General features: G+C 41.0%; 1 long non-coding RNA gene across 1 annotated transcript; it reads right to left on the bottom strand.

Moving 5' to 3' along the window:
* Window positions 1-49271: 49271 nt before the first annotated feature.
* LOC139084917 (uncharacterized) lies at window positions 49272-52248 on the bottom strand. Its single transcript, XR_011542856.1, has 3 exons — window positions 52110-52248; window positions 51131-51268; window positions 49272-49361 (listed from the first exon to the last, which is right to left on the bottom strand). It is a non-coding gene; the product is annotated as an uncharacterized lncRNA (long non-coding RNA).
* Window positions 52249-72089: the final 19841 nt, after the last annotated feature.

Genomic DNA, 72089 nt, shown 5'->3' with positions numbered 1-72089 from the left:
GTCACAAGATGCTTAGCTGGCACGGCAGGTCTGTGGTCAGCAGGTCAGTGGTCACAAGGTGAGCACAGCAGGTCAGTAATTAATCCTTAGTTTCCAGGAAGAGTTGCTTATCCTTAAAGAAATGCTGATATGAGGGGGAGTTACATCCCTATCTTTTAGGGCATCATTCGTGTCTTTGGGACTTAGAAAATGTTTAAAGCAGACGTACAATGCATGCTCAACAGGCCACGTCAGGCCCTTTTGGAAAAACAAGTTCAGGTCGAATTAGTTTTATATCAAATGGCTTCCTCATATACTCCAATATATCCTATTGCTTTTCACTTATTTATCATGGCCAACCACAAGATCAGGGCCAGTAGGGAAACAAATGAAGTCTGCAGGAGCAGGTAACAGCAGACAAAAACATCAAACAATGAGTAGAAATAATTCAGTCAACAGGAGTGAGCGAATGTGTCTGCAAAGGTAAGGAAACTATTACCATAAAAGAAAATTTCAGACTTTAAGGCCCAAGTTCAGCATAATTTTTATCGAGAAGTTCAAAGCGGATATGAAGGTGACTAGGTTAAGAACATCAAGAAAATAATATGAAGCCATAGTTTTAGAAAGGTTCACACCATAGAAATCAGGGCCACTGAGGAAGACCAAGGATAGAAAGAAGGGGTTAAGTTTCAAACAAGTGGTAAAGTCACTAAGTGATGTAATGAGAATATCTTGAAGAACAGGAGTTCTGAGTGATAAAGGATGGGAAGAGAAACTTGGGAATTACCAAAGAGAATTTAAGATATTGATCAGACCTTCTCAAATCAAGTGTTAGCCAATCAATTCATAATAATAAATAAACAATCCTTCCTGGAAGAATAATTTTTAAATATTAACATAAAAAAAGACTGTGACTACAGTTTGGGGAGTTTTGTTTTCTTTATTCAATTTCATATTCAAGGTTATAGAAATCCAAGGTCAACAAGTTATTTGTTTTTTAATGTGGGTAGGATATAAATACCTAACTTTAAAAAGTTATAGGGATTGAAATACACAACCCTCAAGTGATCTAAAGAAATTCCACTAAGTGTACCTCATGAAGCATTCTCTCTCTTGTACATTACAAGCTGCAATGACTTTTAAATCACAAAAATCTTGATATTTTTCTAAAATGTATTGTATCATTACTAAGAGGAGAGAGATGAAGGCAAAAAACGCATCTGAAATGAGACTATTTTAATATCATAAGATAATTTAAGAAGTGAAAATTCATGAAATTCTTATAAAATATGAACTGGTAAGAAAGATCTCTAGAAAATAATCTCTGCATATATGTTCTCTTAACCAGATAGAAAGGGTAGGTCTATGTAAATCCAAAATATAAGCCTTTAATGGAAAATAAACACCGTACTGAGGCTGCCAAGTAAATGATCATCTGCCATATGACTTAAAAATCCTAAACTGACACATTCTAAAGCACGTCCTGGAAACTGCTCAAAATGCAGGAAGTGTCTGCTTCTAGCCTGGCACATTTGCTCCGTGGCCTCAACGCCAAGCACTCCACATTTCCTCTGAGGCCGTGGCTTATAAATCAGATGAGATTGGTCATCTTGCAACAAAATGGATTTTTAAAATGTGATTTTGAAGAGATTGGAAAGTGTAATACAACAGGTTTTTCAGTCTTCAGTGCTGAGACATGATTGTTTTATTGACGGCTCTATCGAGAATGTGCTGTTACTCCAGAAAGATGTAGACCTGTAACATTTCCAGGAGCCACATCATTAGATGTTTTATCCTGGGGACTTAATGGTCAGATATCAATTATGTGCTTCATTCCAAAAGATAAGATAATAATGACTTAAGGGTGCCTGTCATTGCTTTTATTTTCTGAGTTAATCACGATATTTTGACAAATCCACAAAGGAAAGCTTAATGACGCATTCCAGTGAAATTTCAATATTCCAGTATAGGTATATGGTTAATTACAACATAGATGTATGGTTCACACTTTAAATATCACTGCTGCTAAAGAGAAAAATCCAAACAAATTCATTACAAAATGTCTCTATATTTGCATTCATAGAAACTTAATGTATTATTTTCATTCATAGAAACATGATGTATTTCTAGCCTTCACATCAACACACACAAAATAAAGAACAGTTTTAAAGTCAATACCTGCTAAATTAATTCACTACTGGCTTTCCAGGTATCCAAGCTCTAGATGGCCTTTTGCCTTTTTTCCCCGCAGCAGTTCAAAGAATATCCATCCTCCCCATCTCCCTTGACCCCCTGGCTTGCGCTTAATGACTAGAATTCATGCAAACTGGCTGCTCTTACAGGCTCATAAGGAGATGGCAAAATCTGGAACCAGGTGGATGACAGCCAGTTAATTGGATCTTTCTTCTCCAAGCACCAGGGGACAGCTGGTTTGCATTGTTGTTCTAATGAGCTACGCTGAAATTGCAGCCGGGCACATTAGTTGGAGCTCTTCTGGTGCTATGTACAGTCTTGGAAATCATGCTTATCATTGCCAGAGGCTTTTATGGTGAAAAGAATAAAGTTTCTATACTTTAAAAAATGCAATCTGATATTAGGGGAAGGCAACAGTGTTTCTTGGCCCCATTCCAGTCCTCACATTTCTGAATGGTCATTTCTACTACCACATATTCCTTTGCATGGGCACACACATCTGATGTGAGTGTGTGTGCACACACAGGCACGCACACTCCCCTGGGTAATTCCCAGGGAGAAGGGGCAGCCTGGGTTCAACGGAGGCAGAATGAGTTTAAGCTTGGAGGCCTGATAGCCAGAGCCCAAGGGCAAAAGCCATTTTAAAAAGAAGAAGAAAGCATAACTATGGAGTAGCTTTGTGAATCATATTCTTCAGGGGGCAGGCCTGTGCAGTGTTCACACTTTTCTTAAATATTTTGGAATAAAAGAAGGGGAAACTACTTGTAATATTCCCACTTTAAATGTAAGATCTAGGAAATGTTAGTAAATTGACAAAATATCCAGAATCATAGGACTCTCCCCCCTCCCAATAATCAAGTCTCTGAGGTCACTCACTGGTTACAGAGGTGAAAGGCCTGTGTCATGAGGCTGTCAAATGTTCCACGCTTGGCAGAAACTGCTAAACAGTGTAACTGGGGCTCTGTTTTCATTTTAATTCTTCAGAGAGACATGAGATGTCTTTTTTCCAATATGAAGTATTAAATGGTTCCAAAATGGCATCAAAATATAAAAGATTTAATGAAATACTTAAGCTTCAAAGGCTTTTCTCTTTCCTTCAGTACAGTCAGAAGGCACACAAAGAATAATGAAGGTTAAGTAACTACAAAAATATCAATGAAACTGGAAAGTTTTCTGACAATAAATTTTATTGGTTGTCTGGCTCTTGTTTTCACAAATTTCCTTTGATTCTCTTTTACTCTGAAATTTAAGATCTTTACATTTTCACTTGGAGCACAGAAGCTACCTAGAGGAATGAGGTGTTACTCAGCATTAAAATGCGTCATGCTGCAACCATTCCCTTATAAGAGACTCATCTAAATGATAATGAGCATGAAAAATTGATTATCTCCTAGGTTGAACTGGTCTTTGTGTTTTTCATCTGGCGAATCTAATAGCGCTAGAATAGGTCTTAAAACATGAACATGCCAGCAGTGCAATTAATAGAATAGTTAGAAAGTAAGCTACAGGATGTTAACTATTTTAGGCAAAAAGCTTCTTGAATAATAGTGATTCATATCATAATTTCACCAGAAAAAGCCCAATGTGAATTTTTAACTTCCTATTTAAACTTGTATATGGGCTGTTTTCTTCAAATCCTATAATCCAAGGCAGAAGATAGATTAAGAGTTTTAGTGTTTATACCAAAACATGAATTGCAATGACCTAATCCCCCAATAAATAAACAACCTGACAAAAATATTTGATCAGAAAAAGTACTTCTTATAAGAAACTATGTGTTGGGCCTTTCCGGATCATCTCCATATTCTTTCCAATTCTCTGTCCTCAATTTTTTATATTCTCCCCTTTAAAAAAATGTATTCCCTCCGATATTTCAACTTCTCTCCCTGACATTTCCCAAGCTATGGCTCTAATCTTAATCTCTCTACAGGTCTACAGATCTGAGTGTCCCCAGGAAGTCTCCACCTGTATGGTGGAGTACCAAAACATGCTCTAATTCAGCATCCGCAAACCGTCTCCTCCTGATTTCCCCATCTCTGTTAATGGTGCCCATTCATTTTATATTACCCTGTGGTTTTCTCTCTCATAACATATTCTTCTATTTGTGATTTTCTGCCTACTTCCATGAGTACCACTGGGCTGTGAGATCTTGAGGGTAAGTGATGTTTTACCTATACCCCTAGAAATTACTTTTCTATATGCCCAGTTAATAAGGTTGAATGAATGAATGGATATATAGATTAATTGTCCTATGGCACTTTATTCATATCACTACTATAGGGCTATCACACTCAAGTTTGAAAATGAATATGAAAATTCATATTGACATCATTATCAAAAAATGAATAGCAATCGGTGAAATTGGAATATGCATTGAATATTTGGCAACAGTATTATATTAATGTTAACTTTTCTAAATTTTATTACTGTTATATGTTAGAATGTTATTCAGTTGTATGTTAGAACATCCTTGGTCTTAGGAACTATGTGCTAAGGTATTTAGGAGTGAAAATATTAAGAAAACTAGAAGTCACATGGTAGTTATCATTATTGTTGTTGCTGGAAATGACTTTATTTTTTAAATAATACTGTTAAATAATGTGCTAAATTCATATTTTTGTAGAACCCAGTCCTGTGATAAGCAGGACAATTTTGGAACCTAATTAAGGCTTCCTACTCCTAAAGGAGCTTTGTCATGCCTAATCTCATATAATTCTAATATAACAAATACCTGACATCCCAAAACCAAAACTAGGATTCCAGAAGGTGTTTGAGTGGTTAAATGCAATAATAGAACAAAAGCCTGCTTATACAGTCTATATCACACATCCCACATTTTTGACTATTTGCCCGATTTGCCTGCCAGGACTTTTGTCAAATATGTTAGGAAATGTTAAAAACTTTAAGTTGATAAATGCAACTTCAAAAAGTCATGATCTAAACCTGAAAATTCCATGAAAGGTAAAAAACAAATCTACAGGCAAGAACAACTTTGCACCTTCAAATGAGTTTCAGATATTCTCCCCTCAAATTTCTACCACGTTTCACATGAGAGCTTGGAAGAAAATATATATACTCAGCTTTCATCTGTTCTCGGAGAGGGAAAGAGAGACAGAGAGAGAAAGAGAAACAGAAACAGAGATAGAAACAGAGGAAGAGTGTGAATCCTTCCTAGACTATTCTTTTTCATTGATTTTCATGCCCACTCCACCCCTGCCATGGCCAAGACTCAGGGACTTTCAGGACTGAGAAGAAACTTAATGTTCGCTCACCGGCAGGCATTTAGAACTGTGTCCTGGAAATCCCCAGAAGTCTTTGGCAGCCTTTGGGGCCATTTGGGAATCAAAGGATAACGTGACCACTGCTTCCACCAGAGCCACTCTACTTTTATCTACTTTACATGTCGAGGTTCTGGGTAATATTTCATTCGAAAAACTAGGTTCAGTTCCATCACAATCAGATAACAAAACTAAGCCCCAAAAGGTCAAGTGACTTATTGAGTCCACACAGCCTCACAGTAGGACTGCAACCCAGCTAGACCCTCAAACTTCCAGAGCTCTTTCTGTATCCCTGGCTGTGCATCTAAATGACCTAAAGAGATAATTCAAATAAAGATTCCTGTGCCTCAGTCCAGGTGATTCCAATTCAGTGTGTCTGAAGTGGGGCCTGAGAATCTGTATTTTACTTGGTGCCCCAGGTGATTCTGTTTCAGCCAATCCACAGGCCAGTATTTGGGAACCACTGCTGCTTCTATTAATGCATGCATTAAATCTTGCAACAAATACAATTTTTATTTAATCAAGCAGAAGGCTCAGCATCCTGCCACCCAGGATCCTGCTATCAGCTGGTTCAGGAGTTTAGAAGGCTTAAAAGTTAATTTAGCACCAATGAAAGAAGTGATTTATAGCCTAAGTGTGTGTGTATTTGCTCCCTAGGGACAGCTCTCAGAGGCTGGGGAAACAGCACGTCCGCCTGGGCCCTAAGGCCTCTTCCAGATGGCTCCTAAATGAGCAGGAGGAATCAGCAGCAGCTTTTCAAAATCCTACATACTCCCCCACGTGGTCTAAGCAAAATGAGTACTTTTAATGAGTCTTAGAAATAGGAAAAGACCTTACTGGGTGCAGGAGGCAAAAGAAGAATTGCACCAACTGTCCCCTTCTGCTCCACTCTGTTCCCACTCTCTCAGAGTGAGCCCCGTGACAGAAACTCTCAGGAAGAGAGGTAGCCGATCATGCATGCAAGGTGGACGTCCCGTGCTGGCAAAGCTAAACCTGCAGTATGGTCCCTGTTGGTGAGAAACAGAGAAAATGTAGCAAAACGCCAGCCGCAGCAGCCCTGACTCATGTCAGGAGCCTTAGTCCTCCTGCAGCACATCTTCCACTGGGTAAACATTACTATTGTTCACGAACAGCAGGGCCTGCTCTCATTCCTGGGAGGAGACTACTTTTCCCAGCTTTCTTGCAGTTAGGCAGGGTCCGGTGACTAATTTCGGCCAATGAACTCTATGTAGAGTTACCATGTGTCCCTTCTGGGCAAAGGCAGTTAAAAGCTCCAGCATGACCCTCCAGCTCTGTCGTCCCCTGTCACTGTGGACTGGAATCCATGTGTTGACATGCAGAAATGTTAGAAAGAAGCAGGTGGGATTCCTAAATCACTGCTTGAGACACAGCTGCCCTACAGAGCACCAGGGTCTGCAATATACAATGCATGATCCAGAAATAATTCCTTACTGCAACAAGCCACTGAAATTTCAATGGGAGTTTGTTTCCAGAACATTTTTTAGCCTATCCTGACTCATCTCCTCCTCTCCCCAACACTACCACTCCTTGTTCCTGACTGTGAGAAAAGAGGTGGCTCCTACCCATGCATTTCGCTAACACTGTTACATCAGATACAGAGGTTTCATTTTCAATGGCCAGCCCCCCGCAAAACTCTCTAAAAAGTGGAGTCTGAAGTATTATTGGGTCATCTGCTCTGTGACGTTATCTACCAAAACAAGGTTGGAAAAAATTAAGACTAAACACCCATTTTAACTTAATCTGTAGATCGAAGAAATGAGAATGTAGAAGACACAGGTGCCCCTGAAGTCCCAACATTATGATTCCAGATTCAGGTTCTGAGGCAAGAGTGACTGTCTAAAAACAAAATGCATAGTTCAATCATCAGAGTAGAGGCTTCAGGTTGCTCCAAATAAGCCTAGGTCCCTGGGTCTATTCAAAATCCTTAATTTCATAGCAGAAGCAACGACAGGATGAAAACAGTATCAGCTAAGTCTCTCCCTTCACGTTGGTGATTAAGAGAATTCCCACTGTTTCCCTGCACAAAAGTGAACTCCCAGACCCAGGCCTACCTTAGAAGGGGCCTTCACAGGACTCAGAAAATAGGCATTAGATGTGTAGATCTCCTTACAAAGCTATACCAACAAGGTGACCTTCTGCACGGCCTGGGGCTTGTGCTACCACGAGCCTGGCGAGCAAAACCTGAGTGAAAGGTGGATGATGCCCCTGCAGTCGCTGTGTAGTTGTCTAAGTGAAGGAACCACGGTTCGTACAAGCAAGTAAAACATACCAAAGCAGGGCTTCAAGCACCTCGGCATAACCATGACCTGACAAAATGGCAAAGCAGCAGTCCCACGTAAAGGTGGCCCATGAGGCAAGGAGCAAGGACCTTGGTCACGGTAGGCTCACAAGCAGCTGCAAGTCTCAGTGGACAAAAGTCACGCCAGTTTTTTAGCCACTCACAGACAACATCTATGCCAACCCTGCATCTAAAATGTTGCAGACTATTAATAGGGAACAAAACAAAGATTGGTTTGTCCTGCCCTGCAATGTGATCTGCATTAGTAAAACTGATTCCCTAATACTAACCAAAATACAACTACCTGGGAAAGAAAGCAGCAACTGAGAACCCAGAGTGGGTGCCAGGTGCCAGGCGTCACCAGTGTGGCTCCAGGTCTTGAATCAAACCAAGAAAGCGCATGACTTGGTGGGAAGGTCCACCCTCATGTGACAAGGAGTCCAGCCTTTCAAAATCAAGGCTTTGGCCCTAAGGCCAGGGCAAGCCACAGTTCCTGTTCCCAGGAACAGCCCTCAAACCTATTCTCTTCAAGGTAGCTCAATGCATAACACGATGACTGAAATCTCAAATAACCCTAAGCAAAGATATAAATACAGGGGGAAATTCTGGGGTCCTCTTCTAAAATTTGGAATCTAGTGTCCTATGTCTGGAGTTCAATGACACTTTGTATTACCTTTCATGATTTTAAGAAAGCATTTTCTGCACATAATTTTACCCATGGTTAAATACACACAATAAATCTGCTCTGATTTCTGCTAAGTCATGATGAAATTCAAATCTAAACTTCGTGCTGAAGGATCTTATATTACTGGAGTCTTCTGATTTCAAAGACCCTTTGCCAGGCCACCCTGAAAACATTGTTTTAGTTGAATAATTATTTAAATGTGTGCTCATAGGAAATATTATCAAATTATAGTAAATGAACAAATGCAATTAAATAAAACTATGGCTCCTCCTGAGCACATAATGATCTGAGATGTTTGGCCCCAGGAAATGTGGATAGAGTGGACATTAATCTCTGTTCACTGACTCAGGTGTGCAAAATAATCCAGTTTTTAATAAATAAACTTAATTCCTGGCTCTGTGCCCATCCTGCAGCTTGGTGAGGGATGCCCCTCTCTCCAGGGTCATGTTGAGGTCATCTGTCTTCACAAATTATTGCTGAGATACCCACTGTCTTGGATTACACAGTCTCCTCAGATCCAGAAACTTCTTGTGGCTTCTGTGCTCTGCCAGAGATAGAGAGATATGTGTAAAGCTGGGAACCCAAACTGAAGTCAAGCCCACTCCCATGCACCATACAGCCCTTCTCTTTGGGAGCTTGCTGCCTCACCAGTTACCACTATGAAGATGGGCCTGGGTCTTCACTGCTTCTGGACCCACAAGGCCCACCTGGAAGAATCATGTCTTCAGTCTTGTAGAAGCCTGTATTTCTCTCCTGCTTCTTCCTATAAACCTTTTCCTCTCCCTTCTATTACCCCTGCAAACCATCTCATCCTTTTATGGACTTAAGTTTTTAGCAACAAACATGACGATGCATCACAGGCTATTTCTGTGTTCAGTGATCCGACTCAAAGAACAAAATATCTTAACACTTGGTTTAAAAACATAAAAGCAAACCCAAGTACACAGAGCATTCTGTAATCTATTGTGGTGCATTTCAACAAATACTAGACTATTTTTGGAATCTGCTCACAGAGCACAAAGGAAGAAGGGTAAAATATCAGAGATAAATCAGAAAAAAAAATATGAACTTTGAATAACTACATTGCACAGCCTGTTTGATTGCCTTCTCTTCACCAATTAGTGTCACTCAATTAAATCAGATGAATCTTCACTTAGTCCACTGGATTCAAGACTCATTAAAACAACCGAACGACATCCATTGAGTTTTTTTCCTTTCTACTCATACATACTCCATCAGATTGGCTCAAAGCCCCACTGAGAGGCTGTTGGCAGCTCAAAAAAAACTATATTGAAATTATTCTCATATTTCTGTTAATTCAGCCTCATTTTTTTGGCTTAAAGATGGTGTCTCCAAGTGTTCATAAATATGCATGTAGGAGAACTTTTAAAACTTACAGGTTTTGGCGGGGGGGGCTTTTTGGCCTTCCAGGAATTTTTTGAAATCACAGATCTCTGGGCTAAGAAGAAATACAAGTAGTCAATCAGCATGTTAAATTTACAAGGATTCAAAGAACTGCAAGATTAACAAACACAGACAAAGAGAATAGATTTGTGGTCACCAGAGGGGAAGCAGGTAGGGGAAGGGCAAAAGGGGTAAAGGGGCACATGTGTATGATGACCGATGGAAACTAGACTTTTGGTGGTGAACACAATGTAGTCTGTACAGAAGCTGAAATATAATCATGTACAGCTGACATTTACACAGTTATAAACGAATGTGACCTCAATAAAATAGAAAAAGCAAATTGCAAGATCAAACAACAATGAAATACCTACCACTTTATAGCTATGAAATTGGCAACTTTTTAAGCACTACAGAAGTGTTGGTAAGACAGAAAGGAACAAGGAAGGACACTCTCATAGGCTGTGGGTGGAGGAACAATGCTTCTGGAGGACAAGCCAGCTGTAATAGATAAGGAAGTGCTAGGTGCTGTAACAGATGAACCCCTAATGTCAGTGGCTTCACACAAAAGGCAGTTCTTACTTACTAGGGTCTGAAATGGGTAATCCTGATTAGCTGGTAATCCATGAGACAGGATGACAGGGCCTGATCAACAGAGCCTCCACCACCTTCAGTGTGGCGTCCACGGTCACCCTGGGATACACACTCAGCTGAGAGACAGGAGAAGAGCGAGGCCATGGAGACAGCACACCTACGTTTTAATAACCTTGGCCAAGAGGTGACACAAGTTACTTCTGCTGAAAGTCGCTGGAATGAGAATCAGGCACGTGGACACACTGAGATGCAAAGGAGCCGGACGCAGTTGCTTCCCAGCAATGAATCTCCACTACGGATAAAGGCATGAGACTGTCTCTGCCAATGGAGCTAAATAAATAAATAAACAGTATAAAGTATGTATACAAATATATATACATACACACATATATACATAGTTTTTTTTAAGTTATGCTCTTCAACCAAGCAATTCCATTTTTCAAAATTTATCTAAAGTAAATAATTAGATACGTGGGCAAAGATACAGGCATAAAGATGTTCACTGACATTTTGTTTATGTACCAAAAAAATTAGAAACAACCTAAAAAATATTTTTAGGCAGATTGGTTAAATAAATTCTGGCACATCTGTATAATGAAATACTGTTCATGAATCAAAAATGATGCCATAAATGTTTATTGATTGATTGATATGGAATTTACAAACCAGGATATACAGGACAAGCCCATTTTTGTAACAAAAATATCTGGTAAATATATAAATTGGTGACTCACCATGTAGAGTCCAGATTCCCCACCTTTTATTATAGCTTCTAAAATTCAATTTTATCCATTAACCTAGAAGCATTCAAGATCTGAGGGATTGACTCCAGATAAAATATTCTTGAGAGTCTGATTGACAAACTAGAATGCTGATTTATTCTCTTGCAGTGAAAATATACAGTGAAAACTACACAATGAAATTTTGCTGCTAGGAATACCAGTTTATTTTCTCTAAGAACATTGTCACTCTGTTATTAAGAAACTAGGAAATCAAGTTTCTTTATCAGAAGTTGCCTCATGAGCTCAGTCCTCCAAGTAAGGGAATTTGATGAGCTTGAAACATTTTTCCAGACTGGAGAATCCTCAACTGATATTGAATGCACTCCTGCTCTGTGACTAGGATGTGTTAGACCCTGAGGATGCAAAGGAGAAGAGCATAGAACCTGCCATTTCAGAATGCAGAGAGGAGCGGGGGGGATGCCAGTGTCACCAGCAGATATGAGCCGTGAGCAGAGTTCAGCGGGGGATACCCACAAAGTGCCAGGAGAAGCACCAGCTCCTTTTCAGGGATAAAGAAGGACACCAAGAGGAGACAGTATTTGAGTTAAATCTAAAAGGATGAGAAAGGCTTCCACAGACAAGCAAACTGAGGAAAGACCTTCCAGACGAAAGCACAAGCATATGCAAAGAAAACACTGAGAAATCAAAGATTGTGAACACTGGAGAAATGCAAACAAGGGTCCCAAACAAGTGATATAATACAGACAAAACACCAAGCATGATGCTGAGGACAGAGGAGGCACTCAAATGTCAATTTCCTTTCTCTTCCCCTTCCCAAACTAAGAGAAACTGAAGCAGAATCAAGGGAAGATTGAAGTCTAGCGCTGCTTCTACACCTGGGCACGGGGGGACCTCTTTCCCAGAAAAAGAATACACAATAAGGTTCAAGGTCTTGGAAGGGGCCCATGCAAGTGAGGAACCCTAAAGCTTCTGCCTCACTAGCTTCAGTCAATGTGCCTCTGGCAGAATATAGGAGCGAGGGTGGGGATGGGAGATGAGCAAGGGTAGTAGAGACGGGCACTGTGGTGAAAAGCATAATGCACTCCACAGACCCCCTTCAGGAACAAAGAACTTACTCCCCAGCTACTAGGAGTCCTGCAAGGAGAGCGCCCTCAGCTGCCAGCCCCTAAAGGGATTGCCTCAGCTGAAGAAAGCCGCTCATCCAACGTACACACCTCCTTCCTGTGGCATCCAATGAGGTGTAAAGATCCACTCCCTTTGAGTGGGTCCAAGTTGACAAAGAAATCCAGAAACTGAAGTATATCATAGCTTCTTGTTAGAGTAGAGGCATATAGGGCCAGATAATAATCAGAGTCCTGACCCAGGTCCAGTTCACAGTGGGTGCCATAGGTCCATTGATGTACCTGGAAGTCATTTTTTCTGGTCCCCAAATGTATAATTGGAATGGATGTACTTCTAGTTACCAGAAACTCCTGGTTTCTTGGTCTACGGGGCGCAAACTGGAAGGCCAAGTGGTAACTTCTGAAATTGCAAACCACCACCACCACCAAGATAGTAAATCAGAAATAATATTGCCTCCAAGGAAAAGTGGCAGAGATTAGTACTATATTTAAAGAATTAAATTCTGTTCATTTAATTGACTATTCTGGGCCCTGCAAACACTAGAGGTATCCCAGAGTAGACACAGATTACCATAAATTCAGCCAAGTAGCAGCTGCACTTGCAGCTGCCAAGCCACATGTGAAATCTTTGCTGGAGCAGCTTTGAGTGCGTGGTATATGGCATTGATCTGGCATATGCATTCTTTTCCATCTCTACCAGAAAAGAAGATCAGAAACAGTTTGCATTCACCCAAAATGAACAACAGGGAACATTTATAGTCTTGCCCCAGGACTATGTTAATTCTCCACCCTCTGTCATAATATAATCCATCAAGACCTGGACTAACTGAACATCTTGAAAAACATCACACTGGTTCACTATAATGATGACACTATGGTAACCAGAGCAGATAAGCAAGATATGGCTGGTACATTGGAGGTCATGATAAGACACATGAATTCTAGAGTATGGGAGATATACCCTCTGAGGAGTTAGGATCCCAAGATATCAGGAAAAATTTTAGACGTCTAATGGACTAGAGCAAGCCAGGACTTCTCTTCCAACACAAAGAACAAATACTATAATATGCATTTCCCACTATGAAGAAGGAAGCTCAAGGCCTGATAGGCTTCTTTGGATTACAAAGGCAGCACATTCCATACCTGGGACATTGCTTCAACACATATACCAAATTTCCAGTTTTTAGTGTGGGTCCGGAGCAGGAAAATATGTCAGCTTTTAATCGGAATCAGAGCATGAAAGAGCTATGCAGCAGGTTCAGCATGCGGTTCAAGCATCCCTGCCTTTTGGACCATATATCCCAGCAGACCCTATGGCAATAGAGGTTTCAGTGGTGAGAAAAAATACCAGGTGTAATTTATGGCAAACTCCAATAGGAGAATCATAACACAGATCCACTGGCCTCTGGGGAATGCCACCTGTAACAGAAAATTACACATCTTTTGGGAAATGATTCCTGGCATGTTCTTGAGCCTTGGTAGAGCTGGAGTGTCTGATCATGAGACACCAAGTTAGATCTGCCCCTTGTGAACCAGATATGTCAGGACCACCAAGTCATAGGTTAAATAGGTCCAGCTGAAAGATGGAAATGGTATATGAGGACTGAACACAAGCAGGGCCAGAGAGCACAAGTAAGCTGCACAAGCAAGTAACCCTGATCCACATGTCATCCATCACTGCTGCACCAGAGCCTCTACCACAGCACACACCTATGGGCAGATGAGAGTGATCCCTTTTGAGCAGCTGATAGAGGAGGAAGAAAGCCTGGTTTAGTTCATAAATGGGTCAACTCAGTATGTGGTGAAAGCCAAAAATGGATGGTGGCTGTACTACAACCCTACTCAGGATTGGTCTTGAAATACAGTGATGAGGGAAGATCCTCTCCATAAGCAGAGCCTTGGGCACTGGCCACTTTGTGAAAAGAGAAGTGGCCCAAGGATAGATCATACATGGACTCATAGGTAATAGCAAATGGCTTGGCTGGTTGGTCAGGAGCCTGAAAGAAGAAAGAATATAAGATCAGGGCCGAGGAGATCTAAGGTAGAAGCATGTGAATGGACATATAGGAGTGGGGACAGAGTATGAAGATCTTTATATCACATGTCAACGCCCATCAGAGATAACCCATCACAGAAGAGGCACTAAACAACCAAGTATACAGAATGACTCAGCCAGTTGATGTCAGCCAGCCTCTGTCAATAGCCACCCCATGGCAGAAACAATGGACACAGGAAAGGACTGGTCATAGTGTCAGAGATGGAGGCTATGCATGAGTTCAAAGGATGACCTTTCACCTACCAAGGGCGATCTAGCTATTGTGACTGCTGATGTCTAACCTGCCAACAGCAAAGATCAATGCTGAGTCCCCAGTACAGCACCATCCTTGGAGGGCCAATCACCCAGTGGTGGCAAGTTGATTACATTGGACCCCTTCCTCCATAGAAGAGATAGTTGTTCATTTTCATAGGAACAGACATATGTTTTGAGAAATATATCCTAGGAAAGATTTGCCTTTCCTACCATATGACCTCAGCCAGCATTACTGTCCAAAGGCTTACAGAGCATTTGATGTACTGCAAAGTACCCCAGCAAGGAATGCATATTACAGCAAAAGGCCTATAGGAGAGGGCACTGACCATAGGATCTATTTCTCATATAATATACTGCAACACCCAGAAGCTGACAGCTGATAGAATCATGGAACAGCCTGTTGAAAACACAACTGAAGTGCCAACTCAGAAATTCTACCTCGCAAGGATAGGGGGCCATGCTCCAGGATGCAGTGCACATTGTAAATCAATCACGTTTATATGAGTACTTTGTCTCCAGCAGTAGAATATAAGGGTCTGAGAACCAAGAAGTAGAAGCAGGAGTGGCTTCACATAAGATTATTCCCAGGGTCCCATTTGAAGAAGTTGTACTTCCTGCCTCCACAACTTGAGGCTCTAGTTTTACTGGTCCTGGCACCCAAGGAGAGAATGTTTTCTCCAGGGGACATAGCAAGAGCCTTGTTGAACAGCAAACTGCAGCTCCCCGCGAGAAACTTAGGCTCCTCACACCAAGGGCTTAGACACCCCAGAAAAGAGAGTCTGGGTCACAACAACAAGTGAGCCACTAAGACAAGCAGAAGTGTTAATGAATGGTGGTGGGAATCTAGAATGAAGAGTAGAGGAGGATGACTGTATCAGTCATGGCCCCAAGGCAAGCTGCAAATGCATGGACTGTAGTTGTCCAACTACCTTTCTCTTCTAAGTTTGCATCAACGAGAGAAAAACCCACTGGAATCCTAGAGGACTTGTTCTCAGAATTTATAAAAAGAAGTGGATCAAAATGGCCCAAGGCATGGGCTGTGGGGACTGCTGGGATATGCTACCCAGATCCCCCTTTAGGAATGAAGAACTTACTCCTAGCTTCTGGGAGCACTGAAAGCAGATGCTCTCAGCTATCAGGCCCCTACATGGACTGCCTCACCTGAAGAGAATCACCTCACCCAAGATCACACCTCCTGCCTAGGATGGCCAAAATCTAATGACTGACGGACATGGGAGTATAAAGGCCTGGTCCCTGGCTCAACTCAAGGTAACTCTGAAGGGTGATCTCAGGTTCAGAGCTCCCCAGAAAGTTGGCTGAGGCCTCTGCTAAGACTGCATCACAGCTCAACCTCTCCTTCTGCCCAATCCTGCTTCCTTCCCTTATGCAGATGTTGATCTCAAGGGTGCTTCCTAATAAATCTCTGAATGTTTATCTTCATCTCAGAGTCTGCTTCCCAGGGAACTCAACCTATGATATGCACCAAAACAGGTACCAAAAATATTTGTGTCTGCTGGATAAGTTCTCTATCTGAATGGTACTTGATAAACATGAATACATTCACTGTCCAACTTGCCTATATCATCATCTAATAACAGACAAGCAAAAATATAACTGAGCTGATCACAGTTTCTTTTTATTAAATATAACTATTGATGAGACACTATCTACTGTAAGGGGTCAGAATCCCGTCTTCCAAAGCGGCCACAGATGTCCACCTTTCTTCAAAGATGACTCACTACCAACCTCAAATAAAATCCCTGATTCATTCTTGTTTTGAAAGTAAGCAATTGCCAAAAAGATTAATTACACTTCCAGTGGGCTAGCCCTTTCCAATACCAGGTTGCTCTCTGGTTTTTAGATCATCACTCTTGATTTCTTGAAGTTCCTTGCTTTAAGATCTTCCATCTTGGCTGTCCTAGGAGCACAGAACTCTCTTCTACATCCTCATTCATGTTTTCCTGCCAGGAACTCTTCTATCACCGAGGTTGTCAGCAGCTCACATAAGCGCTCCCAACCCTTTAATTTCTAGGGAAGGGCAAGAGAGCTATAGTCTCTAACCCCTCTTTTCCCTGTTGCCCTGACATGACACTGAGACAGAAAATATTGCTGTCTTTTCCAACTCCAGAATTACATGAATTTATATAAGTAGATTAATTTCAGGTAGAAAAATAATAATTCTACTAGATATAAAGCTACAAATCTGTATAAAATAATAGAAAGTTCCAGGTATGACCTGGCCTTCCCCATATCAAAATGGTATCAGGGAAATTAGGTAACTGAGTAAATTCAACGGAGAAGAGAAAGGAAGACAAAAGGACGGCTCTGTGTGCTACCCTGCTTTTGTCACCCAGGACCTACAAATGTCCTGGTGTCAAAGACCCTATGTTGAGAAATGGCCCTGTTCATAATCAAAATAGTAGTAATAGCTGCCTTCTCTGTTTCCCAAGATCTTACCCCACCACATCAAAGAAATGCCTACATTAAAAACAATTTATTATCATAACATAAAGTAACTGTAATTGAGGAGTTTAGGGTTCTCGGCCTGGATCTGCTGCTAAAGTTGAACGACTCTCATCTCTTAGGTCACCTTTTCATTATCTGCTTACAAAAACAGAGAAGGGAGAGGGAGGGCTAGATTTTCCAAAAAAATTTTATAATAAGCAGGTGTTACTTTATAGTGAAAATAATAAAAATTGTTTTACTATTTGAAAAAAAAAACTTTAAAGGTAATTTCTAAGTTTCCATCTAATGCTAGCATTTTATGAACCTCCATGTAGTCATGGTGAGCTAAATTACATTAGTTAATCAACCCCAGCCCAAATTTCACCCAAAATATAGCATCAATGACAATCTGTACCTCAACGACTTTCACGTTTGCATCTCCCAGCCATACTTCTCCTGTGAGCTCCAGGCTTCTATACACTTGTCTGCTCCATATATCCATTTGGATATTTCAAAGTCACCTCAAATGTTCCCTCAAACAGAAAGCTAGCTTCAGGACTTTTGCCCCAAATTTGATCCTCTTTCAGTGATCTTTATCACAGTGACAAGCACTATCACCTAATAAGTACAATGAAGCACAGGTCACTGGAGTAAGGCTTGACACCCTCCGCCTCCTTCACCTTAATTTCCAATCTATCATCAAGTCCTACCGATTATCACTAAGTAACTCAGACCATCCACTGGTCTCCATCTCCACTTCCACCACCCAATCCAAGCTCTGATGACCGCTCTCTTGCACTAGGCAATAGCCTCCTCACTGGCCCCTCAACATCCTCTCTCGCCCCATATCCATTCTCCACACTACAATAAGTGATGTTTCAAAAGGCAAATATGATCATGCTATTTCCCTGCTTAAAATCCTCAAATGATTTCCCTATTCTCTTAGAATAATCACAAAATCTTTAACTCTCACTACAAGGCCCTAGATAATCTGGCCCCTGCCTCTCTCGCCAGTTTGGTACTATAGCCCTTCACTCCTCTGTTGAAGCTCCAGCCACACTGACCTCTCTAAGTTCCTTAGATGCACAAGCTTCCTCCCACCTCAGGACCTTGGTACACATTGTTCCAGTGCTGCAGAACTCTGACTGTCTCCCCAAAAGTTATATGTTGAAATCCTAACCCAGATGTAACAGTTTTAGGAGCCTTTGGGAGGTAATTAGGTCATGAAGGTGGACCTCTCTTGAATGGGATTAGTGCCCTTATAAGAAGAGACATGAAAGATGTCTCCCTCTCTCGCTCTCCCTCTCTCTCCCTCTCTTTCCCTCTCCCGCTCTGGCAAGTGAGGACACAACAAGAAGACAGCTATCTACAAACCTGGAAGAGGCCTTCATCAGACCCAAGTCTGCCAGCACCTTGATCTTGGACTTCCCAGCCTCCAGAGCTGTGAGAAATAAATGTTTGTTATTTAAGCCAGCCAGTCCGTAGCACTTGTTACAGCAGCACAAGTTGACTAAGACACACTCCATTTTCTTCGCCTAGTTAATTCCCCCTTTTCCTTCAAATCTCAGCTCAAAAACCACTTTCTCAGGGAACCCTTCTCTGACTCACAGGCTAAACCAAGTCTTGCTGTTACAAGTTCTCATAGTACCTCAAACATTTTCTTTATAGCACTTATAATAATTTGTAATGATGAATGTAGGTGGTTATTTATTCAATATCTGTCTTTCCTACCAGATAAGTTTTACAGGGCTATACTTCTGTTTTAGCATCATTTTACCCTTGACACTTCACTCAGTGCTTTGCACATAATAGGTACCCAGTAAATGTTTCTTTAATGGATGAATGAATGAATGGATGAATAAAAGCAGGAAAAGTAATGAGGCATTTTTCTCATTATTGCTTTTGCTCAAATACCTAGATATTTTCCTCCTAACTTTATTGCACTTTGACTATGAAGGTATAATTTGGGACAGCTGCTCAAGTTTCATCAATCTTAGAGGAGAAAAGGGATCTGCTTATCAAATTAAATTGTTAAGAATGATAGCTTGTTGGGGCCGGCCCGGTGGCGCAGCGGTTAAGTTCGCACGTTCCGCTTCTCGGCGGCCCGGGGTTCGCTGGTTCGGATCCCGGGTGCGGACATGGCACTGCTTGGCAGCCATGCTGTGGTAGGCGTCCCACGTATAAACTAGAGGAAGATGGGCACGGATGTTAGCTCAGAGCCAGGCTTCCTCAGCAAAAAGAGGAGGACTGGCAGTAGTTAGCTGAGGGCTAATCTTCCTCCAAAAAAAAAAAAAAAAAAAAAACAAGAATGATAGCTTGTTACTTCCATGACAGTTATAAGATGTCAAGTAGTCTTGATAGTCCTTCTAAGAAAATTATTAGTAGATCAAGAAAAATAAAAGCTACGAAATGTTTGGAATACTCTCCAGGAATAAGATATCAGCTCTGCATATTAGGCAGTGGAAAAGTTTTGAATTACCATCAGCTTTACTTCTCCATAACTATCCTAGTCAAGTGTCTCACGTTCTTCAATCTTAGACACTTAATGAGGTCTCCAAACCACTCTCTAACCTGGAGACCACTGGAAAGGGAACAAGGAATGTTTCTAGTGGTAGGTACGTGGACAAGTACACCAGTCTAATGAAAACCACAGAAAACACATGAATAGTGTTGGGGGAGTAAGAGAGAATATCTTCTGATTCAGCCTCTGATCAGCTCACCTCCATACCCCATCTCCTTGGAAACGAATTTTGTAATGCAATCCCCAACAATGAACATACAGAGGACATTCATTAAGTCCTTGGGACCTTGGGCCCAGGGCACACATCCATTTAGCTTACCCCTTCACTTCTGCCCCTTGGCCAGTTCTGCCTCTAGGCAACAAACTAACACCAAGACTCTAAGTCAGATACTTCATCAGCAGCAAATCCAATTTATAAAAACCCAAGTGTTACCTCTTCCAGAGAAAATGTTCCAGATGGTGTTTTGGAGGCAAGTCATGTCCAAATTGCATGATTTGTCTAACCAAATCCTTAAACTGATTTCCCCTTCCCTCCACCCTCTACTACTTTCCTATATTTCTGAGCTAAAGGAAAAATAATTAAAACAGGGCAAGGCTGGAATCAATCACTGAAGCCTCTATTCCCTCTTCATATGACCCTGATCAGCAGTTCCTGCCCTCTCATGGTCTTCCAATGTGACTGGAATAAAGCCCTCTTCCTTAAGGTAAATCATCAATTGGTCCTGGACTGGAGAAAAATTTGCAAAAAGATGCATCAAAAAAGAAGCTTCAGAGGCACATAGACAGGCACCTGAAAAGAGGACAAGCCATACATGCTACTTAAGATCTCCTCTCCCATCAACCTTGGGGCCTCAGAACAAACAGTTCCCATGAGCTCCCAAGGCAGAGAATGAGGCTCACAGGGAGCATACTTTTGATATAATTAAGGAAAAGAAAGGCTTAGGGGCTCTTTTTTGTGAAGCTATCCATGACTGCCCTAACATACTTAGCTACACATGCACACACACACTAACACACACACCTTCAACTATCACAGCACATTGTTTTATATGTCTACTGTATTACTGGACATAGCATCACACAACTATTTGTTTACTCCACTGTACTGGGAGATGTGGTGGGGCCTGGAGCCACATTATTTGACTTTACAGCTCCATTACATAGCACAATAAGTGCTCAGCAAGTGTTTGTTGAATGAATAGGTGAATAAAAGAATGCAGGTATCTGTCAAGATTAGCTGATTAAAACTTTACCTTTTTAACATAAGAACTAAAATTGCTCAGCTAATTTATTCCCTTTATTTCTAATGTTTTTGTTTATAAACTAATCATTTTTAATTATGCAATATTAAATATACACAAAAATGTATAAACACTAGCACAATGAACATTAAGTTTCCATCTTTCTTAAGAAATAAAACATTACAAGGTAATTGGAAAGTTGCCTGTAGCCTCCTCTGTCCCCCCCACCCCCACCCCCACGTAGAGGTAAGCACCATCCTGAATCTAGGCTCTGTGGAGTAATTGTTTTAAGGGAAAAAGTCAGGTGCTTTGAAATAAAAATAAGCACAACAGTGTCATTTCTTTAACTTGGCTTGAACAGAGATTTGCCTTACACAAAACTTTATGATATGATTGCACTTATTATTTAATATTGCACAAATAAAAACAGACTAAATAATGATTTGAAGTGGGAACCAAGGGAAATATCTCCAGCCAGTCTACATGCAAACAAGGAATTTTACCCAGCAGGGTCAGGAAGTCTTTTGACTCAAGTGTTACCATCCCCCAGTGAGCAAATATGTCCATTTTAACCCTTTTGATCCTCCTTTCAGTGTGATACAGATTACAGCAATCAGGAAAAAGGAGGCATAGGCGTAGAGAGCACACCAGAGACTGGGGCTAAAGAATGTTCTCCTGAAGCCAGAGGAACAAGGTGAAGATAGGTCCATACCTTAGAAAGCAACAGTGAATACTAATAGGTAACATAAAGAACTATTGTACACGATGCTATGTATGTGTGTGTGTGTGTGTAGATAGAGAGAGAGAGATACATGAGACAGAGAGAAAGACAGAGAGAGAAGATAGCCGGAAGGGGAATGATCAAGCATCCCAAGGGAAATAAGAAAGTAAGACAGGGTCAGATCAGTTTGCTTTTATTAGGCATTGCCAAACTGTTTCCCAAGTGGTCTCCTTACACAACTCCTACTAGCAACTTCCCGCTGTTCCTCATCCTTGCCAATACTTATTATTACCAGACTTATCAGTTTTTATCTGATAGGTGTGTACTGGTATCGCATTGTGGTTTTAAGAATTTCCCTAATGCCTAATGAGCCCCTTTCTATATTTACTGGCCTTTTGGATAGCCTCCTTTCTAAAATGCCAGCTTAAGTATTTTGCTCATTTTTCTATTCAGTTTTTTGTCTCTTTCTTATTAGCTGTTCTTTATAGATTCTAGATATAAGTCTCTTGCTGGGTATATATATTATAAATAGCCCCTGTTCTTTTCACTGTCTTTTTATAATAATTTTTTGAGATATAATTGACGTATAACAGCATGTTAGTTTCAGGTGTAGCACATAATGATTCCATATTCGCATATATTGTGAAATGATCACCACAGTAAATCCAGTTAACTTATTACTTTAAATGAGTTCAGATTATTTTAAATGAGTTCAAGCCTTGAGGACCAAACAAATTCCACCCCAAGAGGGTGAAAGGATGCCCAAATTTTATCTCTGAAACACTGAAGATATCTTTTGAGGAATAATTAGAAAAAGAGACCATTGCTCCAATTACCAAAAAATAAAAAAGCATGGATCCCAAAAGCACTAGAAAAGTCTTGGGCCAATTTATGAAACAATGAATTCATGAATATACAGAAAATAACATATAGCGATGTCTAAAACCATTGCGAGGAAGACTTTTGTATATGACACCTAAAGCACAAACAACAAAATCAAAAATAAACATGTAGGATGACATCAAACTAAAAAGCTTCTGCATAGCAAAAGAAACCATCAACAAAGTGAAAAGACAACCTACGGAATGGGAAAAAATATTTGCAAACCATATATCTGATAAGGGATCAATCCCAAAATATATACAGAACTCATACAACTCAATAGCAAAAAAAAGAATAATCCAATTAAAAATGGGCAATAGACCTGAATAGACATTTTTCCGAAGATCATATACAAATGGCCAACAGGTACATGGAAAGATGCTCAGAATCACTAGTCATTAGGAAAACGCAAATCAAAACCACAATGAGATATCACCTCACACCTGCTGGAATAGCCATCATCAAAAAGACAAGAGAGAAATGCTGGCAAGGATGTGGAGAGAAGGGAACCCTTGTGCACTGTTGGTGGGAGTGTAAACTGCTGCAGTCACTACGGAAAACAATATGGAGGACCCTCAAAAAGTTAAAAATAGAATTACCATTTGATCTAGCAATTCCACTTTTGGGAATATATCAAAAGGATATGAAAACACTAACTTGAAAAGATATCGGCACCCCATGTTCATAGCAGCATTATATAGAATAGCTAAGACATGGAAACAACCCAAGTGTCCATCAACAGACAAATGGATGAATAATTTCTACATACATACAATGGATATTATTCAGCCACATACAAAAAAAATAGGAAATCTTGCCATTTGCGACAACATGAATGGATCTTGAGGACATTATGCTAAGGGAAATATGAATATGATCTTGAGGGCATTATGCTAAGTGAAAGACAAATACTGTACTATCTCACTTACATATGGAGTCTGAAAAAAAAACCCAAACTCTGGGGCTGGCCCCGTGGCCGAGTGGTTAAGTTTGCGCGCTCCGCTGCAGGCGGCCCAGTGTTTCGTCGGTTCGAATCCTGGGCGCGGACATGGCACTGCTCGTCAGACCACGCTGAGGCAGCGTCCCACATGCCACAACTAGAGGAACCCACAACGAAGAATACACAACTATGTACCGGGGGGCTTTGGGGAGAAAAAGGAAAAAATAAAATCTTTAAAAAAAAATAAAAAATAAATTAAAAAAAAAAAACCCCAAACTCATAGAAAAAGAGATCAGATTTGTGGTTACCAGAGGCAGGAGGTGGAGGTGGGAGAACTGGAGGAAAGTGGTCCAAAGGCACAAACTTGCAGTTGGAAGATAAACAAGTACTAGGGCTATATGTACAACACGATGACTGTAATTAACTCTGCTGTATTATATGTACCAAAGTTATTAAGAAGGCAGATCTTAAAAAGAAAAAAATGCTTTTTCTTTTTTGCTCTTTCTTTTTATCGTATTTAATGAGATGACGGATGCTAACTAAACTTATTGTGGTAATCATTTCACAATATACATAAGTCAAACCATTATGCTGTACACCTTAAACTTACAAAGTGATGTATGTCAATTATTTCTCAACAAAACCTGAGGGGGGAAATACATTGTTAGGTCACTAATAATCTAATGGCAAGTCATTCTCATTTTCTTCCTTAATAAAGCATTTGACAAATCCTCCCATAATATTTCATAAGATGGAAAAATGCAATAGAATTATAGGAATGTAAGCTAGTAGAACTAGAAACCAGGTCTCTAGACTGATGACAGATAGATAGATAGATAGATAGATAGATAGATAGATAGATAGATATAAAAGTTCAAGACCACTCCAAACCCATCCATTCTGTTCCTATATTTGATCAATCATTTCTTTGGTTTCCTCTAGGCAGACACAGTTGATTGCCCATTCCACAGCCACGTCCCCCTTTTCCTTGGTAACAGAACAGTGATTTTGTTTAGGTAGTAATAGTTCATTTTCTAGGCAATGAATCTTGATTGGTCTACACCAAGTGTAACAATCTCAATCCATATGGCCCAGTCATTTGCTCACAAGACATAAAAAGAAGTCCGCTGGGCACTTCTGGGAAAGATTTTCCTCCCTGAAAGAAGAAAGATGTGCCAACAGAAGGTTCTTTTTTTCCCCTTTATTCCTGTTGCGAATATTTTTATGTGAGAACCTGATGCCTGGAGCTGTGGCAGCTATTTTGAAACCATGAGGTTACAAACATGAAGCTGAAACTAAACCTCTGAAAATGAGAGTAGAAAAAAGAAAAGAACCTGGATTCTTGATGACATCATTTATGACAAACAAGCCTGAGATCACATTCTTCCTGGCTTCTTACTAAGCAAACAATACATCTCCTTAAGGTTTAAATCAGTATTAGCTAAGAACATCCTAACTAATTTATCTGTAAACACCAAAGGAATAAGAAAATGACCTAAGAATTTGCAGTTGGCAAAAAAGTTTGGCAAAGCTTCTAAAACTGGTGGAAAAAGTCATGATGTACATATTTACATATCATGTAAATCATGTACCACTGGGGTACCATGGGGAATGGTAGCAACACTCTGTGGTCCCTTGGTTCAATCCTATTTAGTAAGTTTTCTTCAGGTAGGGTTATTACATTTTAGGAGGCACAGTGGGAAAGTCAAATACAAATAGTAATTAAAATGATGAGGACTGTTAACAAAGATGTATCCTAAGGAAGTAGATGAATTATTTTTAGGCTATATAATAAAAGACAAAAAGAATCATGATGGCTAATTCAAACATCTGAAGGTTTTTGATACAAAATGTTCTACCCCACTTCGCTACAAAATTCCTCTTCCTGAATTCTCTATCTCTGTAATTACATCATTCACCCAAGTGCCAATGTCAGAAAACTAAGTCATTTTTTACTCCTCCCTCCTCTTACCTAATCCCCATAACCAGTAAATTGCAAAGGTTTCTGGCTCCATCTTATTGGAGTCTCTCAAATTCCTCTAACTCTCTCCATATCCAATGCCACATCTTTGGCCACCACCATCTCTCACTTGGGCCACTGCAATAGCCTCCAGATAGGTCCTCCCTCTTGTCTCACTGCCCCTAGTACAGCTTTCAAAATGAGCGTTCTTAAAAAACAAGTTTGACCTAACTGCTTCCCTACTTAAAATCCCTCAGAGTAACATCCAGTATTCTTAACCCTTCACAGTTTTGTCCATGCCATTCTTTCCACCCTTACCTCATTACTTTCCCACAAGTACCTCATGCTTATACCAAACTACTTGCAGGCCCTTTAAAACATGCCAAACTGTTTCAAGCTTCTGCATCTCTTTATATTCTTACTCCATATCCATGTGAAAAGTCCCAACATTCCCTCCAAACTTCTGCTCAAATCTCCTCCATCCTTGGAGATCCTAAAGCTCTGCTCTCCCAGACAGAAAAGACTGCGGGACAGCAGCCTCCTGTAACATATGCAAAGTGTTCCTACACCCGAGTCAGGCGGGAGAACAAGGAAGGCATGGGCTGCTGTGGAGAGCACCACTCAGGAGGCTGCAGAAGCCAGATTCAAAAAGTCAGATAAACTCTATGTAAATGAAACTTCACTCTCATGGAACCAGACAGAAAAGTAGAATTCAGATAAAAATCAACAGGATGGACATGGAAGAAACCAGGAGACAACCAGAATCTGAAACAAAGAGTAGGAACAGAGTCTGGATTAATTAGGTGAGCCAATTTTGAGGGTCACTGCAGACTAGGACATGTATAGAAAGGACACTATTCAAGGCACTAACCAATGAACACTTCATTAATTCCTCACTTGGTAATTATCTCATTGTATTGAAATTACGTATTACAATCGGTCTCTCCCTCTGTTCTGTATGCTTGTCTAAGGAAAAGACCATGTCTTATGTATCTGTAACCTATACTTTCCCAAGCCATACCAGCCTAGGAGCAAAAGTAGGGTGCAATTAACAGTCAAAACTAGTATTTCTCTGTCTCTGTCCCTACACACTCTTTGGGGATCCTCCAAATCCCTTCAAATTCCTCCTAACTCAGGAGTCCCATAGAGGCACTCACCCACTCCTGTCAGTCACCACATGCTCTCTGCCATTTTCCCTCTCTTTTGATCCTACCCCAGCTCAAGGAGTGGTGCCTTCTGTGACTGTTCAGTCCCTCCAGTGAAGCTGTTGACAGCACCAGCACTGTTCAGAGAAGCCGCCACACAGATCACCTCTATAGTCCACCAGAGGAGCCAATGTCCATGTCCTTACCCTTGTGTCAATCCAGTTACAGCTTCCTGCTGGCCCAGCCTTCTGCTCAAGCCTCAGCATTTGCTCTGAGTTTTGTCCAATGAGCTCCAAAAGTAAACAGAACTGAACTCTTCATTGTCATTTGCTTTACAGAAGCAGTATTTCTATGAGCTCATCACTCAAATCTTGGAAAAATTATTCTAAGTCTTATTTGTGGCTCCCTGACTTCTGTGTGAGAACCCAAACCCATGGAGGGTTAAACTGGAGGCCAAATGAATCTTAGACATCCTCCTCTCCTCAGAATAGCCTTTCTCACCTGAGGCTTCACGGGCCTCCACAATCTGCCTCTGGGATGAATCTCTCATGCAAATAGATACCCGACAACTCCACCTTTCAGTCCAAAATTTCTTCCATGCTTCTTTGTGTCCCTAATGTGTAGCACATGCCTAGTATATAAATGCATGCTCAATAGATGTTTACTAAATGAACGAATAAGGAAATGTTTTTCAAAATGAAAAATTAAAATAGTTGCATTTGTCCAAAGAAGATATACAAATGGCCAATAAGCACACTGAAAAGATTCCCAACATCATTAGTCATTTAGGGAAATGCAAATCAAAACCACAAAGAGGAACTACTTCACACTCACTGGGATTGCTATGATCAAAAAGATGGACAATAATAAGTGTTGACGAGAATGTGGAGAAATCAGAACCCTCATGTATTGCTCATTGGAATGTAAAATGGTGACACATTTTACTGTGAAAAAGAGTTTGCAGTTCCTTAAAAAGTTAAACATAGAATTACCATATGGCCCAGAAATTCCACTTCTAGGTATATACCAAAGAGAACTGAAAACATACATTCACACAAAAACTTGTAGTATGCTAATGTTCATAGCAGCATTACTCATAATAGCCAAAAAGTGGAAACAACTCAAATGTCCATCAACTGATGAATGGATAAACAAAATATGGTATCTCCATACAATGGAATATTATTCAGCTATAAAAAAGAATGAAGGGGCCAGCCTAGTGGTGCAGCAGTTAAGTGCGCACATTCCGCTTCTCATCGGCTTGGGGTTCGCCGGTTCGGATCCCAGGTGCAGACGTGGCACCACGGGGCATGCCATGCTGTGGTAGGCGTCCCACACAGAAAGTAGAGGAAGATGGGCACGATGTTAGCTCAGGGCCAGGCTTCCTCAGCAAAAAGAGGAAGACCAGCAGTAGTTAGCTCAGGGCTAATCTTCCTCAAAAAAAAAAAAGAATGAAGTACTACTATATGCTACAACATAGATGAACCTTGAAATCTCATGCCAATCAAAGAAGCCAGACACAAAAGGCCATATGTCATATGATTCCATTTACACAATATGTTCGGAATAGACAAATCCATAGAGACAGAAAGTTGTGGTTTTCAGGGGCTTGGAGAAGAAGTACTGAAGAGTGACTGCTAATAGGTACAGGGTTTCTTTTTGGGGCGATGGGTTAGATAATAGTGATGGTTGCTCAGCTTTGTGAACATACTAAAAACCACAGAACTGTACACTTTAAAAAGGTGAATTTTATGGTATGTGAATTATATCTCAATTTTTTAAGTACCCTTAAAAATAATTACGATTACTGGGTGGACATTGTGTTGTTACAAAGCATAAATTACAAAGTTGATTTTGGTTCAGTTTTTTTAAAAGTAGTTTCAACTTTTAGAAATAGACATGCTCACCTATGGAAAAAAATTCCTCATTCAGGTAGTGAGCTGCCTATCTCAGGAATTATTCAAGACAAGCTTATCAGGAGTGCTACAAGAGGAATTCTTGCACTGCACTTGAGATTGGACTACCTTACAAATTCCATATCATATTAGACACCCCCTAGTGCCCTATGCAAAGCAGGCACTCAATTGTAAATAAATAAATGTCAACGAATGCCTGGTGAGTAAGTTAACAAACAAATCCTCACAAAGCATTTATTAAGCACATCTTTGCACATGATGCTGTGCTAATCAGCAAATGCCAATCTTTTCGCTGAAAGCTTAGTGTGGATGGAAGCCAATCTGTCCCTGATAGGCAGAGAAGCGAACTGCACATAGTCTGTGCTGGTTTTATCAGCTGTTAGAGAAGGTATTTAGAAGAAAACCAATAATGGCTGATAAATTCCAAGTGCCCAGCTGCATGAACGTGAACACTGATGGCCAGCACTGCTCATGCACCCAGCTGGTAGAGGATATGCAGCGCCAGTGGAGGAGACGGCCAGGGGTCTGTGTTAGTTTTCAGATCCTGGGAGAACAGGAGACATTATCAGAATGTCAAAGATCAGAATAATGTCAACAAAGTCTGTGGAGGGCGCTTGACTCCAACATTTATAGACTAGCCCAGTGAAGGGCAGAAAATAGGCACTCACTTTAAATATAATTTTTTTTCTCTCTTTCTCTCTCAAAAAAATGTTGTTTTTTTTTTACATTCCCCTACTGCTCTGTTACAGGTTGAATTGTATCACTCCAAAAAAAAGATGTTGGAGTCTTAACCCCAGTATCTCAGAATGTGACCTTACCTGGAGATAGGTCTTTACAGAGGCAATCAAGTTAAAATGAGGTCATGGGCATCAGCCCCTAATCCAGCATGACTGGTGTCCTTCTACAGAGGGGAAATTTGGACACAGGCACACACATCCACAGAGAGAACACCATGTGGATGTGAAGGCAGAGATCAGGGTGATGCAGCAGAAGTCAACCAACATCAAAGATTGCCAGCACACCACCAGAAACTAGGAGACAGGCACGAACAGATTCTCCGTCACAGCCCTCAGAGGGAACCAACCCCGCTGACACCTTGCTCTCAGACTTCTGGTCTCCAGAACTGGGAGGCGATCCATTTCTGTTGTTTAAGTCACCCAGCCTGTGGAGCTTTATTACAGCAGGCTGCACCCAGCTATCCTTGTCATTTTCCGCTCCTGACTTCCCCTTGCCAGGGGCTAAGTTTCAAACCCACCAGAAAGTCGAGCCAGTCACCAAGGAGCACCCAAGCTCACAAGTGTCCAAGACCATTTTTCCTCTGTGAGGACAGTCTGTGTCCCCTAATCACCTACAGCAAGTGAAGGGGCTAAAATGTCACAACCTCTCCCATCCTCGTTCTTTCTTATGACATGTCACTCACCTTTAGCAGAGTGGCAAAAAACTGTCTTTAAAATGGTAATTTCATGAAATTAAGCATGATTTTGAACAAATGAGCCCCAAGGGCTCAATATACAAATGTGAACAGATGCTCCAAACTGTGGAAGGAATGTGACAATAGAAGAAGAGAGAATAATGTTGCCACACTGACATTTCATACCCAAAGCCCCGGCTGAGCTCCAGTCACCAGTACACCTGCTGCAGGAACAGCATTTTCATATGATTTAATATACTCAGTAATGAGTTCAAAAGTGCATCATGCACATAACTTCATTCTAGGTCTGTAAATTAGAGTGATCTTCTAATCAAGGATAATAAGTCGCATTTCCCAGCCTGCACTTAGGAAGCCACAAGCAGAGCAAGCTCTCTGGCTAAGAGAAAAGGACCCTTTTGCTCTCTCCCCCTGAGGTCATCCATCCAGAGAATGGCATCCCTAGCCCAGCTGCAGCCAAGCTCCTAGCTACATAGCCAGGAATTGGTGAGTCAACAGAGCTGTGAGGGTGGTACTCAGGCCAGTACCACCCAAGTACTGCCCTCTCTAAGCCCAAATTCAACCTCACTGTTTGCTAAAAGCAGAGGCAGATGAAGAAGCTAAACAGAAAAAGCAAACCATATGCTGCATGGAGAAAAAAACGTCTTGCACCCAACCACATAAAGGCTATTTCAAAGAAAAAACAATTTAGTTCAATGACAAGCTTACAGCTTTAGAACAGGATAATTCCTGTGTGTGCTTTAGCAGTGGTCAGCCAACCTGTAAGTCATCCTTGAGGACCTACTATATGCCAAACCTCGTGTGAGGTGCCAAGGCAAAGCAGTGAAGGAGACAGACACAGCTGCTGCCTATGGAGACACAGTGGTGGCAAGAGATCAGGCATGGGAGTCACCCAGCTAGAGTCCAATGTTGAGTCCATCACTTATTGGCTGAGTGATCCTGGGGAGGTCATACGAGCTCTTTGAGCCTCAGCTTCCTTATGTGTAAAACAGAGATAGTAATATGTCCTGTAGAATATTCTATAAATTTTCTAATAGTCATCACTTGAAAGTGGTAGCTATAATTATTATATGTTAATGTATAAATGCAGATGAACACATTGTCTTTGTAGATTTGTCTTTAAATGTCCTTCACAAGCTTATTCTGCCTTCCCAGCCAGAGGCAAATATTCTTACAGGCAGAAACCATGTCTTCTTTTTCTTTTGCACCCTACAACTGTTTATAGCACAATGATGGCTGCCTGAGTTCCCACACCAGTGTCCTAGACCACCCATAAGAAAAATACCAGACAGTATTAGGCCCTCATATATCAACATCACTCTAAATGTAAATGGACTGAATTCTCCAATCAAAAGACAGAGTAACTGGATGGACTAAAACATAAGACCCAACGATATGCTGCCTCCAAGAAACACATTTCAGCTCTAAAGACAAACATAGGCTCAGAGTGAAGGTATGGAAGACAATACTCCAAGCTAATGGCAAACGAAAGAAAGTAGGTGTTGCCATACTTATATCAGACAAAGTAGACTTCAAGTTAAAAAAGACAAGGAAAGACAAAGAGGGGTAGTATATAAAGATAAAAGGGACATTCCATGAAGAGAACATAAAACTTATTAATATATATGCATCTAACATAAGGACACCAAAGTACATAAAGCAGTTATTAACAGACCTTAAGGGAGAAATTAACAGCAACACAAAAATAGTAGAGGACCTTAACATCCCACCTTACATCAATGGACAGATTGCCAGACAAAAAAAATCAATGAGGAAATAGTAGATTTAAATGAAACACTTGATCAGATGGACTTAATAGATATATAGAGAGTATTCTATCCAAAGACAACAGAATGCACACTCTTCTCAAGTGCACATGGAACATTCTCAAAGATAGACCATATGTTGGGAAACAAGGCAAACCTCAATAAATTTAAGAAGATTGAAATCATCTCACCCATCATTTCCAACCACAATGCTATAAAACTAGACATCAATTAAAAGAAAAAAACTAGGAAAGTCAGAAATATGTGGAGACTGAACAACCACTGGATCAATGAAGAAATTAATGGACAAACCCTTAGCCAGACTCACTAAGGAAAAAGAGAGAAGCCTCAAGTGAATAAAATTAGAAATGAAAGAGGGGAAATTACAGCAGAAACACAAAGAATTGTAAGAGAATACTATGAAAAACTATATGCCAACAAATTGGATAACCAAGAAGAAATGGATAAACTCTTAGATTCGTACAACCTCCCAAAACTGAATCAAGAAGAAATAGAGAATCTGAAGAGACCAATCACAACTAAAAAGATCGAAATAGTAATAAAAAACCACCCAAAAAACAAAAGTCCAGGACCAGATGGCTTCTCTGGAGAATTCTACCAAACATTCAAAGAAGATTTAATACCTATCCTTCTCAAACTATTCCAAAAATTGAAGATGACAGAATGCTTCGTGACTCATTCTATGAGGCCAACATCACCCTGATAACAAAACCAGACAAGGGCACCATGAAGAAGGAAAATTACAGGCCAATATTGCTGATGAATATAAATGCAAAAATCCTCAACAAAATATTGGCAAACCAAATACAGCAATACATTAAAAGGATCATACACCGCAATCAAGTGGGCTTTATTCCAGGGATGCAGGGATGGTTCAACATCTGCAAATCAATCAATGTGATACACCACATTAACAAAATGAGGAATAAGAATCACATGATCATCTCAAGAGATGCAGAGAAAGCATTTGACAAGATCCAACATCCATTTATGATAAAAACACTGAATAAAATGGGTATAGAAGGAAACCACCTCAACATAACAAAGGCCATATATGACAAACCCACAGCCAACATCATACTTAATGGTGAAAAACTGAAGGCCATCCCTCTGAGAACTGGAACGGGATAAGGGTGCCCACTCTCACCACTTCTATTCAACATAGTACTGGAGGCTTTGGCCAGAGCAATTAGGCAAGAAAAAGAAACAAAAAAACGTATTGAAATTGGAAAGCAAGAAGTGAAACTTTCACTATTTGCAGACGACATGATTCTATATATAGTAAACCCTAAAGAATCCATCAGAAAACTATTGGAAACAATCAACAACTACAGCAAAGTTTCAGGGTACAAAATCAATTTGAAAAAATCAGTTGCGTTTCTATATACTAACAACAAACTAGCAGAAAGAGAAATCAAGAATACAATCCCACTTACAAATTGCAACAAAAAGAATAAAACATCTAGGAATAAACTTAACCAAAGAAGTGAAAGACCTATGCACTGAAAACTATAAGACATTACTGAAAAAAATTGAAGAAAACATAAAAAAATGGAAACATATTCCATGCTCATGGATCAGAATAATAAACACATCTACAGACAGTTAATCTTCAACAAAGGAGCCAAGAACATACAATGGAAAAAGGAAAGTCTCTTCAATAAATGGTGTTGGGAAAACTGGACAGCTGCATGCAAAAGAATGAAAATAGACCATTATCTTGCACCATACACAAAAATTAACTCAAAATGGATTAAAGACTTGAATGTAAGACCTGAAACCATAAAACTCGTAAAAGAAAATACAGGCAGTATACTATTTGACATTGGTCTTAGCAGCATCTTTGCAAATACCATGTCTACTTGGGCAAGAGAAACCAAAGAAAAAGTTAACAAAAGAGACTACATCAGACTAAAAAGCATCTGCAAAACAAAAGAAACCATGAACAAAATGAAAAGACAACCCACCAACCGGGAGAAAATATTTTTAAATCATTTATCCAAAAAGAGATTGATCTCCAAAATATATAAAGAACTCACACAACTCAACAGCAAAATAACAAACAATCCAATCAAAAAACGGGCAGAGGGTACAAGCATTTTTCCAAAGAAGAGATAGAGATGGCCAACAGACACATGAAGCAAGGTTCAACATCACTAACTATTAGGGAAATGCAAATCAAAACTACAATGAAATATCACCTGACACCAGTCAGAATGGCTACAATTACCAAGACAAAAAACAACAAATGAGGCTGGCCTGGTGGCATAGTGGTTAGGTTCGCACTTTGATGGCCCGGGGTTCACAGGTTCCTATCCCAGGCACAGACCTACACACCGCTCATCAGGCCATGCTGTGACAGTGTCCCATATACAAAGTAGAGGAAGATTGGCCCAGATGTCAGCTCAGGAACCATCTTCCTCAAGCAAAAAGAGGAAGATTGGCAACAGATGTTAGCTCATGGCCAATCTTCCTCACAAAAAAAAAAAAGTTATCAAGGATGTGGAAAAAAAGGAACCCTCATACATTGTTGGTGGGAATGCAAACTGGTGCAGCCACTATGGAAAACGTATAGTGATTTCTCAAAAATTCTCTATTTTTCTATTCTCTATTAAATTCTCTATTAAAACTCTCTACTAATTCTCCATTAAAAATAGAAATACCATCCAATCCAGCTATCCTACTCCTGAGTATTTATACAGAAAACTTGAAATCAATGATCCAAAGAGATTTATGCACCTCTATGTTCATTGCAGCATTATTCACAATAGCCAAGACATGGAAGCAACCCAAGTGCCCTTCTACGGATGAATGGATAAACATATATATATATACCTCATCTTATATATATACACACACACACACAATGGAATACTACTCAGCCATAAAAAAAGACAAAATCATCCCATTTGCAACAACATGGATGGAGCTTGAGGGTATGATGTTAAGTAAAATAACCAGACAGAGAAGCACAAATACTGCATGATTTCATTCATATGTGGAAGATGATAAGTTCATGGAAAAAGAGAACAGATTAGGGCCAGCCTGGTGCATAGGGGTTAAAGTTCATGTGCTCCACATCAGTGGCCTGGGGTTCGCAGGCTCGAATCCCAGACATAGACCTATGCACCATTCATCAAGCCACACTGTGGCAGTGTCCCACATACAAAATAAAGGAAGATTGTCACAGATGTTAGCTCAGTGAAAACCTTCCTCAAAAAAAACAAAAAGAGGAGGATTGGCAACAGATGTTAGCTCAGGGCCAATCTTCCTCACCAAAATAAAAAAGAACAGATTAGTGGTTATTAGAGGGGAAGAGAGTTGGGGGGTGGGCGAGAGGGGTAAAGGAGCACATATGTACAACGATGGACAAAAATCAGACAACTGGTGGTGAGCACAATGAAGTCTATTCAGAAATTGATAAATAATAATGTACCCCCAAAATTATACAACGTTATAAACCATTATGATCTCAATAAAATTACTGGAAAAAATCAAAATACCTTAAAAAACAAAAGAAAAAGAAAAATGTCAGAAAATTGCATAGTTGAGAATTATAGGTTATGATGCCGCTCAGGAAGAATTAATGGGGTAACATTAGAGGCAAGACTTGTAAACTAATGATTACTGATTACTGTGCTCGAGGTGTCTTGCTCTAGTCCCAAAACAGAAAGCTTAAAGTTTTGCTCTTCACTTTCTTTAATGAAAACCTGTTTACACGTGAAACAACACATTCACTGGCCCTAGAAGCAATGAAAAGATTAAGTCTATAGAATACCTTGGCATTATGGAAATTTCCATGGCACGTTCATGTTCCTACAGAACACTACAGTTATGAAATGCACAGAGACTTACCTATGCCTGAATCACATAAAATATTTTTCAAACAATTTCCTCATCCTGAGATAAGAAAATCAACTGTTTCTTCTGAGAAATCAACAGCTTTCCTAAGGAACAAAATGTTCTCCAAGACAAAAATCATTTGCCTTCCAAAGAGAGGCTATTTTCTCCCTTCATCAACAAGAGACAGAGCCTGCTGCTTTTAACTCGTAAGGTACGTCTGACCTAAAATGGCTCAAGAATGTTTTCACACATTGCTTGGATATTTCAAGAGCTTATGATAAGAACAGATTTTAAAATATAATCAAATCGTTGTATAGAGTATGGTTTTCCATGTTTTATCCCCTCAAAAGGTACATTGATACCTTCTTAGGGAAGAATAGGAATAAATTATGCTATCAAATTCAATATATTCTCCCATTCCTCAAAAATGAGGTATTTAATGATAAAAGGGAGGTTGTGGTTGACAAAGGAAAAAAAGATCATTAAATGTTTCCAGGAAAGTCACTGGACATAGCAGAGATTGTCACACATGCTCAGCCCTTTGAGAGGCTCACAGCTCCCTGCAGGTGCTCCTAAAAGAACTGATGAGGTGAACAACGGCTTCCATAATCTGGCCGCCATTCCTAACTCTGGCTTCATTCTCCAGCCTTCCGCTGCTTTGCTCGCCCGCCCTGGCATGCCCATTTATGTGCTCTCACAGGGTCAAAGCCTTCCAGACTCAGCCAGCTTGCTCCTCCAGTGAACTGCTAAAGGACCTGCACTGGCTTCTCCCAGCCTTCCTCCCCTGGGCCCTCCCTTCAGGGGCAGCCCTGACAAGGTTTGGCAGTGACCCAGACAGGCTGAGCCCAACAGCCAACTGCTCCGTTTGAATGATTTCATCTGCTCAAGACTAGCAGCTGGAATGGATGATACCTTGAGACTTCCAGTTTCCATTCCAACAACTTATGAATAAATCTTCCCACTACAGCTGGGTACAGAAATGTCCTATCTATTTAAAACCCAAACAGAGTAAATAAGACTGGTGATAAAATAATTGAACTTCAGTCCAGAACTGTTATCAGCAGCAGATTAGCAGACTAGTTTAGACCTTTCCAAAAGGCAGGCTTTTCTATGGCACGGATGTGTGATAAACTAGGGGAGGGGGGCAAATGAGTGGGGGAGTAAGATGAGCATCTTTAGCTTCGCCTAACTAAGAGTAGATTATCCCTCACCTCTGAGGTTTCAATAAAAGAGAAAGAAAGCTGAGGAAAGCAATTAAGACAGCTTAATAAGGGTCTAAGAAGGTTTGGCCGCAAGCAATAATACAGCTTGGATAGTGGAAAGCAGGAAGAACATTTCAATCCTATTTAGGACATCTAAAGCCAGATCTGCATGTGGAACTGAATGAACACTGGTCATTTGTATTTGGATAATTCACCAGTTGCCACTAAGAAATTACCCTAGGGAATGCTTTCTGGGAAGGATATGGGGGAGGGGAGCAGAGGACGGGCTGTGTCCTTTCACCTTATTGTTCGGAGCCTGGATTCATTTGCATAGCCCTCCGAGGATGAAGTCTTTTCTGCCATTTGGTAGATTGCCATCAAATTTCAAGTGACATGATGCTCGGTAGATTTATGCACCGTGAAGCGGATACTGCAGGGGTTTGGTGTATTTGTGTTTCATTTCCAGTTCAACAATACACAGGGGGCTGTCACACTAACAAGGTTTATAATGATTGACTTGTTCAGCCGTATCGAGACCTTTACTTCAATAGAGCAGAAGCCTCAATAAACAGGAAATTTGTATTTGAACAGATGTCTGTCTAGAAGGGAGGTACCATATTTCTGCCTGACTTGGTTCAGAGTGAATCAAGTGCATTCCCCCACCCCCAGCCCCCAAGCACAGGGCACGGCCAAATTCCAGACAATCTGCAGAATCTCTGGGTCACAGCATCTTACTCTTATAAAACAAAATCCCTTTAAATGTGCATTTAAGTCCTCTGAAAGAAATACCAGGCATAATTCAACATTTGGCTGCGCTCATTTTTAGACATGAATTCACGATTTTGAAAAACGCAAACGTTATACCAGAACAAAAAGAAAGCATTCTCATTTCTGTGACTTGGAGCAGTTTAATTCCCTGAGCCTCATCTATAAAGTAGGAAGAGTAAAACCCACTATAAGAGGTCATCGTGAGAATTAAATAAGAAAAGTCTATGAAAGCCTAGCACTTAGTTGTTACCAGTAAACGTTTGTTTAAAAAACACATAGATGATGAAAGTGACCCTCTGGCCACACCTGATCTCACCCTTGGCAGATGAATTTATTTTATTTGTAGCAGAATTAAGAGTAGTCAGGGCATTTAGGAACAGAGCAGTGCAGTATAGAGAGAGGAGAAAATGCTTTCCTGGAACTTGATCTGACTCGTAAGCAAGGCAGCTATGACAAATGTGACCACTGCCAGGGACTGGGTCCCAGAGGAGCTAGAAGAAACTTGCTAATGCGTACAAGACCTGAAAGACTCAAGGGAAAGTTGAAGAGAGCAGTTTCTTCCTTTAGACTTAAAAATACCTAGGATTTGTTCAATGAATGAACGAATGAACAAATGAACAAACGTGTCCTGACATAATCACCTCCAGTTGGTCCAGGGATTTTTATGAACCAGTTATTGATCCAGCATATATTATTGTGCCCATACCATGTGCCAGGCACTGATGATACAGGGGCAGGAAGATAGGGGGAGTCCTTGCCGTCCTAGAGCTGTTGGTCTAGTAGGGAGACAGACAAATAATCACATAAATGAAGGTAAAAATTGTGATAAGTGCTATGATGGAAAAGTACAGAATACCATGAGAGAGTATTTAAACCTTAGGAACCTAATTTCTGAGACCTGAGGTATGTGCAGGAATTCACCAGGTAGAGCAGGGGAAAGAGTTCCAAGCAGAGGGAACAGCATGTGGAAACTCCTGGAGGCAGGAGAGAACTGGCATTCTGAGAACTGGAACAAGGCCTCAGTGGATGGAATATTGTAAGCAAAGAGAAGACTGGCAAGAGTTGGCAGGAACCAAACCAGGCAGAGTCTTGCTGGCTGTGTTATTTACTTTATAATTTATCCTAAATGCAATGAGAAGCAATGACTTGATCAAATCTTTGCTTTTAAAAAATCACTCTGACTATAGCGTATTGAATGAATCAGAAATATAAAAGTGGATGTGAGGATACTATTAAGAAGCCATTGCAGTAACCCTAACAAGAGAGGGTGTCAGCTTACGCTAGGATGTGAAGATGGATTTAATACGTATTTTAAAAGTAGAATTGACCAACTTGAAATCAATAGCTGTGGCCTAGGCAACAGGATAGACAGTGGTACTACCCACTAAATGGAGTATACCAGAAGAGCAGTCCAGGGGGAGCGAAGAGTGGGAAAAGAGCAAGAATTTAATTTTGGACAATTCAACTTTAAAATGCCTGCAAACACCAAAGTGAATGTGTCTGGAATGCAAACATATATAAATGCCTAGAGCTCAAAAGAGAAGTCAGAGCTGAAGCTACAAATTGGAAAGACACAGGCATACACACAGTGATTAAAATCACAGGAGTGGCTGAGATCACCCATGGAAAGTGTAAAGGAAGAGAAGAGGGCTCAGCATTTCAAGGTCGGTCAAGGAGACTGGGCAAGAGAAGCTATGGGATGGAAGGAAACCAGAGAGGTCAAGAGAAGAAAGTATTTCAATAAAGGAATGTTGCATGTTGCAGCAAATAAAGTAAAATAAGAACTAAAATGAATCCATTGGATCTAAGACATGCAAGCAACCTTAGGAAGTCCTGATATAATGGAATTTTGAGGACAGAAGCCAGGCTGGAGTGGGTTGAAAAGATAAAGGTGGGGAAATACATGGGGCATGAGCAGATAAGACTGTGGCCGTGAAAGTACAATAACGGGAGAGAGACTGGGGTCAGAGGGTGGCAGTTGTTGCTGTTTGTCATCATTGTCTTTGTTGTCGCTATGTGATTGTTCCTGGCGGGAACTACTGCAATATATATTAATATTAATCAAACAGATCTAGATACACGGAAAAGGCTAGAGAGAATGGAATTCAAATCCACATACAGGGCAAGTGGCCTTAGATAGGAAGAGGGGCATGTCCTCCATCATAACTTGTGAAAAGACGTGCAGACATAGGCTGCTTGGTAGATCATGCAAAGGGAACATGAAGGAGTTTCATCTGAGGGCATCTATCTTCCCTTTTAAATCATCCTCTGAGCCTGAGGGAGAGGAGGGAGTGTTAAAGAGAATGGAAAAGGCATAAACTAGCCCTTGAGGAAAGTAGGATGGAGCTTACTAGAAAGAGTAGTACTAAGTTTGCCATGCAGTGGGGAGAAACGAGTTAAGTTTGGTTAAATACACAGTGTTGCCATCTGCCAGGTTGTGTGATTTCTCCAACAATGCCAAGACATTTGGCAGTTGGCCTGGAGAAGGTTGATGGCTGGATTCATCCAGAGCTGGAGTTTTGTCAAGTGGCTGGGACAGAAAGAAAAAGAAACATGAGAGTGTTTGCAGCAAAGGAATGGTCATGATTGACAATGAAGTCTAAGCTGGACCAAGGGAATGTGAACCCAAGAGGAGCTGACAGACAGAGAGAAAGCAAAAAGGTCAATGGACTGGAGATGCAGGTGGGATGGGAACAAGTGAGCAGGGAAGATACAAAAAGTGGCTCTCAGGGGCAGGGTGCGAGATTTAGATTTTCTGCAATTATGGGAGTCTAGTGATGACAGCCACTGGAGTGTAGCCACAGGAGAGGGTTGCTTAACATCAGAGTGGAGGAGAAAGCCGTGGTAGATGAAGTGATCAAAAATTGAAAGTTTGGGATGTTGAATAAATTTAACTGTGGATATTTAAGTTACCTAGGATGGGGGTGGAAGTTGAAATGGACAGAAAGATTGAGAGCCGTGGTTCTAAAGTCTTTAGTGAGAGAGAGTAAGTACCAAAGAGATTTACTCAGCAAGAGTAAGTAAATCACAACAAAGAGGAGGGAAGAAAGTGGTACAGCTGGACGGTTTGAGCCTCAAAGGATCAAAAATTTTTGTAAAAGGAGAGGGTAGTTATGGTTTAAAAGTATCATGAAGGAGGAAGTAGGACATCTACTACCCCTCTGCCCAATACCAAGATAAGTCAAATATGAGAAAATAGCCTCTACTCAAGAGCAACTCAAGGAATGTATAACAAAAACTACAAACGTTTTGAATGCCAACCCTGTATTAAGAACATTTTATATGTTACTTTATAAAAACCATTAGGTATTATTATTCACATTTTCCAGATGAGGAAACTGAAGCTTAGCGTTAAAGTAATTTGCTTTAGTCATGTCTCTTATGGATGGAAGAGCTGAAGCCACAACCTAAAAGAAAAATTATAGTTATTGAAATGTTCTTGAGGGCTTATTATCCTGGCAGGTTGCAATGCTTCTTTTACACCCAGATGGATCTTGGAGACCCATCATTCTATGGAGTGATGATGAAGTAACAGAAGTTAGCGTGGACTGCAACTTTCAGGGGAAGGCAATCATTCCATCCTGTGTCCTTGAGGAAAGAACTCATCTTGGTCCCTGCTCCCTTCTCTTCTCCTTTCCCTCTCTCTCCTCCTGGAATACAAACTTGTGAAGCCCTATCACATTTATCTCTGTCTCCCCTGAGTCTAAAATAGTGCCTGACACATAGTAGTTGTTCAACCAGTACTTGTTGAACTGGAACAAGGGAAATGTCCAGACTAAACCAATTCACTGACTTTCTCTTACTCACTGAGACTAGGGCAGGAGAGAGGGGATGCAATGATTTCTCTTACTGCCATTTTCTTGCCTCCCCAGCCCCTCAAGAACAGATCATAAATGTGATCACTTTATCTTCTATAACAGTAAAGTGACTAAACGTGCCCTCTGAACCTTTAGCTCTTGGTCTAGGTTTTAAGAGAGGCCTCAGGCCTGGAGAGAGCAAAGCAATTTCACATTGGCAGGGAATTCTCCAACTCGCAGGTTTTAGTCTTCATATGTTTCCAGGGCACAAGGATAGAGGAAAACTGGTTCTTCTTTACTACAAACTCCTGTCCTGCTCTCCCCAGTTTTCAATCTTGAAACATCTTGGCGTTAAAAATAAAGAAATGCAGAAGGGCTAAGACAAGAGCCCAGCACTTAAACCACGGGAACTTTGTCCACAATGATGTCATGGACCCAAAAATGGCAACTTGTGGCTCTGAGATATCAGTCTTCCCTGATTCAGAAGACACATGTCATATTAGAATGTTTCCACACGTGGGTCAGTCGCTCCCTGCTAAAAACCCACAGAAACTCTCCGCTTCTCAGGAAGATGACTATGATTCCAAAATTTACCTATTTCACTTATTCAATTGGCTATCACTTCACTCTTATTCCAACTAATAAGTGCTAGAAGCTACAAAAGTATCCCATGATTGTGATTTGTGTCATAGTCTGCCACCTAGCAAGGTCTCCCTGTCTGGTATTAATCCTAAAGTGACAGGAGATTCAGAAGCTTCTGTCTACTCATCAGGGGTGGGTGAGGTCAGGCCAATGAGTCCATGCGCACATAGATCCAGGCCTGACAACGCAAATGGTGTAGACACAGGTGAGGCCAAACTGCTCCAATTTAATCCATCATCATCATGCTGTGCACCTGCAAAGCATGCCAATCAGACTATGAACAGGGCAGCCTTAGGGCCCCAGAGCCTAATCTCCACCCTTCTAGGAGGCTGCAATGCACACACTCAAAGCAGCTTATCTTTAAAATGTCTCCATACTCTTTAATATTTCAGTATTTCAAGAAGAAGGAGGCAGCTACTTGTTGCGGTGTTCCACAGGTTATCAATAATTCCCTGCATCTGATCACTTGCTTATAGTAACTGTTGGGTTGATGAGGCTCCAGGTGTACCATTTCAGGAAGGATGGAGGTAGGATGGTGGTCTGGGCCAAAGATGCAAACTAAGAAAGGTCAAAGGGAATAGCTGGAGCAAGAACACCAAGTGGTGACTTTCCAGCAGCCACCACTTTGGATGCTTCTCCTACATCTTTCACCAGCCCCGTGGTCTACTGGCTAAGATTCGGCACTCTCACCGCTACGGCGCTGGTTTGCTTCCTGGTCAGGGAACCATACTGCCCGTCTGTTGGTTGTCACACTGTGGCAGCTGCGTGTGGCTTTGATGCCAAAAGATATGCCACCAGTATTTCAAATACCAGAAGGGTCACCCATGGTGAACAGGTTTCAGGAGAGCTTCCAGACTAAGATAGACTAGGGAGAAGGACCTGGCCACCCACTTCCAAAGAAATTGGCCGTGAAAACCCTATGAATAAGCAGTGGAGCATAGTCTGATACAGCGCTGGAAGGTGAGAAGAGGGCGCAAAAAGACTGGGCAGGGCTTTGGTCAGCTGTCCACTGGAGTGCTAGGAGTCAGAATCCACTCGACAATATTAACAACAGCCTACATCTTTATTGGTCTGCTCAGACGCCCGCTAAGAGAGATACAAAAACACTGTATCCATTTACCAACTCCTACGTAAATTTTATAGGCTCAGCACTGTCATCAGGTAATAATACCAATGCTTACTACTTTACAGATACTTTAGTGCATTCTTTAAATACTTATATCATATAATGCTTACTAAAATTTTACCAAAGGCATATTTTAGCATATTACCATTCTATGTATAAGGAAACTGAGGCAGAGGTACTGCTAATAAGTGGAGGTGGGATTCAAACTCACGCCTCCTCAGGCTCCACGGCCCTAGTATTTGACCATTATGCAATGGTGCTTCCCAGAAGACAAAACCTGAAGTGTCTGGATGCAATTTGGCTGTAGTGGCCTGTTTGCCAAGACTCAAAACTGATCTTGGTCCTCTGCATCCTCATGTGTTATCTGCAACCCAAACAAGAGAGGAGGCAGAAAAGATAGCAAGTCTACCAAGCATGCAATAGAAATGTCAGAAATTAGGTCCTGGGGTTCAACAGAAACATGAGGGTTAAAGTCCTTTGGGTTGCTTCATTTTCAGAATATGCCAGGAGAGACTGCTCCAGACTCTTTGTGAGCCTGATCTTGGAACATGGTGGGAGGTTAAGGTCCATGGTGCCGAAATTATCAGCTGATGAGGGCTCAGCCCACAAAGACAAAGCCTTCCTCCCCCCGCTGCCTTCCTACCGAGTGGCAGGGAAGTGAAAGATGCGGTTGAGTCTGTTTTCTGTCACTAATCACGACTGCAGACTCCCGTGGACACGATGAGAATACGATCTCAGGCAGTAAAAGTAGCTTCAACATGTGAGAAAAAGAAAAACAGATCTGCAAAAGCCTGGGGAACAGAATGTAAGAGGACATGAAATGTTCTTGGTTTCAGTCACGTATACAAGTTATAAACCAGTTGGGATTCACTGGAAATTTTTTGTGGGCCAACTTTTCAGTGAAATGCTTTGCTCAGTCTGGAAAAGTGTGAAGAACTGGCAGCTGACTTGTGATGGCTTGTTTTGAGTTGAAGTCTGGGTTCATCCCAGCAGTTTACATCTCCAGGGCCCTCCGACACCCAGCTGAGTCGGCAACTGCAACCACAAGGCTCCCATGGAGAAGTTTGTGCCTGGAGACATCACACTCAATTAAGCCAAATTTCAGCTTCAGAAGCAAAGTCCTAAACAGTGTGCTCCTCTCTAAACGGTTACAGGATTACTTCTCAAAACCACGTGAACCAGTGCACAGCTATCTCCCCTACCCAGTCCTGGGTGCTAGAAACTCTGCTTCCAACTTTCCAAAGGCCATCTCATGACCATTCCTAAGTAACACAGCTCGAGGGCAGTAAGATGAGTAAAGAGGCACAGATGGGGTAGCTCACTTGCCCACATCCAGGTTATAAGTTAACAGAGTTAGGATCCATATCACTTCACAGCACAGACAAGGGTCTACTCTGCACCAGGCTCTGTGTTTATCCAAGATGACTGAGACATTGCCCCATGCTCAAGGAATTGACAGTCCACTGGGGTGTGCCTCATCTCATGAGTTTCAAATCCAGACAGTTCCACTACTTTTTAAAATACTCTAATTATTGCGAAGCACTTATTTTCTGTATGATTTGTTTGGGACATAGCCCAGACTGTCTGGAATGAGAGTTCTCTTCCTAAGCGTATGGGCTATATTTATAACTGTATTTTAAGCTATTTGAAGGCAAAGGCCATGTGTCATGAACCCATTTATGTCCCTGTACCTAGCACGTATCCTGCACTTAATGGGTTGGCTCGGTAGGTGTTTTTTGATGCTGTTGATGGCGGTATTCACGTGGGGGAGTGACTGTCATGGGTACTGAGTAGAGAAGCAAAAGGGTTAGAGAGAATTTGTTTGTTCCCTCAAAACTAACAAAAAGATTTGTTTGTAGGAACATATTATACGATTAAAACTCATTTAAGCAAAGCACCATAAACTACTAACCTATAATTCAGAGTAAAGGCTCTTGAGACAGACTATCTCCATTTGAAAGCCATTCTCACCATTTATTTATTAGCTGTGTGACCTTAAGCATGTTACTTAATTTCTCTGTGCCTCAGTTTCCTTACCTATAAAATAATATTAGTAAGAACCCATTCTTGTGAAGACTATGTTAACACGTGTAAAACACTTAGAATAGTGTCTGACAAGTAAGTGCTCAACAAAAGTTAACTCTTGCTATTGTCTTCAAACAACTTTGCTTCAATGCAGTTAATACGTAGTCATAAGAATGGCAGAGACAAATCATAGGAGAACAAACCCTGTTCATGGATTTATTTTAAATAACTTCTAAGTGATATCCTAGGTTCATTACACATTTAGTTCAATTATTATTCATCTATAGAATAATAATTTATTCAAGAAATATTTATTAAGCACCCATTGTGTGCTAGAAACCAGAGACACAGGATACAGCTTCTCTCAGAGCTCAGAGTCTAGGGGTGAATTTAGCACAGGAAGTGCAGGGACAAGGGACAGCACCAGGTACTATGGAACATGAGGAAAGGACATATAATCCAGCCTGAGGGGGTCAAAGGAGGTCTCTTCGAAAAGCCATGTCTGTATCAAATTTTGAAGAAAAAGTAGAAGTGAGTCAGATAAAGAAGGGAGGGAGAAAATAATGAAAACAATAATTATGTCTATAATTATAATACCCTGTGTCTCCATGTCTTTACAATTTACAAAATGTTGTGATATCAATTACCTTGTTTAATAAAAACTGATTGATAACTGGTCCAAAATGTGGGCACACAAGTGGCACCACACAAATCAGGGTTCTTCCTTAGGATTTTTTTAATTTGAGCTGTGGGGAAGTGTGTCTGCATGTCTCTGTTGAGAAGCTACAGAAGTGGGAGGACAGAGCTGCCTGCGGCCATGCCCCAGCTGAGCAGAGAAGCAGCTCTTAAGAGAGACAGAAGGAGGCTTCCAGGCAAAGAGGCAGAAATAAGAGATGGCGTGTGACATGCTGGATCTAGTTGTCCCTAAAGCCAGCTCCACCCTGCCCTTTCCACTTGGGATCACAGGCACTGATGATGACGATGATACCTATAATAACAATGTTGCTGATGAGCGTGTACTGGGTGTTAATATGTACCCAGGGCTGCGCCAAGCTCTTCACACTTCCAGTAGTACAAAACTCTTCTGTAAAACATGTTGCCAAGCAAGGAAGGAATCAGCTACTGTATAACTGCCTATTGCTCCTCAAATTGAACTGAATTGTGTCTCACTTAGGCAGCATCACTAGATACTCAGTACAGACAAATAAATCTAGTTACTTGCTGCTATTGTTTAAACCTCCTTTCCTTTACTTGCCCTGTAAGTCCAAAGATGCTTTGTACTGTAGAAAGGACCACTGTTTAAAAAAGCTTCAGAAAGACAACAACATCACCTCAGAGCGTTTTAGCCCCTTATCGTATTCCAAGTACCTGTGATTTATCTCATTGTTATTTTTAACAATACAGGAATTCTGTACTACAGTTTGGACAGATATTTCTATCCCATTTCACAGATCACAGAGAGCACAATAATTCTCTCAAGGCTACCCGACTGTAAGTTACAGAGGCAGGCAAGGACCCCATGCATCTCGCCTGTTACACTCTGAGAAGAGAGCAACCATTATGAAGATCTAAATCCCAAACCAATAATAAAAATCACTTAAGTTTAAAGTTTTTATTGTTTTTTCTTTCTTATTCTTCTTGGGATAAATGATAGTTGGCTTTAATAGAGACATGTTTGGAGAGACATAATTTATTATTTATCTCCTTTGGATAAAGGGTCCAAAATGTTTCCCAAAAGAACTGCCTCACGTTCATTAAGTGTTCTACACAGGGCGAGCGGCCGTGGCTATTAACACAAACTGTTAATCATCTTGTACCTTGAAGTGAAAAGACAGGAGTAGCACAAAGCTGACAGGCAGAAAATGTCTCTCCAAAATAGGGACTTCAGACATGGCTTTTGGAGTGATGCCTCTGAGTGTCTCCCACACTTTACATCATTGTAGCTTTCTGGTGAATAAGTCAGAAAACTCCAGAGAAAAATGTTTTCTTCCTAGTTCCTGCCCCAAGAGAGATTTTAAACGTTGATCACTTTCTCAGTAGAGAAGCAGTGTTCATTCAAAAGGGAGAGTTTTCCCATCCTCTTCAAAACAACCACCACACAACCCAAGAGAGTCAAGCCACACAATCATCAAATGGAAACATTTTGGTGGTGTCCCTGGTGCCCTGAGAAGACAGAATGGAAAGAAGAAACGACAGAACGTCAAGCAGCAGCAGATAACTGGGGGCTGTGCCACAGAGCCACTGCAGCCCAGGCCTCCGGCAAAGAGACAGCCAAAGAACGCTTTTTTTTCTTTAACTTAAAAGTTTAAAATAACAAAATTATGCCAGTGACACTCCACATTCCAGCCTCCCAGGGTCACTATTAAATGTCATAGCTACTTCAAACAGCAAGCCTCCAGGGACCCAAGTCAAAAACTCTTTCTCCAGCCAGAATGTTCATAGACCTTGCCAAATACAGACAACACCTATTAACAGAGTATTTTAGGGCCTGACATTCCTTGACATATCTATTATTGTTCTTTGAAACAACCGTACTTCAGCCAAATCATGGCTTTTTACAAAATTTTCTTTCAAGGAGTCAAAAAAGTGGTTCTCTTAACATCTCATAGCTAAGAAATCCATATAACTTGTATGACTTATGAAGCACTCATTCCTAATACTTATTGCTTCTTCCTCTTAAAATCTAATTTCCCTTTCTATGCAGTTTACAAACACATAAAAAAGGAAGGACAAATTACAACACGGACAGGAAAAAGGCCCAGAAAACAACTAAATCAAAGGATTATACTCTGTTTATACGTGCATATGTATATACACATGGAATGTTCATGTACATGAGAAAAGAATCATGATCTATATATTCAGTATACTTACCTATGGAATGTAATATGCAGGCTGTTAAAATCCCACAGAAAGTATATTAATGTATTACTTTTAAATTTTCTTAACTTAGCAAGTACATAAAAGTAGTAAAATAATTTATCTCAGTATTACTAATTACCAAGGATACTTAAGCAACCAAAAACTGAACTATTTTAAACATACACTTATTTACATTTTTTTCTGACCCATAACAACTTTTTCCAAATTACTTTCCCTGGTCAAAGTAGTTTAGAAATTCTACAAACCATTCCCCTCTTTTGCAGAAGCACAATGGACAGAAAGAAAGCTGTGTAACCTAGCACTTAACCTTACTGTTTAAACTCTCATTTCTTTTTTTTTGAGAAAGATTACCCCTGAGCTAACTGCTGCTAATTCTCCTCTTTTTGCTGAGGAAGACTGGCCCTGAGCTAACATCCATGCCCATCTTCTTCTACTTTATATGTGGGACGCCTACCACAGCATGGCTTTTGCCAAGCGGTGCCATGTCTGCACTCGGGATCTGAACCGGCGAACCCCGGGCCGCAGAGAAGCAGAACGTGCGAACCTAACCACTGCACCACCGGGCCGGCCCCTAAACTCGCATTTCTTTATTTGACTACTGAACATATTATTCATTGAATACCTTTTAATTTCTCATGAAATGTATCATAATAAACAATAAAAATAAGAGATTATAAACACAGTTTGGAAAATGCTGGGCTAGTGTTTTAGTTAGCACCAAGAACATTCAAGAATTTCTAAATATAGGGGCCGGCCCGGTGGCGCAGCAGTCAAGTGCGCACATTCCGCTTCTCGGCGGCCCGGGGTTTGCCGGTTTGGATCCCAGGTGCGGACATAGCACTGCTTGGCACGCCATGCTGTGGTAGGCATCCCACATATAAAGTAGAGGAAGATGGGCACGGATGTTAGCTCAGGGTCAGTCTTCCTCAGCGAAAAGAGGAGGATTGGCAGCAGTTAGCTCAGGGCTAATCTTCCTCAAAAAAATAAATAAATAAAATTTTAAAATTTTAAAAAATTAAAAAAAGAATTTTTAAATATATAAATATTTATTTTTACTTTGTTCTTGATTTTTGAAATTTCCTTTTGGAAGATCATCTTATCCAGAGAAGCTATGTCAGTTTACATTATAATTCAAGTTTGTCGATTTATTTCCATTGTCATGCTCTAGTGCCATAAAAATGTACACTCATGTACTAAGCTTTATCATTTATCACACAATAGTAATATTTTATATTTCCCCAAAAGGAGCTCAAAGTATACTGCGAGCATTTTGTAACTCATTTTCATAACACTACTGTGACACAGGTGGAGATTAATTGTTCCATTTTACAGGCGTGGAAAAGGCATCTCAGAGAGAGTGAGTCACAAGCAAAGGTGGAAATAAAACTCACTTATTGAGGCTTCAGAATATAATCTTTCATCCAGATGGCAATGCTCCTCTATGAATTAAAAGTATGGTTCTCTCTGTATGTGGCCATCTCCTTGGGACAAATAAAATAAAGAATGAGTGAAAAGTACTATGGACGGAATCTTCTCCACAGCAGAAATGTTTGATCAAGTATCTCTCCCACAAGGATTCTGAACAACGAGCTAAGGAGCAGCTCCCTCCAGGAGGGAGGAGAGAGCGCTTGGTGATCTAATTCTAACAGTGAGCCAAAGAGCTTAGAAGCAATCACCAATCCATGGCCAGCTACTTCCTTTTCAAGAGCCACACCGAGGTTTACATAGTCATCTGTCCTATGCCACAAAATAAAATATAAAACAGTCCAATTCATTGAAATAATTTTAAATCTCCTAAAATAATTGAATCTTCTGCATTTATTGAATATGCTTAGAAGAATTAATGATTATTAAATCAGTATTACTGTTATTCTCACTTTCAAGTGGTTTGGAGGCTGTCATTTAAGGGAAAGCTTCCTAACAGCTTTCACAGTTTCCTTACGTCCTCCCACACACACACACGCATAATTATCTTCCAGGCCCTGCCAGGACATTGATAAAATCAAAAACAGAAACTATCAGATTTTTTTTCTATTGTAACATTTTAATTTTTAACATTGAACCTTGCCTCCTGGTGCATTTTGCCCAGTAGAAATGCTTATTTGGACAAACTCATTTGTGCCTCCATTCCTAACGTAATGACAACCTAGTCAGCTATCCCTGAAGCTCGCCATTTCCACACCTAACCACTTAGTCCTCATCTCTAAGCTCAGACTAATTCTTGGCCAATTCTGTTACTACTCGAAGGGAATTTAAGGATTCATAGACAGAGGTTTGATGCTGTAATAATGCTCAGTTCCTCTCTCACTGGTGCTCTTCTGCCTTTTGAGACCTCCTGGGAACTGAAGTTTAGTTCCAGAATCTTAGGGCAAGACTGGGCTCAGCTTTGGGCTGCTCTGTCCTCTCAGATGCCACCTACTGTCTTCATGATTTCGATGTATTTCCATCACCTGTCACCCACCACTCCTGTCCCTGTGCTCTGCCAGATCAGCCAGACCATTTTCTATTGCTGGCTGCCAGGCATGCTACGCAAAGACTTGGCCACCCTGAATGCCATGGCTGCTCTCCAGTACCTTCCTCTGCCACCTGGGCAGTCCATCAGAGTACTAAGTTCCAAGTACTGGAGTACAAGCAACCAGAATTTTCAACTGTTCCGAAGGCACTGAGACTCTGGAAAAACCCGTCTGGTAGTTTTACGAGCCAGACAGTACATACCCACAGTGCCAGGTAGAGAAGATGCTCAATACTTACCTACTGAAAGAATGACTGAGTGCCCATCACTATACACATAGACCTCAGCCCCCTCCCTGTGAAATCGACTGCCAGGAGCCAAAGAAGAGAAGCGGAATCATCAGACTGTGATGTGATCGCTCACTGCACAGACTTTGGATCCAGATTGCCTTGGTTCCATCCCGTGTCCACCACTTACTGGTTATATAATCTCTGGAAGGTTTACTTGGCCTTTCTAACCTCAACGTTCACATCGTTATAAAGGGGAGATAATTGCTTACCTCAGTAGGTTTTTGCAAGGATGAAATGAGCCAGTCCACATAAGGCACTAGGCAAGTACCTGGGCTAGAGCTGACACTAGATAAATGTTAACTATTATTAGCATTAAGCCCTTTCCTATCAGTTACACCCAAAAAGCAGAATAAGAAATAAAATCAACAAAACAACAACTGGTGCCTGTGAATGTCAAAATAGAGGGATTGTGTCTAACTGTTGTATTTTTTCCCTAACTTTCACTTACATTCCTCGTCTTCATCATGTCCGCTAGTGGCAGTAGCCCATGACACCAGGACGACCAGCAAGTCAACACTGCAGCAGTTCTCAGTCGTCGAACGAGCCGCGGCTAACTTCACGAGCCACTCCAGTTCTCCTCAACGTGCTGCAGAAAGGCGAGAGGTGTGTTTCTGCTTGAGGAACTATTGAAAATCCGAGATTACTTTCGCCCTTGAATACTCTTGAAGAACCCTTGCCCCGAGCTGGTCAGGCTTTCAAGTCTTTATTCATTGGCTGGCTGGACTTTGTACCATGCTGAGTGCTATCCTGCTGGGTCCCAGCTTCTAAAGCTGGAGTTCTCAGCACACCAGAACAAGCCAGATGGATTTATAGTCTTGACCTCTTTCAGAGAAAGAATGCCACCTTCTTCAGGGTCCTCCAACACCAATTTCACCTTGGCTATTCCTCACAATCTGAAAAACCCTCTAGAGGGATGTGGAAATATAAGACACTGTGCAGAGTATTTCCAAAGAAGAGCAAAAGTTATCCAGCCAAAGGACAGCTTCTCAAAAATGCGGGCTGTGACCCAGGAGTGAGAAGTGAAATTTAGCTGATCTCAAGAGGCTCGTTTTTAGTGAAATAGAACAAAGGAATGGAAAGGAATGGAATAGAACAGAGCAGAATAGAATTGGACCGTATCAGAGTATGTCTCACATAATAAAGGTCAAGCACTTTGTCATGTTTTAATTACAGATATATGTATGTGTGTACTAGATCATAATGTAAAAATGTAGCTCTTGCTATGGATCAAGATGAAATGTTTTTTCAAATCACATGTCTAATGTGACTGAACCAATATTGATCTATTCTTCTATGCATATCAATAACATTTCAGTCCAGGGGGTTGAACATTGGAAAAGCATCAAGGAATATGCAGTAAAATTTACCTGCACATCTAAAAGTTATTCAAACAAATTTAGGGAAAATTAATTCAAGACTCGACTTACATCAAACAGCTGGAAATGTAAGTAGTAGACGAAGAAAGTAGGCCTGACCCCACGCTGCAGGGGCTCCAGTCTTTGTCCCTTGTTGGCTGTATGATCATGGGTCAGTTACTTAGCCTCTCTAAGCCTAAGGCTCCTCATCTGTGAAATGGGGATAAAAGCAGAGTACTAGAAAAATTAGATGAGTCATTATAACAAATTATTATAAATGGATTGTACAGCACTTAGCACAGTATTTGGCACAAAGCAAACTCTATTAGCTATTATTATGCTTACCATTGAAACTGGTAGTTAATATTGTTGTTTATTACATGCAAAGATACACTGTTGTCTAAATAATTTACCCCAGAAGATAACACCCAGCGTGCCATAAAGATCAAATAGCTATTTTCCGTCATTAATCTACCAGCTTATTAAAACCCCTCGTGACTCAAACACTGAATCTTCCTGAACAATCAAGAGAGGCCTAGAGCTCCATCTTCAGATGGAGCCACCCAGACAGAGGGCGTAGGTTGGGGATGTGGTGTTAGTACCATGATAGTTTGTTCTGCGTAGCGATGGCCAGTACGGGTTCAAAAATAAACACAAAAAAGATCGAACAGACATTTCTCCGAAGGAGATATACAGATGGCCAACAGGCAAATGCAAAGATGTTCAATATCATCAACTATCAGGGAAATGCAAATCAAAACTACAAAATACAAATCAAAACTACAAAATGCAAATCAAACAACAAGTGTTGGAGAGGATGCGGAGAGAAGGGAACCCTCGTACACTGCTGGTGGGAGTGCAAACTGGTACAGCCACTATGGAAAACAGTATGGAGATGCCTCAAAAAATTAAGAATAGAAATACCATATGATCCAGCTATCCCACTGTTGGGTATTTATCCAAAGAACAAGAAAACACAAATGCATAAAGATACATGCACCCCTATGTTCATTGCAGCATTATACACAATAGCCAAGACTTGGAAGCAACCTAGGTGCCCATTAAGGGATGAATGGATAAAGAAGATGTGGTACATATACACAAAGGAATACTACTCAGCCATAAGAAATGAAAAAATCTGGCCATTTGTGACAACATGGATGGACCTTGAGGGTATTATGCTGAGTGAAATAAGTCAGAGGGAGAAAGTCAAATACCATATGATCTCACTCATAAGCAGAAGATAAAAATGATGATAAACAAACACATAGCAACGGAGATTGGATTGGTGGTTACCATGGGGGAAGATGGAGGGAGGGTGAAAGGGGTGATTAGGCACAGGTGTGTGGTGGCGGATTGTAATTAGTCTTCGCGTGGTGAACACGATGTAATCTGTATAGAAATCGAAATATAATGCTGTACACCTGAAATTTATATAATGTTATAAACCAATGCTACTGCAATAAAAAAATAAATAAATGAAAATAAACACAAACACTATATCTAAGTGGTTGTGTGTGAAGAAAATTTTGCCTTCTAATCATTTTTTCATAAAATACCAAAAGGAATTCCAAAGAGTTTTCAATTAATTATTTCACAGCCTTAAAATATGACTTGGAACTAGTTTCTCTAAAAACAAAAGTTATTGGGTCTGGCTCAGTGGCACGGTGATTAAGTTCACACACTCTACTTTGGTGGCCTGGGGTTTGCGGGTTCAGATCCTGAGCGTGGACCTATGCACCATTCATCAAACCATGCTGTGGCAGGCATCCCACATACAAAACAGAAGAAGACTGGAACAGATGTTAGCTCAGGGCCATTCTTCCTCACACAAAAAAAGGAAGATTGGCAACATATGTTAGCCCAGGGGCAATCTTCCTCACCAAAAAGAAAAAAGAAAATTATTTCTCCCACTTACCTGCTTTAGCACTTTCAGGACTTTCTCCACGGCTCAGCAAGAATACACGGTGAAGGAGGGTAAGGAATAGGCAGGGGGTGGCAGGGCAGGTGGCAGAGCTGGGATGCAGGAAATCTAACTGTGCCTATACATTCATAAGAACAGCGTTTTCCTGCTCTTGCTTCTGTGGTCTATTCCCACCATGTTCCACTTCACAGCAGCAAGGGGAAAATAACGCAGACCTCTCCTGCTGCTTTAGACTGGATTGAATGTGGGAGTCTTTTGTAAAGATGAGGTTTCTCCAAGCCTCAGATTGCTTGAGCAGTCTAAAAATGAAATTAGGGTGACCTAGACATGGGCATTTTTAAAACCCCTCCTGCTGGGCTATCTTCATTCTAGCATGCAGTCCTACTTGTCCTCAGGTCCTCTAAGGCAGGGCCCCTAAGAGTTAGCGAATCACACACTTCAGGCTGACCTTCAGCTGAAGGGTAGCTATGTGAGAAAAGAAATTTCTTAGAGCAGTGAAAACACAGATGATTCTAATTCAGATACCAGATTACAGAAATAAGCAGACATGTGAAAAAGAAACTCTGTGGCCTGTGCTATGGAAGGTACTGTATATACATTATCTCACCTAATCTCCATCCTATGAAGTGTGTATGTTTATCCTCATTTTACTGATGATAAAACTGACGCTAAGATCAGCTATGTAATTTGTCTGAGCCCACATAGCTAGCAAATAGTGCGGCCAACTCTGGGAAATGAATCAAAGAGCTCCTCTGTTACCCACAACGCCCCCTCTCACAAGAGTAAACACCCCAGTCTTCACACTCGCATTCACAAACCATCTCACAAAGCTCTGAGAGCAGAAGGGCAGGCATGAGGGGAAGGCCAGTGGTGATTTCCTAACTGCCTCCCGTTCACAAACACCCCCAGAGATCAGGGTCTGTGGTGATGTCAATAGAGCCTGGGTTCTCATCCCAGCTCTGCAAAAACCTATCCAAGTGTAGTCTAGCTCCAAGCAAAGTGAGGGCAACAGAGGGCAGAGCCAGACTGCTCTTAGAGTAGGGTGACACAGGAAACAGCCTAGGCATTCGTAGCAGACAAGAAGCCTCACTCGATTTTAAAGAAATAGCACTCATAAATGGCAGATCACATTTTTAAAATACTCTCAATTTATCAGTCTCAAAAAAAAACCCCTCCACTTGAAACAACAGGATGAAGATATCATATCTAGTTAACTTTTCTAGTGCCAAATGATACTATCATTATGTTCTAGCCATGTCTGATCTAGAAACAATGCAATGAAAGCTTAATGAAAAAAATCCTTTACATTCACATGAAATTTCCTAATTGAAAAATGAATCCTCCATATTCCCCAAGAAACACACAGGATGCAGGCTATGGTTATTGTTTTAAGAAGCAGATAATCCATATTAATATCTTGTCTTAAGAATTCTTTTTTCAGTTAAACATTTGCCATAACTCAGGGAAATGTTTACATAACTCAGCATCATTCAAAATCAAAATGTATGTACAGTCCAGTCTGAGATCATTTTTACAGCCCTGCTCCTATCAGATGTTCAGACAGATGAAGAAATTTCACACAAAGCCTCTATGCTTAATGAAAATCCATCTCTCCCTCATTCCTCACCTCTGGCTGATCACAACAAAAAGAAGCTTCTCCCTAAAGAAAGCAGGTTGAGTAGGAATGTGGAAAGAGAGCCATAATGTGTATTCAGCCCTCTGCCTGCTGCCGGCTCTCGGGATTTCGCTGGCTTTGAAATATGTATAAGCTAGAGCGACTGTTGTATTATTCATCAAAGATTTATCAGACCTTTCAAATCAATTACACATAGTGACCGTGGGACATTTTTAAATAACAATAATAATAACAAAACGTATAATAAAATAGATTTTTTTTTAAAAAAAATGCTCTCTAGGAAAAGAAAAAAACAGAGAAGAGTTGTTTAAAGTCAATATCTGGGCCTCTAAATAAAAATTGTAGCAAGGTTCTCCATTCCCCAACACTTGGATTTTAAATTAATAATTCAGTCTGCAAGGGCCCCTCCCTCACCTGGGGTCCCTGAGAAGCAGGGGTTACCTATAAAATTTAGGAGATAAACATCGTAACAAACCTCTGAAAAAATCATTGTGGCCCAAAAAGTTTAATTATCCTTTTAAAAAAAGGAAAGGAAAAGAAAACACTCTACTATTCCTTTCCAATCCTAGCTTTTGGTTTTTGTTTGTTAAAGGGAAGAGAACTTGGCAGGTATCCAACACGACTTTCCAATTGCATAGATCATACAGCTGGGATTGCACAAATCTAATTGTACAGATCTGAGGCCCAGCAACGCTGTGACCTAGCCAAGGTCACAGCCAGACAATCATATTCATTACTTTATTCAACAAATAGGTATTGTGTCCCCACTATGTGCTAAGCATTGTCTTAAGTATCACCAGGTATAGTGATAAAATGAAGAACGCTGCCACTGCCCTTTGGGAACCCCGGCTACGAGGACCAATAGGGTGTGTGCCTCCCCCAGTGGTCTGCTCCTGGCCCTGCAGCCAGACCCAGCCCAGGAGGAGGTTTTCACCTGTTGGAGGCAAAAGAGAAAAAACACAGAGAAGGTAGGTTTTCCATGAAGCTGGACGGACTCAACTTTAAAAGATGTCCTTTATCCCGAGACTATCTTCCTTATTTTGTTCTGTTAAAATTTCCTTCCTTTTTATGAAATGATGGTTACAAAAGACAGTAAGGATTTTTTTATGTCCTTTCTTAGAAAACTGATTTTTCTTTTTAAAATGTACTGGTTTATGAAATCCAGGTCTGGGATGCTCTGCTTTACACCACAGTACCCTCTCTCACAGGATTAGCAGATGAAGAGATCCAAGAACACCACAAAAGCAAAGGCAGGAAGCCCCCACCTGGGGGTCAGTTGCAGTGAGCTGGGTTTAGCAGCTATTTCTTCCTATATGTGGAACACCAGCTTGAAAAAGTATGTTAATGAAGTTAATAAAGTGTGTCCCCTGGCTCTGGGACTAACTGTTATTGAGGCTGGAGAGTTGGGCTGCCAAGACTGAGCCAAAAAAACTCTCCTTTTATGAGATGAATTAATTAGTTAATATTTGCGAAGTGCTTGAAAGTGGTAAAGGTTATGTTCATGCCACATACCATCAAGATTAAGGAAATGTGATTAGAACTGAGGGGGATGTGTATCTGCAGAGAAAGCATTTCAAGAAATCTCTAAGGGCTGTGTCATTAACCTAAACATCAATGAGCAAGCGTCTTGTAATTTCCTGGGCCTATTTCCTCCTGAGCAAAAGATCAAGGGCTCTCCAAGTAGCTTCTCTCCTCTCTGAATCTAGAAACAGCAGCAGCCTTGTTCCCATTGTTGGATTTTCCAGCTTAGCTTATCCCAGTTCCAGGCCCTTCTGCCAGAGCAAAGGGGAAGGCAGGAGAAGTGCAGGGCCCGGGCAGTGCGTGGTGAAGCACAGCTTTTTTTCATCCTATGTTGCCAAAAACTGTCACTCGACTCTACTGTGCTCCCAGTGGGAAATGCTTGTACCCAAAATCTGTGTCTTATAAAATTCCTAGAATTGTAACAATAGCGACCATTTATTGAGGGCTTACCAAGCATCAGGCCTTGTGCTAAGTGCTTTCCGCTCATCACGTTATTCCATTCCCACAGCAATCCTGACAAACAGGTGGCATCATCCTCAATTTCTAGTCAAAGAAACTGAGACCTAAAGAGAGTCAGTAACTTGCCCAAGGTCACAGGGCACAGGACTTGAACCAATTTCAAAGCCTTGCTTTTAACCACAACATTGTTCTGCCTTCTGCAAAAGCCCGAAAGCCTAGGGAAAGCAGGCAGGTCTCCTTTTGAGATGAAAAAGAAATCCATCGCAGTGGATGCTGTGATACAGCCGAGGCGCTCGTCTCTGGGGCTGCTGGGAGGGAGGTTTGCTGACAGCTCACAGCTTTGTCGCTCAGCCAAAGTGGGGGCTGCAACCAGCACCCAGTGACTGGCTGATGATGCAAAGGGCTGGTCCTTTTGCCTCAATTTGGGACAACTTTGAAAAGCCTTCCCAGCTTCAGAGAGCACCACGGGATCAGCCGAGGCCTCTGTTGCAACTGCATCCCAGCTGACCTCCCCTTTGCCCAACCCTGCTCTGTGCAGCCCCTCGTGAGTGTTGTTCCTGAGACCACTCCCCAATAAACCACCCGCACACAAATCCATCTCAGGGACTGCACCCCAGGGAAGTCAGAACACAACATTTATAAAAACATATGATTTTATGGTGCTTACTGACTGTTATAACAAATACTATTCTCAAGATTTCTCTATAACAAGGAACTTGTTTGACCCAACAGTCTATAGCTGAAAGTTCCAAATGCCCCCACCTGGCTATAATATTGAAGCAGATGTGCTATAAGAGACCTCCTATCCTTCCTATTAATTATTGATATTCTATTATTGATATTTAGATCATGAAAAGACTCGAGGACAAGATCCTTGCTTTGAATGTGGAAGCTGCTGGATGGAGAAGAGGAATTTAAGCCCAGTGGGGAGAGGCAGGATTTGGGGAAATATAGGACATTTTGTGGAGAAAGACCTCAACTGGTGCCATCATCTTGATGATCACCGCATATCCTTTTTTATCAACAGATCATTTAATCACGAAATGGACAATCTAGAATTCTAGTAGCCACTAGCCAGCCACATATGGCTATTTAAGATTAATTAAATTCAGAAAGTTAAAAATTCAGCTCCTCAGTCACACTAGCCATGTTTCAAATGATAGTAGCCACGTGTGGTTAGTGGCTGCCATACTGGACAGCACAGAATGTGAACATTTCCATCATTGCTAAAATGTTCTATTGGGTAGCACTGATCTAAAACAGAAAACTTTTTGCCCTATTACAGACATTAAAGATCACTGCTTTTAAAGTAATCACTAACAAATGGTCTCCATACTCCTGTGGAACAAGAAGAGTTTTTTGATGATAATTCACATGAGATTCCTCTTCACCAGTGAGTTACTGAGATCAGAGCCACCAGCCCACCAATACAACACTCAACCCAGAACTCAGGCTCAGTGCAAATGGATAGCCCACCTGTCTGTTCAGTTATATCTATAGGAGATGTTGTTAAGAAAGGAGCAAGGTCAGTTTTCTGATATGCATGACCATGAGAAAGAATCCATGAATCTGTGGGGAGAATAACACAGGAGAAGTACTGTTTTCACGTCACAGACAATGGTTGACTAGAGGTGGCAGTCTGTGGACTACTGTGCAGAAAAAAGTTAACATAGCAAGCCTGATGTTAACCTTTGAAAGACCTACTCACAATGATGGCCTTTGGCTGGTGTCTAGAAACTTGGATTTCAGGAAGGTTCCCACCATTCCCAGAACTGATAAGAGTGGCTTATTATGCCTAAGTTGTTTGTACAAACAAAATGTCTTATGCTGAACACATGCTTTCCTTCTGGAGTCTGCAATTTTGGTATGTGACAAGCAGAGGCTGCCTATATGACCCAATAAAAACCGTGGGGGCTGTCTCCAATGAGATTCCCTGGTTGACATTTTTCACATGAGTTGTCACAACTCATTACTGAGGGAATGAAGATTCATCCCGTGTGACTCTGCAGAGGACGCTCGGAAGCTTGCACCTGGTTTCCCCAGGACTCTGCCCCATGTGCTTTTTTTCTTTGCTGATTTGACTTTGCATCCTTTCACTATGATAACTCATCACCATAAACACTACTATACTGAGTCTTGTGCATCCTCCTAGTGAATCATTGAACCTGGGGGTCTTTGTGACCCCAACACAATATTATCTCTCATAGCCAGGTCTCCTAGTCAACTCCATCTGAGCGGGAGAGAGGGATACTGATTCCTGCCCAGAACTCAAGGGAAGGGGCCCAGATGTGCCCTACTGCCTGTGCATGGTTTTTCTAGAAGATCATTTGTTCTTCTCCAGATTAGCGGGTCAATAGTAACCTGGTGACCGCTATCACTTGCACGCCTTAGAACAGGCATTATACCAAGTCCCTTGTACACTCCCCTGAGGTTCATCATGGGATAACAACCAGACATTTCTGTCTGTTGTTCCCTTCCTTCACTCTTAAGAAATATCTTAAGACAGGACTAGGCACAGAAAAATTTCACACACAGAAGTGAATGAAAAATCACCAATTTAATTAGTGGGAGTGATTAATTCTTTGGGTTTACTTACTTAAGGTGACTATAGACTATAGACAAGTTCAAACAACCTCCAGGGCAGCAGTGGCTTATCCAGGCATCTGTAGGGGATCCAGCCCTTTTCCTTTTGGAGGAGGGAGAAACAGTCCTCTCCTACCCTGGGGAATTCCACCTGACAACCTGGACTGGGGATTCTCAATATTCTTTAGAAAGCATCCCCAAAGCTAGATGTAAGGATAAAAGGAACCCCAGACTTATTTTTAAGAACCAATAATTCTGTTCCTCTGAAGAAAGATGACTTTGACATTAGACATATGTGTTGCTTATTTAGCCACATGCCTATTATACTTCAGATGAAAGCTCCTGTCCAGACCTAACTTCACAAACAAAAGTCCTTCTGATGTGACACTATCAATAACAGAAAACTTTCCAACCCCAACTCTTGGTAGCCCATTATAAAATAAAAAGTTCTTTCTGAGTGAACCAATAATGGCCACAATTTATTGGGTGCTTATTAAACCATTTCTGTATACTACCTTGTTTAATTCTTATAATAATGTAATGAGGTTGGTATTATTATCTCCATTTAACAGACATGGAATAGAGCCAGAGAAATAAGGAAACTTGCCCAAGAATGCAAAGCAAGTAAGGAGGGGTATCAGGGCTGAAACTGAGGTCGCCTGACTCCAGAGACAACATTCTCAGCCACTAGTCTAGAAATTGCTCCAGTCACCGGGACCTTGAAGAAAGATTGAAGGAGGCCACAAAATATGCTTCAGCTCTTTCTTTAAAAAACTTTGGGTTGGGGGCCAGCCCAGTGGCCTAGTAGTTAAGTTTGCATGCTCCACTTTGGCAACCCAGAGTTTGCAGGTTTGGATCCTGGGCACAGACCTACACACCACTTATCAAGCCACGCTGTGGTGGTATCCCACATACAAAACAGAGGAAGATTGGCATGGATGTTAGCTCAGCAACAATCTTCCTTAAGCAAAAAGAGGAAGATTGGCAACAGATGTATGTTAGCTCAGGGCCAATCTTCCTCACCAAAACAACCCCATAAAACTTTGGGCTGCTTCTGAGGATATACCAGATTTTCCTGTTCTATAACCTACTTCTAGGAATAAAGTAGCCTGTTGGACAGAAGATGCTAATGCTCTGTGTTACTGGGGCACCCCTGGGTAGTACACTGCTGCTTTTAAATACAAAATAACCCTGAAAGGGTTCCTCCAGCTTTTCAAACTATAGAATTAACAATGTAATTGTTACACTTACATTGTTAAGCCAAATACTTGATCCTAGAAAAGTGAAAACCTGTAACCTTCCCCTCAAGGGGCAGATCACCCTTTGAACTGTCTGTAATCCAATCATCTGAGGCCAATGATGTCACCAACATGGCTACTGGTGACAGAGCAGTTCCCAGAGAAAGAGGTGCATTGTGGGTGGAGCAGATTTTAACAAGGGGTCTGTGGTATGCTGAATTCTAAGAAGGCCCCAAGATTCCCACCCCCTGATGTACACATCTTCTAAGCATTTCTGTGAAAGGATTTCACAGATGTTAGTACTCCCTAAGAGTTGACTTTAAATTAGGAAGATTATCCTGAGTGGGCCTGACCTAATCAGGTGAAACATTTTTAAAAATCAGAGAGAATCAAGGCAGCAGCAGACATCTCCCATTAGCCATGAGGAAGTAAACGGCCATGCTGTGAAGAGCACCATGTGGCAGGCAAGACTGGGCAGTCTCTGGAAGTCCTCAGCTCTACAACCCCAGGAAACCGAATTCTGCCAACAACCAGTGAGCTTAGAAGAGGAGTGGGAGCCTCCAGATGAAAACACAGCCTGGATGACACTTTGATTACAGCTCGTGAGGTCCTGAGCAGGGGATCAGCTAAGCTGTGCCTGTGATACCAAATCTCTTAATCTCAAGTTCATGTGCCTGATGGCAATGAGCCAAACACTGAGACACTGGTCCTTGGAGATGGAGAAAGGTTTATTCGAATTCACCAAAACAAGAAGGTGGGAGCATGAGTTCATTCAAATCTGCTTTAACAAGAGCAGAAAGCAGGGGGTTTTACAGAGCTAAGGGGCTTGGCAGGAGGAGAAACAAAGAGGTCACTCCCAATAAGTGGGCAATCTCACTTCAGGGTGTCAAAAGCTGCTGGGGCCTGGCCACCTGGTGATCACAACCTCCCCAAAGGCATTCTCTTTCTTTTGCAGAACAAGCTCACAAATCCTGAAGACCCAAGCCACCCCTCAAGTTAAAGAAGAAAAGAGCATACTGAACAAGGTCAAAAGGCAATCATGTTCTTATTGAATATCTACAGTAACCCTCAGGTACCCGGCTTCACCTGGACTTCTAACCCAAGGAAACTGCGAGATAATAAAATGTGTGTTGTTTTAAGCCACTAAGCTTGGGGTGATTTGTTACACAGCAACAGTAAACTAATACAGGACCCATCCCAGAAGCACACAATACTGGACGCAGGGGGCTATAGCTCAGGTTTGCAAGCGTCCAGGGTTGTAGCTATAGGAAACAGAAAAGATCTCTGAGTGCCCAGCTCTGAAAATATTCTTTTTCTTTTTCACTTCTATTGGAAGCAGAGGAGCCAGGCAGAGAACTAAAGTGGATGGGGACACGCGCATGCACACATGCACACACACACACACACAATCAGAACCACCCCCTAAGTGTTTGTGAAAGCAGTAATGGTAAAATTTAAAAAATGGTAATTTCTTAAAAACTGGCTCTGAGCTTCACAACTTTTTTCCCTCTGGGTTCATAAAGTACTCTACTTATTCTACCCATTTATCCTTGCAATAACTCTATCCTCACCCCGATTTATAGGTGGGGAACTAAAACCCAGAACTATAGTTAGAATGACCCAGAGCCCTAAAGTAAATTCCAGATGGGCTACAGTACCCCAAACGCTGTCTCCTCTAAGCAATCCCATAACCCTTCAGTGTGTGTGTAAGTGCACGTATATACAATATTTTACTTGCTAGTTCTTCAGGGGGCATTTCCAGTCTGGGTTGCTATCTCAATAGCCTCTTGTTCCCAGCCCAGTCTCCCAGGTTTCAAGAAGTACCCAGCACAGTTGGAGCTAATTACTCAGGGGAGCATACAGGTGTCATTTGATGAAGCAGCAATTCATATATGATAAAATAGGTTTCTGAATTAAAAACAAGGACACCTCAGGGTTAGACAATGGGTCAGAATATTTAAATATTAGAGCCACCCTCAAACCTAAAATATATATTACATACATCCACAGACGTATTTTAAAGATATCCACACATTTAGGGGCTGGCCCAGTGGTGCAGTGGTTAAGTTGACGCACTCCACTTCAGCAGCCCGGGGTGCACAGGTTTGGATCCAGGGCATGGACCTAGCACCACACGTCAATCCATGCTGAGGCGGGGTCCCACATAAAAAAGAGGAAGATTGGCACAAATGTTAGCTCAGTGACAATCTTCCTCACAAAAAAAAAAGAGAAAGAAAGAAAGAAAGAAAAAGACATCCACACATTTATACATTCAACATCATCAGTAAAATCCTTGTTGAAGCAAACCTATGGTCATAGTTTAGGCTCAACAAATACTTGGTAACTAAGGGGTTTGCACACTTATAGACCTGAAAGTAACTCAAAGTTATCAGATTCTCTAAATTCTAGGAGCTGAAAAAACTAATTATTACTTACACAAATAACACTGTCATCATCAATGCATAAAGGAAAATATCATCCATGCATTAAGAATTTACTAGGAAAACTGACATATAAGGAGCACCACCTATGTGCCTGGAACCAGATTAAGTGCTTTGCATAAATCATTCCACTTATTCCCAATAAGAACTCTCCACGGTAAATATTGCTGCTGCCATTTTGCAAATGAGGAAACTGAGATTCAGAGTGGTTAAGTAATTTGCCCAAGAGCACATGACTACTAAGTGCCTCTTGAATAAAGCACACAGAAAAAAAGGCCCAAACCAATAAAAATCCCACTAGAAAGAGCTTCTCTATTATTTTGTTATAGTAAAACTGCATTTCATTATTCTGGCAGAAGGCGTATTTCTAGCCTAATAGACCTGAAGACAAAATAGAACCGACACCCAATTTTACTTGACTATGTAATCAGGTAACTCAAATTATATATTTACAGCCCAGTAGGGGCTATTCTTTCCCTCTGCCCCTATCTTTTTAGGGGGTAGTTTTATTTAGATGGAACTTCTTTATATGAAAAGTATTTTGGAGCTTAAAGGGATGTAAGAATTACAGAGAAGCTGCAATTTGATGGGAGAAGTGAAGTAGTAATAGGAGAAGCTGTAACAATCATAATTATTGTTGTTACTATTAATGCACTATTTTAAGCACTTTATATGATGTAACTCATTTTATCCTCATAGCAATTCTATGAGAAAATTATGATCATTCCCATTTTACAAGTGAAGAAACTGAGGCACAAAGAATTACATAACTTGCCCAAGGTCATATTGAGCAAATGGAAGAACCAACATTCAAACTCCAGAGTATGGATGCTTAACTACTAAGAATTACGAGGAATTAAGGGGCCTCCTGGCTTTTCTTCACCCCCTACCCCTCCACAGCACAAGGACTCAACTCTTTCCTCTGTTAAGGGATGACAATGATTAAAGAAGGGAAGCTGGTTTTGAATAGGATTCCATGTTATGAGATGCAGTCTGGTGTATTTTGTTGCTCAAGGAAAACTGTTGTACCCTCACTCCACTGCAGCTTCCAACCAGACACTACCCTCCCTTTCCCATCCCAGTCAAATGGATCTGTCCTGTCTCTGAGTTAAAGCAGCAAAGTCTGCTGATGGCACAAAGCATGCGGCTCACAGCCACTGCATCTGCATTGTAACAGAGACCTTCAAATACTGCTTGAACATAATGCGACAACAGTAATCATAGAATTGCAGGCACCAGGGCAGGTTTGCAGAGCTGCATTAAGAACAGAGGGTCTCCGGAGAAATCCTTCCAATTAACGGCACCCTGAACGATACTGAGTCGTGTGTACTATGTAATATACAGTATTATAAATATGCAAATATATGGCATTATAAACTAATAGCAATGAACTTTTAGCCTTAAATAAAAGTAAGTTAACCTTAAAATGTACACTGAAGATTCAGAATTAGATGGGCAGATCCAATTCATGACTATAAAAAGTAGCCGAAATTATAAGCTCCTCTAGAAATTTTTGAAATTAGGATAAAGTCTTATTAATACAGCAAAATTTAGGTGAAGATATTTCACTCTGTTCATCCCTGGCCCTGAAACCCTAAGATGTACACTTGGTTCACACCTTAAGAACATCCAGGCAAACAAATATCAGTCGAGACATTTCCATGTAAAGGGGGCACATCGACAGCATCAGACACAAAGATGACGGCAGAATCACCAACGCTCGGATCTGGACAACCAACCCATGCTGAGGCTGGTTTTCCCGCTCTGCTTGTGTTTGAGCTGTGAACTTGAACTGTGAAGGCTACTGCCACGGGCACTTCAGGAAGGGGCACTGAGCTGGATATTGGGAGACTTAGGATCTAATTGCATCTCTACTATTAACTAGCTTCACAAATTTGGGCAAATCACTTATCACCTTGGGCCCTCACTTCCCTTTTCTGGTAAACGAGAGAATCCCTATGATCTCTACTGGCTTGAAAACTCCATGATTCAGGACCAAACCATTGCTCCATGCAACAACATGAATTAAACTCACAAACTCAGTGTTGAGCGAAGGAAAATGGACACAAACAAGCTCATTCTGCGTGGTTCCCCTTATATATATAAAAGAACAGACAAAATCATCTATCTTGTTAGAAGTTGGATAGTGTTATATTTGCAAGAAGTTAGTGGGGAAAGGCTCTGGGGTGCTGGTAATTTCTTCATCTTGGTACTGGCTAAACGGGTGTGCATACTTGGTGACAATGCACTGAATTGTACACATATGATTGGCACACTTTTCTGTACACATGTTATGCTTCATTAAAAAGTTGTTTTTTAAAAAATGTGAAGGGAGATCTCATCAAGATGGCAGCGTAAAGCAGACTCTGAACTCATCTCCTCCCATGAACACAACCAGGTTACAACTATTTTTGGAAAAATTATCCTGGAGAGAAAACTGAAAACTGGATAAAAAGAACCCCCACAACAAGTGACAGTCCTGACTAAGGCAGAAGAGGCAGAAATTCCTGCTGGAGAGGAAAAAAGCCACCTTTGGGAGCAGCAGAGCTTCTCAGCTGGCCAGGCGGGAGCCACCTATAGGGACCTGAAATTGGCCACCCCAAGATATGTCTCTTTGGCATCAGAATTATTTGAGGCTGATTGCTTTTGATAAACTGGGACAGGGAAGGAGGCTCTGAAGAATGGAACTTGCCCTTTGTTAGGACACTAACATTTGTAAGGTAAATCTCTATCTGTAAAAGGTGCCTCCCTCTCTGTACCAGGAAGAAGAAAGGAGATGACCTTCTCTCTGGAAACTCTTAATCAATACCAAAGGCAAGGACTTAAATCTGCATTTTATTGTGCTTCTCTGGTAACCTCCTGTAACTGACTTCCCTCCCCCTCCCAACGTTGGCATTTCTTTAAGGATTAAGCATCTTTCCTTAGGCTAGGAACTGATTGCTGTGCTCACCTGTGACTGCCCAGCTCCAGACAATCGACTTGCCTCCTGCTACACCCACCGAGATAGCATATCACTACCTGCTGTGTCCATCAAGCGCAGTGACGACAGGGCAATCTTGTGACTATTGTGGGAGGGACATTTCAATCACATGTGAAACACCCTGTTTGGGGGTATATAACCACTATGTGCACCCCACTTCTTCAGTGCCCTTTCTTCCTTCGGGAAGAAAGGCCCCAGGCCATGGTTCCTCATAAAGCTTTGTTTAATTTTCTCTTGCTATTCTGTCTCATGAGAATTTAATTCGTTCTCCGGCCAGACGAATCCACATTTGGGAAGAGGAAATGTCTTCCTCCCCTACACACTCTAAGGTATGCAGCCCTCCTGGGAGGAGTGAGGTCCAGAGCGGGGGCAATACTGCTATAAGCATCCTTTGGACTCAGCCCAACTGAGACGGGGGTCTTACTGTCTGGCTTTGCCGGCTATTAACTGCAGTGAGGATACCCCCAGAAAAGCTATTGGCTGAAAGTTGAAAAGACCCAGGTTTTAAAGGACCCACACACAAACTCACTCATTGCAGCAACCTAAAATCACCAGAGAAAAGGCTGACAGTCCTTTGGTGAAACGAGACTCACCTGGTGGGTTCTGGGGGCATCTTGGTGAGAGGAGGGAACCTCTCCGGAGACTGACACATTGGTGGGGGCCATTGCTCTGAATTGGTCCAGGCATGCTGACACAGACCTCAGTGGGCATCATTGAGGTGTCTCCCTTGGCCTATTAGCCCAGGGGTCTGCCACGCCCACTGGAGCACAGATTTAACTCAGTTCAGCCAGGGCAGGCAACCTGCCCTAGGTACTGGCCCCACCTAACAGCAAGCCCTCAGGCTACTTTTCAGCCTGCATTGACTGGGTGCCTTGATCCTCTACAGGCAGGCAAGGGTGTCTGCCTCTGTGGGGCAGGGCTTGTGTGAGGACAAGGTGAACTGTGGTGGGCATTGGTGGAGAGGTGGGGGCCTCTGCAGTGCGGTGTCAGGGTATGCTCCAGGGGGTTGAGAAGTTTGCACAGACCAGGACTGTGCTGACAGTGTGTGTGGTCCTGTGGGGGGGTGAGGCTTATCAGCAGCAGAAGACTTGTGCTTCACAAATAACCATAAAAAGGATCAGCCCCACCTTCCAAAGCCTGAAACAATTGAGTGCTCCCATGCCAAGGGCCAGCCCCATTCAGCTGCACTCCTAAGAGAACAGACAACAGCCTTGTAGGCCTGACGCCTATACCAACTGTAAGCCCCTGAGCCTAGCAACCAGCTACACTGGGTACCAACCCAATTAAGAGGAAAACTGCAATAGGAGTGTGCTGATAGACTTTGTAGCCAATGGTGCTGAGGCTCCCCAAACCAGATTTACAAACAGCTGGCCAGGGAAGGAAAGACTAGATTCCCTCGTACCTGCAGTAAGAGCAATCCTGCCACAGCAGAAAGACACAAGTAGCCCACAAAGGGGTCACTTCTGGATCTTCTGGACTGGTGACCAGAAGGAAGCACACTGCTGGGCCTCATAAGCCATCTCATACATAAGGCCACTTCTCCAAGATCAGGAGACATGGCCAACTCACCTAATACATAGAAATAAGCACAGAGAAAGAGGCATAATGAGGAGACAAAGGAATACTATCCAAGCAAGGGAACAAGACAAAACCCAAGAAAAAGGACTAGATGAAACAGAAACAAGCGACCTACTCAACAAAATGTTCAAACAAAATATCATGAGGATGCTCACAGATATGGGGAGGAGACTGGAAGAACACAGTGAGCTCATCAGCGAAGAACTGGAAGATAGAAAAAAAAAACAATCAAAAATGAAGAATACAATACTCGAAATGAGAAATTCACTAGAGGGATTCAATAGCAGAGTAGAGGATGCAGAAGAATGGATCAGCAAGCTAGACAAAAGACTAGAGGAAATCACCCAAGCTGAACAGAAAAAAGAAAAAAGAATTAGACAGAATGAGAACACTCTAAGGGAATTCTGGGACAATATCAAGCGTGCTAACATTCAGATTATAGGTGTCCTAGAAGGAGACGAGAGAGACAAAAGGGCAGAAAATATATTTGCAGAAATAATAGATGAAAATTTTCCTAATCTGAGGAAGGAAACAGACATCCAAGTTCAGGAAGCACAGAGAGCTCCAAACAAGATAAGCCCAAAGAGGCCCACACCAAGACACATTGTAATCAAAATGTCCAAAATTAAAGATAATGAGAGAATCCTAAAAGCAGCAAGAGAAAGGCCACAAGTGACATATAAAGGGAAGCCCATCAGGCTATCAGCAGACTTCTCAGCCCCAACCCTACAGGCCAGAAGAGAATGGCATAATATATTTAAAGTGCTAAAAGGAAAAACCCTACAGCCAAGAATACTCTATCCATCAAGGTTGTCATTCAGAATGGAAGGAAAGATAAACAGCTTCCCAGACAAGCAAAAGTTACAGGAGTTTATCACCAAGAAACCAGTTCTACAAGAAATGCTGAAGGGACTTATTTAAGTGGGAAAGCAATGACCACAAATAGAGATAAAAAAAAAATTATTATCAAAAAAATAAAACAACAACAAAAAAACCAGGCAATAAACTCACCTATAAAGGTAAAAATATAGTAAAGCCAGCAGATTAACTACCTATGAAGATAACATGAAGGTTAAAAGACAAACGTACTAAAATCACCTATTTCAATGATAAGAGGGTAATGGACACATACACACTAAACAAGAGACTATATGATTTGAAAAGCATAAAATGTGCGAGCAGGGGAGTGAAAAAGTAGAGCTTTTAGAAAGAGTTCAAGCTAAAGAGTGTATCAACTCAATACAGACGGTTATATACATAGAATATTAAATAGAATCCTCATGGTAATCACAAGTCAAAAACATATAATAAGCAAACAAAAAAGTAAGACAAAAGAAACCAAACGTATTACTAAAGATAGCCATCAAACCACAAGGGAAGAGAGCAAGAGAAAACGACAGGAACAGAGAAGAACTACTAAAACACCCAGAAAAAAAGTAACAAAATGGCAATAAATACATATTTATCAATAGCTACTTTAAATGTCAATGGTCTAAATGCTCCAATCAAATGTCATAGGGTAGCCAATTGGATAAAAAAAAAGACCCATGTATATGCTGCGTACTAGAGACACACTTCAGACCTACAGACACTCACGAACTGAAAGTGAAAGGATGGAATAAGATATTCCATGCAAATAGCAAAGAAAAGAAAGTGAAGGTAGCAATACTTATATCAGACAAAATAGACTTTAAAACAAAAACTGTAACAAGAGACAAAGATGGGCACTACATAATGATAAAGGGAACAATCCAACAAGAAAACATAACACTTGTAGATATCTATGCACCCAACATAGGAGCACCTAAATATATAAAGCAATTACTAACAGACATAAGAGGAGAAATAGACAGTAACACAATAATAGTAGGGGACTTTAACACTCCACTTACACCAATGGATAGATCATCCAAACAGAAGATCAATAAGGAAACACTAGCCTTAAAGGACACATTAGACCAGATGGATTTAGTAGCTATATACATAACACTCCATTCAAAGACCACAGAATATACTTTCTTTTCAAATGCACATAGAACATTCTCCAGGATTGATCACATATTAGGACACAAAACAAGTCTCAATAAATTTAAGAAGAGCGAAATAATACCATGCATCTTTTCTGACCACAAAGGTATGAAACTAGAAATCAACTACAGGAAGAAAACCAGAAAAGCCACAAAAATGTGGAGATTAAACAAAATGCTACTGAACAATGATTGGATCAATGAAGAAATCAAAGGAGAAAGAAAAAAATTCCTGGAGACAAATGAAAATGAAAACATGACATGCCCAAATCTGTGGGATACAGAAAAGCAGTTCTAAGAGGGACGTTTACAGCAATTCAGGCCTACCTCAACAAAGAAGAAAAAGCCCAAATAGACAATCTAAAAGTGCATCTAAAGGTACTGGAAAAAGAACAACAAACAAAGCCCAAAATCAGCAGAAAGAAGGAAATAATAAAAATCAGACCAGAAATAAATGAAATAGAGACTAAAAAAACCATAGGAAAAAATTAATGAAACCAAGAGCTGGTTCTTTGAAAAGATAAACAAAATTGACAAATCCTTAGCTAGACTCACCAAGAAAAAAAGAAAGAAGGTTCAAATAAATAAAATCAGGAATGAAAGAGGAGAGATTACAATGGACACCTCAGAAATACAAAAGATAATAAGAGAATACTATGAAAAGCTATGCGCCAACAAATTGAATAATCTAGAAGAAATGGATAAATTCTTAGAAACATACAACCTTCCAAAACTGGACCAAGAAGAAGTAGAAAATTTGAATAGACCAATCACCAGTAAGGAGATCAAAACAGCAATCAAAAACCTCCCAAAAAATAAAAGTCCAGGACCAGATGGCTTCCCTGGTGAATTCTACCAAACATTCAAAGAAGACTTAATACCTATCCTTGTCAAACTCTTCCAAAAAATTGAAGAGGAGGGGAGGCTTCCTTACTCATTCTACAAAGCCAACATTATCCTGATACCAAAAACAGACAAGGACAACACAAAAAAAGAAAATTACAGGCCAATATCACTGATGAACATTGATGCAAAAATCCTCAACAAAATACTAGCAAAGCAAATACAACAGTACGTTAAAAAAATCATACATCATGATCAAGTGGGTTTCATTCCAGGGATGCAGGGATGGTTCAACATCCACAAATCTATCAACATGATACACCACATTAATAAAATGAAGAATAAAAAATCACATGATCATCTCAATAGATGCAGAGAAAGCATTTGACAAGATATAGCATCCATTTATGATAAAAACTCTAAATAAAATGGGTATAGAAGGAAAATACCTCAACATAATAAAGGCCATATATGACAAACCCACAGCAAATATCATTCTCAATGGAGGAAAAATGAAAGCTTTCCCTTTAAGAACAGGAACCAGACAAGGATGCCCACTGTCACCACTCTTATTTAACATAGTATTGGAAGTTCTAGCCAGAGCAATCAGGCAAGAAAAAGAAATAAAAGGGATCCACATTGGAAAAGAAGAAGTGAAACTGTCACTCTTTGCAGATGACATGATTTTATATCTAGAAAACCCTAAAGAATGCCCTAAAAAACTTTTAGAAACAATAAAGGAATACAGTCAAGTCACGGGATACAAAATCAACATACAAAAATCAGTTGCGTTTCTATACAGTAACAACGAGGTAGCAGAAA

This window comes from Equus przewalskii, chromosome 7 (assembly GCF_037783145.1).
Source record: "Equus przewalskii isolate Varuska chromosome 7, EquPr2, whole genome shotgun sequence".
Lineage (NCBI taxonomy): Eukaryota > Metazoa > Chordata > Mammalia > Perissodactyla > Equidae > Equus > Equus przewalskii.
This window is presented reverse-complemented; position numbering and strand designations above follow the sequence as displayed.